The 72,089-nt window shown below is 43.8% G+C and overlaps 3 protein-coding genes across 3 annotated transcripts; 2 read left to right on the top strand and 1 right to left on the bottom strand.

Moving 5' to 3' along the window:
* Positions 1–13,020: 13,020 nt before the first annotated feature.
* On the top strand, positions 13,021–15,274 carry LOC123054029 (bifunctional adenosine 5'-phosphosulfate phosphorylase/adenylylsulfatase HINT4). The gene is made up of 6 exons (XM_044477676.1): positions 13,021–13,353; positions 13,447–13,493; positions 14,458–14,534; positions 14,641–14,707; positions 14,815–14,892; positions 15,006–15,274. Exons 1-6 carry the CDS (start codon positions 13,225–13,227, stop codon positions 15,106–15,108), a joined length of 501 nt encoding a protein of 166 aa, XP_044333611.1. The 5' UTR covers positions 13,021–13,224; the 3' UTR covers positions 15,109–15,274.
* A 358-nt stretch (positions 15,275–15,632) lies between these two features.
* LOC123054028 (vacuolar-processing enzyme beta-isozyme 1) lies at positions 15,633–18,104 on the bottom strand. The gene is made up of 8 exons (XM_044477675.1): positions 17,809–18,104; positions 17,551–17,715; positions 17,314–17,470; positions 17,156–17,241; positions 16,843–17,042; positions 16,477–16,735; positions 16,160–16,366; positions 15,633–16,051 (listed from the first exon to the last, which is right to left on the bottom strand). The coding sequence occupies exons 1-8, from the start codon at positions 18,058–18,060 to the stop codon at positions 15,869–15,871; spliced, it is 1,509 nt and encodes a 502-aa protein (XP_044333610.1). The 5' UTR covers positions 18,061–18,104; the 3' UTR covers positions 15,633–15,868.
* Positions 18,105–55,846: 37,742 nt separating this feature from the next.
* LOC123049673 (ribonuclease TUDOR 1) lies at positions 55,847–57,276 on the top strand. The gene is made up of 5 exons (XM_044472563.1): positions 55,847–55,998; positions 56,491–56,565; positions 56,689–56,802; positions 56,883–56,987; positions 57,100–57,276. Exons 1-5 carry the CDS (start codon positions 55,849–55,851, stop codon positions 57,196–57,198), a joined length of 543 nt encoding a protein of 180 aa, XP_044328498.1. The 5' UTR covers positions 55,847–55,848; the 3' UTR covers positions 57,199–57,276.
* The last annotated feature ends 14,813 nt before the right edge of the window (positions 57,277–72,089 follow it).

Below are 72,089 nucleotides of genomic sequence, written 5' to 3'. Positions count from 1 at the left end.
TTAATGTCCATAATTCAAATCTGAACTACAAATACATGCTCCAGTTCACCAAAATGGCTAGAAAAATTATACATGTGTCCTTGGGTGCATGTTTTGGTCCCATGCCAGGAATGGGAACGAATTACAACCGTACTGGTGTCATGGCTCGCACTCAAACATTTCGAATCTCGGTTTTTAAGTCCCCATAAATCCTAAACTCACCAGAAAGTCATCAAAGGTGGTATGGTGTCACGTCATGGCACATATATGTCGTGGTAAAAACATTGTCCAATTTGGGCCAAGCTTTATTACAAACCTCTTACAAAAACTGGAGCTTCTCTCAAAGAAGCCTCATGGTTCTGATAGGGAAACATGTTCCCCTTGTGGGTGAAACATAATCACTACCTCTTTTTGCCTTGTATTTTCTTCCACGGGCAACATGGAACCACAGGATATTTGTGCTGAAATTTAAACTTATTCAGGGTTCGTTTGGCCTTTTGATACACTAATTGAGTTTCCTAGGCATTTAATGTCCATGATTCAAATCTGAACTACAAATACATGCTCCAGTCCACCAAATGGCTAGAAAAATTGTACATGTGTCCTTGGGTGCATTAGGTCTCATGCTAGGAATGGGAACGAATTACAACCGTACCGGTGTCATGGCTCTTCCTCAAACATTTCGAATCTCGGTTTTTAAGTCCCCATAAATCCTAAACTCACCAGAAAGTCATCAAAGGTAGCAAGGTGTCATGTCATGGCACATATATGTCGTGGTAAAAACATTGCCAATTTGGGCCAAGCTTTATTACAAACCTCTTACAAACCGGAGCCTGTCGCAAGAACCCTTGTGGTTTCGATAGGGAAATGTGTCCCCTTGTGGGCCAAATAATAATCACTCCCGCTTCTAGCCTCGTATTTTCTTCTACACGCGACACGGAACAACTAGAGATTCGAGTTGAACTTTGAAATTATTCAGGGTTCGTTTGACCTTTTTTATTCATTAATTGAGTTTTCTAGGCATTTAATGTCCATCATTCAAATCCAAACTACAAATACATGCTCCAATGTACAAAAATGGCTAGAAAAAACGTACATGTTTCCTTGGGGTGCATGTTTAGGTCCCATGGAACGAATGGGAACGAATTCAACCGTCTCGCCGTCCTGGCCTGGCCACAAACATTGTGAATCTCGGTTTTTAAATGTCTGTAAATCCAAAACTCACCAGGAAATCATGAAACTTGGTATGGTGTCACTGCATGGTATATATAATTGTCCAATTTGGGCGAAGCTATATTACAAGCCTTTTACAAACCGGAGCCTGTCGCAACCCTCGTGGTTCCGGTAGGGAAACATGCCCCTCTTGTGGGCGAAACGCTAATCGATGCCTCTTCTCACCTTGAACTTTGTTTTGTACAGGAAACATAGAATAACAGAAGTGTCGGGCTGAAATTTGAAACTGTTCAGGGTTCGTTTGGCCATTTTATATATATTACTAATTACTAAGTTTTCTATGCATTTAATGTAGTCCATAATTCAAATTTGAACTACAACCACATGCTCCAGTGAAGCAAAGTGGGTGGGAAATCGTACATGTGTCATTGCGTGCATGTTTAGGTCTCGTTTAAGGAATGAGAATGAATTACAAACTTGTCATCGTCCTGAAACAATGAGAATCTCGGTTTTTAAATCCCAGTAAATAAAAAAGTCACCCAAAAAACATGAAACTTGGCATGGTTTCATGACATGGCACATATATGCCGTGGTAAGAAAAATCGTCCAGTTTGAGAAGAGGCGCACACATTAGTAGCCAACGAAGTACTTTTTGAAAAAAAACTGACACGTTAATATCGCAAACGGTTGTATTATATTTACCGTGTCGAAATTTAACCATACTCGGTGGCGTGCGTGCAATTGTTTGATTAGACGGGACGGGCGCGAGAAGTCCGTCGTGCTGCTTCGACGGGACGCGTGCAAGCAGTCCGACCCACAGGCTCGACGGGACGCGTGTATCCTGTCCACCTCGCAGGCTCGATGGGACACGTGCGAGCAGCAAGGCCGCCCATGCTCACTGGGAAGCGAGCTCTTTGACCTCCATGCACCAGCTGCCGCCCGCCTCGCTCACAACTCCTCCATTAATGGGTTAATTAAAGCACCTGGACGGAGGGTGTTTGCTTGTGATCCCATGGCAGCATTTGCTTTGTTCGTGTTTTCAACTAGTATTCCGCCCTAATTTAAATTGCCACATAGGGCAACGGATAATACAACCACAAATAAAATGGCAACGGATAATACGACGACAAATTTACAATGGCACACATAATAATTGTCTTACATATTCCGGATAATTCAAAATGCCACATGCGGCAAAGCCCTGATGACACGGGGGCAAGAGAAGAAGGAAATTGCAGACAACGATCTGGGTCGCTACTGTCTCTACTCGTCGATGGATCGCCGGGCGGCGAAATCCTCCAGCCCCTTCTTCAATTCCTCACGACTTTGCTTGAAAGCAGCCACGGATTCCTCCACCTCCTGCTCGCGCTCGATCCGGAGCTTCCTCAAGCCACCCATAAGTTCCTCGACGACCGCTTTCAGCGTCATCTCCGAGGAACTGCTCTGCTCATGCAGCATCTTCCATCCGGCGGCCTCCTCCTCCTTCTCGGCGACCAACTTGAGGAGCTTCGCATTGTCATCCATGAGTTGCTCAACGAGGCCGGTCACCTTGTCAACCGAGGCATCACGAGCAGCTTCATCAAGTCGTCAACCAGCTCCTACTGCGTAGTGACGCCAGCGAGAATGCCGTCGTCGCTAGTGAAGGACTTCAGGAACACCGGCTCGTCGCGATGGCCGATGCCGCGAATGCGCTTGTGAGAGCCCTCGCGTGCCCGTGAGAGATCGTTCGAGGGCTCTGCGGCGCGCCTGGACATCTCTGCTGCGGCTGCGGCTTCGCGGCGGGACCTCTCTAGTGTTTTCGCGGCCTTGGTCTTTGCTACCTGGTTATATGTCCACCCTAAACTCCACCTACCGGTCATGGCGGAACGACTTAACAGAGAAAACCAGTTTTGTGGGTGATGAGGAGAGGAACTGTGAAGTAATTTTCGAGTGGGTAGTTTTTATAGCCCGGTGCTAAGTGTGAACACGTATTAGTTTGAGAGGTGTGAAAATATTTGCAATTACTTATTGCGTTGTAATCAGCAATGTGACGAAAAACAAGGTCAAAATTTATTGATGGCAGAAGGTTGACCACGTGGTTGCTCGCCGTTGAGGCGGCCGCGGCACGCTCCGCTCTGGCGTCCCTGCGCGCGCTCTGCTCGCCGTTGAGGCAAAGTTACAATGGCAACTGTTAATAATTCTTAATAATTGTCTTACATATTCAGGATAATTTAAAATGCCAAATGCGGCAAGGCCCAGAACACTCACGACCTACATATGCATACAATTATAATAAAATATAAGCTAAAAGGCTGAGCTGGCGGCCTTCCGACGATGGTCTTCTCGGACTCCATGATTGGCATAGCACCCTTGCGGCCGTTCACTCCGAGTGTCCCGACCCGCCTCCGCCTATGGAGCTGCTGGCGCTGATGGGAGGCTCTTGGGGCTGCTGGGCCTCTTCCAGAAGAGCTTGACAGCATGCAATCACGCGCATGACAACTCCGCAGAACCGCTCCATTTCCATGTCTCTGGCCTGGTAGCAAATTCCGTCGATCACCTGCATCCTCAAGATATCACGTTGGCGATGTTCTACTTCGTAGGGGACGTCACCTCCACCAAGGATGTGCTCGAACCTGGCCACCACATCATCGGGATCGAGGTTGACACGGTCGCCGCGGGCAATGATGAAGCCGCAGGCTGCCTTTGTCTTGACTGAATCGCAGAGGTCCTGTGCGCATTCCTTGCGGGGCATCAGGCTCTCGATGAGCACTGGTGACGGCGGTTCTTCGGGTGGGTCGTCGATCATGCCGCCGAGCAGCTCTGGATCTTTTGCATGGTGGATGGCAAACTGCTCATCACACCTCCTCTGCAATATGTCGATTGTGCTCCCAAGGACTGCGACGCCGATATTGCTGCCGATGGGCCATGGTGCCTGCACCGGCCGATGAAGCTCTTGCTCCTCGACCTGCTCCAGCTCGTTCTCCTCGCTGAAGATATAACCAGGTAGGCATCGACGTCAAAGCTTTGGTCGTTGCCTGGCATGCTTGGAATAACTAATGGTAGATGGGTGAGGACTAGATCTTCGCAGAGTGTCGCGGCGGTGCGTTGCCGCCTGGGTTATATGCAGCAAGCCGTTAGCTGGTGGTGGGAAACCGGTGAGGGAATGGGCGTGGATTTTACAATTCACCCATGTGGAGCGCGGGAAGCATTCGCTAGAGCGCGGGAAGACTAAGTGGAGCACACACACAACCCGAATACCTTAGCCTTTGCCACGTATTATTTATCACACAAGTGTTAACATAAGGAAATGCATGTGTAACTTACTAATCATCGCACACGAGTACTCACAGACGCATCGTGTGCGATACTCCTAGCCACCGCAAGCAACTAGTTTGCATTTTTCAAAGTTTTTTGTACACACAGAATCGCACACGAACTAACTGTATTAACCGTCTGTGTTGTAAACTCTCATCGCAAACAGTTCATCCGAGTCGGTTGTTTGCCACATATCACACACATCTTGTTAAGTTGAACCATTTCTGTTGCGTTCGCTAATCGAAAACAGTTCATCCGCGTGAACCGTATGCCCTATATCACACACACCTTGATGTGGCTAACCGTTTATGTTGCACTCCCTAATAGCAAACAGTTCATTGGAGCGAACTGTATGCCGTATATCGCACACACATTGATATGGCTGCCCGTTTCTATTGTTCTGCCTCATCACAACAGTTCGAGCGGGTTAACCGTGTGGCCTGAATTGCACACACAACTAAAATCTGAACCGTGTTTGATGCATCCTCCATCGCAAATGTTTTGCACCTTTTTTGACGGTTTTCATACACCACCGTTTGCGATTACTGCATCGCACACAGTTTCTCGAAGGGTCTCTGATCGTAGTGTCGCGTTAGCAGCATCCTGCAGTAGTGGTTTTAGAAGTGGGGGAGAGGAAAACGAGAGGCAAATGGCAAATAATGTAATGCGAGGGAGAAGAGTTTATGATGGGTACTTGGTATGTCTTGACTTGGCGTAGATCTCCCCGGCAATGGCGCCATAAATCCTTCTTGCTACCTCTTGAGCATGCGTTGGTTTTCCCTTGAAGAGGAAAGGGTGATGCAGCAAAGTAGCGTAAGTATTTCCCTCAGTTTTGAGAACCAAGGTATCAATCCAGTAGGACACAACGCACAAGTCACCTAGTACCTGCACAAACAATCAAGAACCTTGCAACCAACGCGATAAAGGGGTTGTCAATCCCTTCACGGTCACTCGCAAAAGTGAGATCTAATAGAGAGAGTAAAGTAAATATTTTTGGTATTTTTGTTGTGTAGATTGGAAAGTAAAGATTGCAAAATAGTAAACGAGATGCGATGTAAATAAAAGAGATGCATTATAATAGGTAAGAGACCCGGGGGCCATAGGTTTCACTAGTGGCTTCTCTCAAGATAGCATGTATTACGGTGCGTGAACAAATTACTGCCGAGCAATTGATAGAAAAGCGCATAGTTATGAAGATATCTAAGGCAATGATCATGAATATAGGCATCATGTCCGTGTCAAGTAGACCGAAACGATTCTACATCTACTACTATTTTTCTACACATCGACCGCTATCCAGAATGCATCTAGAGCATTAAGTTCATAAGAACGGAGTAACGCATTAAGCAAGATTACATGATGTAGAGGGATAAACTCAAGCAATATGATATAAACCCCATCTTTTTATCCTCGATGGCAACAATACAATACGTGCCTTGCTGCCCCTACTGTCACTGGGAAAGGACACCGCAAGATTGAACCCAAAGCTAAGCACTTCTCCCATTGCAAGAAAGATCAACCTAGTAGGCCAAACTAAACTGATAATTCGAAGAGACTTGCAAAGATATCAAATCATGCATATAAGAATTCAGAGAAGAACCAAATAATATTCATAGATAATCTTGTTCATAAATCCACAATTCATCGGGTCTCGGCAAACACACTGCAAAAGAGTATTACATCAAATAGATCTCCAAGAACATCGAGGAGAACTTTGTATTGAGAATCAAAGAGAGAGAAGAAGCCATCTAGCTAATAACTATGGACCCGAAGGTCTGTGGTAAACTACTCATGCATCATCGGAGAGGCAATGGTGTTGATGTAGAAGCCCTTCGTGATCGATTCCCCCTCTGGCAGATCGCCGGAAAAGGCCCCAAGATGGGATCTCACTGGTACAGAAGGTTGCGGCGGTGGAAAAGCGGTTTCGTGGCTCCCCCTGATGTTTCTAGGGTATAAGAGTATATATAGGCGAAAGAAGTACGTCGGTGGAGCTACGAGGGGCCCACGAGGGTGGGGGGCGCGCCTACCCCCCCCCTGGGCGCGTCCTCCTGCCTCGTGGCTTCCTCGTGGAGTTTCTGACTTCGACTCCAAGTCTTCTGGATTGCTTTCGGTTCAAGAAAGATCATCGCGAAGGTTTCATTCCGTTTGGACTCCGTTTGGTATTCCTTTTCTGCAAAACTCTAAAATAGGCAAAAAAACAAAAACTGGCACTGGGTCTCCGGTTAATAGGTTAGTCCCAAAAATAATATAAAAGAGCATATTAAAGCCCATTAAACATCCAAAACAGATAATATAATAGCATGGAACAATCAAAAATTATAGATACGTTGGAGACGTATCACGCCGCCCTGACGTCTCCGCCGACTCCTCTGTCAACATCGTCTATCGCGGCAAAGGAGGCGGCCATGGTCCCCCTGCAGCTCCCTCCCCCGGGGGAAATCCGGTGGCGCGCCCCCTGCCCAGCAGCAGGCACCACGCCCTGGCGCCTCGGTGGTCGTCGTTGATAGCCGTGCCTGCGCCTGCTATACTGCCTGTGGTGCGGCCCAGCCGTGCCAGCTCTATGGCCTGCCGCGCCATGTCGCCTCCCGCTGTCATCGCCGTTTCAAGACCGACTTCCTCGGCCTCGGCAACAACGACAAGGGCAACGATCGTCAAGTTAACATGGCGCAACAGGGGCACACGCCCTCATATCATGTTGATCCTTCTTGGTACATGGATACTTGAGCTACAGCTCATGTCACGAACGAACTGGGCAAGCTTATAGTTCAGCAGCCCTACCGTGGGCATGACAAGGTTCACACAACTAATGGGGCAGGTATGCCCATCTCGCATGTTGGTCAGGCATCACTTCTCACAAACACCTCTAGGACATTGCATCTTAGAAATATTCTTCGTTTTCCCACAGTTGCACGTAACTTACTCTCTGTTCCTAAACTTACACAGGATAATAACGTTTTCTGTGAATTTAACCTGTTTCATCTCTTTGTTAAGGATCGTGCTACGAGGAACATACTTAGAGGTTTCTACCGCCATGGCTTATATGCTCTTGATGTGCCCACTGCCGTCCCCGCTCCTGCTGCTGCATTCCAAGTCTTCAGTGGTGTTCGTGTGTCTCCTTCACAGTGGCACTCTCGCCTTGGTCACCCAGCATCACCCATTGTTCGCCATGTCCTCCACCGCCATGATTTATCTTCTTAAGTGCAAGTCGGATGTGTTTGATGTGTTTTTAAAATTTCAAGCACATGTTGAGCGTCTCCTTAATCATAAAACCATTCATGTACAGTTGGATTGGGGGGGTTGAGTACCGCAATCTTAGTACTTTCTTCGAAAAACTTGGAATCGCTCATCATGTGTCTTGCCCACATACACACCAGTAGAATGGTTCAGCTCAATGTAAGCATCGTCATATTGTTGAAACCGGGTTAACCTTGCTAGCTCATGCATCTGTCCCGTTTCGTTTTTGGAGTGATGCCTTTACTACAGCCTGCTTCCTCATAAATAGGCTTCCTCCGCGGCTCCTTCATATGAAAACTCCACTTGAACTCTTGCTTGGTCAGATTCCTGATTACACGTTTCTTAAAGTGTTCAGTTGTGCGTGCTGGCTGCATCTTCGTCCTTATACTGATCACAAGCTTGAGTTCCGTTCAAAAAATATGTCTTTCTTGGGTACAGTTCTGTTCATAAAGGGTATAAGTGCCTTCATGTCCCGTCTAACCGTGTGTATATCTCATGAGATGTTGTCTTTGATGAGCATGTTTTTCCCTTTTCTGCTCTCCCCCCACCTGCCACTAGTTCCCCACCGCCTGTGCACCCATCCACTATATTGCCTGATCAATTTGTAGATGCTGCACATTCGCCCTCTTTGTTTTCTAACCATGGTGCAGGTATTGGGAGATGTGCACGTCTGGAGCTCCTGGACGAGGTTGATCCTCTGACTCCCTCGTCCCCGCCCGCTTACGTCGATCGGTCGGCTCCCTGCATGCCCCATGCAACGTGCCCACCCGAGCCCTCGGCCTCCGCGCCGCTCGCCAGCGCTCTGGCCTAGCAACCGCTTGCGCCGTGCGACCACGTCCTGGCCCAGTGGGCCGGCTCGCTTTCACCCGCGTCACCAGCCCCGACGCCTGGGCCGTCCCCGCCTGGAAGCCCTCAGCCGTCCGTGTCGCCCGCGTGGCATTCGTCGCCCACCTCGCCTGGGCCGGCGTCGCCCTCCAGTGCCTGCTGTGTTGACACTGTCAACGCCTCCGACCGTGTCCTCACCGTCAACTTCTGTCATGATGGACGCTGCGCTCTCTTCGCCACCTGCTCCGCCCCCTGTATTGCGTCCTCATACACGCAGCAAGAGTGGGTTGTTTCTTCCTAAGAAGCGCATGGATGGCACGGTTGCCTGGCTAGCGACTTGCATGGCGCAGGCACAGTCGGATCCTACTGCTGAGCCACGGCACTTTCAGGCTGCTATGAGTATCCCTCACTGGCGAACTGCAATGGAACAAGAATACCAGGCTCTTCTCAAGAATGACACGTGGTGTTTGGTTCCTCCCAAGGCTGGTGTCAACATAATTGATTCCAAGTGGGTTTTCAAGGTAAAGAAACATGCCGATGGCTCTATCGAGAGATACAAGGCTAGATTGGTTGCTAAAGGCTTCAAACAGCGCCATGGCCTTGATTATGAGGACACCTTCAGTCTGGTGGTCAAACCCACCACTATCCGGCTTCTGCTCTCACTAGCTATTACTCGCTGATGGTCCCTTCGTCAGCTTGATGTTCAGAATGCCTTTCCTCATGGTGTCCTTGAGGAGGAGGTCTACATGCATCAGCCTCCTGGTTTTGTTGATCCAGCTCGTCTGCGGCATATGTGGCGTCTTGTTAAGGCACTCTATGGTCTGAAGCAGGCTCCGCGTGCTTGGCATGCACGTCTTGGCACCACTCTTTGGGCTCATGGGTTTGTTCCCTCTATGGCTGACACCTCGCTGTTTCTTCTTCAGCGTCCTACAGTTACTGTGTATCTGTTGGTCTACGTTGATGATATCATTCTTGTCAGCTCCTCGGACTATGTTGTGGATCGCTTGGTTTCTGCTCTGAGTGGTGATTTTGCTGTTAAGGATCTTGGGAAGCTTCACTATTTCCTTGGGCTGGAGGTCTTGCACTCTGGTTCTGGTTTGACACTTACTCAACAGAAGTACTCTCTTGATATTCTTCGACGGGCCGGTATGCTACAGTGCAAGACGATTACTACACCTATGTCCTCTACTGACACACTCTCTGCTCTCGATGGTTCTCTTCTATCCGCTGATGAGGCTACTGAGTATCGCAGTATTGTTGGTGGCTTGTAGTACTTGACTATAACCCGTCCTGATGTCTCTTATGCTGTCAACCGTGTTTGTCAGTTTCTTCATGCGCCTCGAGATTCTCACTGGACTGCGGTTAAGCGCATCTTGCGCTATATTCGGTTGACTGCGTCTTATGGCTTGCACCTGCAACTGGAGCCCTCTGGAGTTCTCTCTGCGTTCTCTGATGCAGACTGGGCTGGGAGTCCGGATGACAGACGATCAACGGGGGGATATGCAGTGTTCCTTGGTTCTAACTTGATCGCATGGAGTGCTCGTAAACAAGAAACAGTGTTCCGCAGTAGCACTGAAGCTGAGTACAAAGCAGTTGCAAATGCCATAGTTGAGCTTATTTGGATACAGTCTTTGCTCCAAGAGTTGAGGATCTCTCAGAAGCAGCCGCTGGTCCTTTGGTGTGATAACATCGGTGCTACGTATTTGTCTTCAAATCCAGTCTTTCATGCTCGAACTAAACACATCGAAGTTGATTACCATTTTGTCAAGGAACGTGTTGCTCAGAAACTGCTTCTTATCAAGTTCATCCCCTCGAAGGATCAACTTGCTGACATCTTCACGAAGCCGCTGCCTCTACCTCAGTTTGAAGGCTGTAGGCGCAATCTCAACCTGGTGAATTCTTCAGAGCTCGGTTAAGATTGAGGGAGGGTGTTAGATTCTGTATATACTGGGCCTTTGTACATGTATTAGAGTCCCCACCTGTAATTATGTTGTACATCATTATGTACTCTCTATATAATGCAAAGGCCACCCCACGTTGGAGGTGTGCCACAAACCCTAAAACACCTATCTAATAGGGCGCACCCTGGTGCCTCGTGGGCACCTGGGTGGCCTCCTCTGGTATTTCTTTCTTCCAGTATATTTTATATATTTCAAAATAATTCTCCGTGAAATTTCAGCTTATTTGGAGATGTGCATAATAGGTATATCTAACATAGCTTTTTCAGGCCCAGAATTCCAGCTGCCAGCAATCTCCCTCTTCATGTAAATCTTACAAATTAAGAGAGAAAAGACATTAGAATGGTACTACAAAGTATTATAGTGGCCAAAAACATCATAAATAACAGTAGAAAAATATGATGCAAAATGGACGTATCACTTCTCTCCGCTTTGGTGCAAACACACAACTCACACATACTCTTAGGGAGTGTCACATGCAGTCATTTTGACCACTTGCACTTATGACTTGGTTGAACTTGGCTGAAGTAATACATGCTTTAAACCATGTTTTGTATTTTCTTTGTCTATCCGGATTGCATCATGAGATAGTTTGGTACATGGTGTTTGGTTGGCAACACTTCAGGGTTATGGTTGTGAAGATGCAATTACATGGCGTTTGATTGCTCCCAGCCTAAAGTTGTGATCATCCATTTTTACTAGTGGTGACCTTACCATACAGTACTGCTTGGACAGATAGTGCCAAATTAACATCGTGTATGTCCTATAAATACTAAAATAATGACAGTTCATTGTATCTACTAACAAATGGCAGTACAAAATTAACAGACTTATGGATAAAGGGAGTTCAACAAGGGGGAGTTCACCATCCTCATCGTGGTCTTCTTCTTCAAATCATTATGATACCTTCATTAGCCCACATTGCCTCATCCCACTTTAATCCTTTTGTTCTTCCAAGCTTCATTGCCATGTGCCTCCATGCTATAGCTGGAACCAATATTATGAGCTGCCACATCATCCTTCTCCGGCACATACTCATCCTACTCATCAAACCTCCAGTCTAAAATCCAGTTATAAAGAATCCAAGATGCAAAACAAGTTAAACTTGGATGGGCAAGATGTGGAATGCCTTATGATCTAGGATCTTAAATATATTCTTCAAAGCATCAAATGCCCTATCAACCATAGCTCTAAAGCTAGAGTGTCTCAGCTTGAATAATTTAGCGGCACTCTTAGTATAGTTCATATAAGAGAACTCACCAAGATGGTACCTTGTTTTCCTAAAGGATAGAAGAACCTCAGTCCGATATGCATATCCAACATCTCCTAGGTAGAACTTACCATCATGGATATTGATCCCATCAGGTCGAGTCATGTTATCAGCAAGAATGTTAGCATATCATGGGTTGATCCTTCCCAACCAATTAACACATATGTCAACTTGATATCAAAATCAACAACAACTAGCAAGCACATTATGCCTTGTGTAATGCTTACTACCCCTGTATGTTAGAACCTCTGACCTCAGACTCTAGAAGTCGCATGAGTACCATTTGTTGCACCAATACAATCATGTGATGGCATGAAAAAAGTTATGGATCATAATAATACAATCATGCCGTGGCATGTAAATAATTAACATGTACTCTAGTAGTGTGCACCTTGAAATATGGACACCATCTACAGGTCATGCATATCTTCGTGGGAGTTTGAGTAGTAGGTCCTTAATCATCTCTCCTTTGAGCTCTCCAATCGCACACAAGACTTACTTGAAATACTGGAATTATTATTTCACCAGATCTCTGGAATGCGTTGTGAATCACTCTAAACCTCTGATTATAACCCACAACATGAAGGAACATTGCTACTTGCTCTTTCACATAGGTGTGGGTGCTATCTTCTAGCAACCCCTCACCCTAAACATCTCCACAAGCCTGGTTAAAGGGGTTCTTCTCATTGTAGCATGTTCTTATGGTTGTATATGTAGTTCAGATCGTAATCCTCTTTCTATTTCGGGCTGCCATTGAACCATATGTGAACACAAAACTTATTGCGCTTGGCCTTATTTCTCTTCAGAAAATGAAGACACTAATAACTTGTTATAGTATTATCAGTTATGATCATCCAGGAACAAAGCTGACTGTTCAACAGGTATGATATTAGACAAAATCACCTTTAACTCGTCGGAGAGAAATTTAAGGCGATTTTGTAAGTAATGTTGCACAAATTGATTGGACAAAACTGGCACAACTCCTTTGGACTGGCCACTTTGAGAATGAACACTACGATTAATAGCTGCCCGTGAAGAATCGTCGTAGTAACCTCGCTCCACAATATTCTAGTGACACTGGAAAAATGTGAAGGAAACCCATGTGTCCTGGGGCTCTGGTGGTGAATTAGTCGTCGTAATGCTGGTGTATGATTAATTGAGAGCATGGGCTCTTTAAAATAAAAACAGAAAGAAACTTTTTTTTTGACACAAAACAAAAAGAAAGCTGAAATTACAGTGCAGCACTAGTAGTTGGGCTTCCAGCTTTACTCTAAGAGCCCAACCCAATCGACGAGCTGCCACACTGGGCCTCTCCCAGAGCCACCAGTTGCGTCGGCTGCGCCGTGGAATCACCCTTCCGACGACTTCGACGACGGCGGCAAGCATCAGCGAGCGCGGCCACCGCGTCCCGGCGCGTCGCTGAATCGGTCAATTCCGCGTCGCCCCCACTGCCTCCCACCTACCCATCCCGCAACCGGTGGGAGGGGGGCCATGAAGAAGTCGTTGTGCTTCCGCGGCTCCGCTGCGAAGAGGGCGGGACGGACGCCGATGGCGGACTGGTGCGTCTTCTGCGACATCGGCCGCCGCGCCCCCGCTTCCACCGCCGTCCTCCTCTACTCCGTTCCGTACACCGTCCCCTCACCTTCTCCGATCTGAACTCCGGCACCTGTCGATTTGCTTGCTAAACGTGCGACCTTCTGCTCTTGTGCGCAGGATGACAAGGTCGTGGCGTTCCAGGACATCAATCCGTCGGCGTTCAGGTACTTGCTGGCCGTTGTAGCCTGTTCTTTCAGCGCCGTGTCGCTGTCGTTGGTCTAGGTGTGGCATTAAGCATGCCTCGTCGACGTAGTAGTGCTCTTGTTCATTTCGTCGAACAACTGGCGAGCATAACGATAATTGGTGTTTAGATTTAGTTCTTCATCTGTCCTGCTAGTGCAAGTTGGTACTCTTGTAGTCTTATACTCTTATAGTTGCAGCTGCTTGATTTGTTTGCTATCTAAGTGTGTGTAAATAATGTATTCTTTGTATTCTGATTGTGTTAAGAGACTGTCGTGTAGTTGGTGTTTATCAGGTCACACAGTTGCTGTTTATCATGGCACGTAGTCGGTGTTTCCTTTCAATGCTTGCTACTCACTACCAGAGCTATTTTTTGACTGCTCTTGTCAATCAGCTGAGAACCTAGTGTGTGCTGTATTCACACGTAATAGTTCGTTGAGACCAATATTTTTCTGGACATCTATCCGAAACACCGCCTTTCCTAGCAAGTTATCATTCACTTCTTGAGTAGCGTTAGCCTTGTGTTTGTTTTAATCTCTTGCGAGGTAGTGACATAGATGACATATGGTATACAGGTACAATTTCAGTTCTCTGATTAAATTTGTACAACTACAAAAAATATGGCATAGTTTACATTTCGTGATCAGTTAGTTGCTATAATTAATATGTGTGTGGTGGTTAATAACATCTATCAAACATGTCAAACACGTTTCACATTTACTCAGTGAAAGGGATAACAGGCGATGTTGAGCTCTTTGTGCTGTCTGCCTCTTTGATAAGCCCTTGATATGCCAGAGTGCTTATCCCTTGATTTTACTCTTAGCAGCAATATGAATTCAGTTCTTCCATTGACCACCACAAGATCCATCATTTATGATCAGCTTGTGCATACCATCTTTTTATCTTGAAGATCTGTGTTAGAGTATTCTTGTTGTGCAACATTTGCAGGCACTATCTTGTCATACCCGTTGAGCATATACCAACTGTAAAAAATCTCCAAAGAACCAACGAAGATCACCAGTTAGGTTCGTGCTCATAGCTTCTTGCTTCATGTAACACTGGCTTGCTATTACATGTCATTTTGTTCAACCATGGATGCTTGGTGAACTATAACATTTTACTCCTTTGCAGTTAGTCACATGGTGAAGGTGGGAAAAGATTTACTCAGTCGAGATGCTCCCAAATCTGAGGAACATAGGTATTGCTAAAACTAAAAGAAATACATTTGTTCTGGCATGGTGTAGATCAGCTTGAAAGCAGTATCATATGTTGTTAACAGTTATACTTTTCTGTTATTACTTGTAGATTTGGTTTTCATCAGCCACCATTTAATAGTATTGATCACCTCCATCTTCACTGCCTGGCATTGCCATTTATACCCAGGTACTGAAGTTAATTAATATCATGCCCTTGTTTATTTAAATATGGCATGTTTTCCCATATAAATTTCTTTTTGAGCTTTCATCTCAAATTATTTATATTCTTCATCTTGACAGTTGGAGGCAAGTAAAATATACACCGTTGGGTCCCTTAGGGGGCTTTATTGATGCTGAGAAGGTATTGGAAAAAATAAAACCAGAAACAGAAGTTTACAGTTAATAAAAGTATTTAGACTGGTACTGGCTATTCCTGCTTATTAACGTTCTTCTACTTTTTTGCTTGTACGATCATTTGTATGTGGTCTGTATCCCTATTACTATTCTTGGATCGCTGTAAATTCGAAAGACTTCGTCAGAAATGCTATACTTCATGTCTTCATCCTGAACATCCATGGAAGTTCAACTCCAACCACTCTTTTTTAGATTTCCTTTCATTCATTGGTCATGTACTGGAAACTTGAATATGGGGAGCAGCAGTGCTGCACAACTTACAGATCTACACTAGCATGGTCCGAAGAAGATTCACAAACATTGTATTCTCATCTTGTTAGCAGTGATAGCTTACGTAGTACTGTATGTAGCACTTGGTAGGGCTGTCTGTAGGAGGATCAGTATCAAATCAGACGGGCATCAATTTTGGCCCACTAATAATGGCCGACCTGTTCATTATTACCTAATCAGATGGCACTGTCAACCATTCTCACAAAAAAAAGATGGCACTGTCATGCAAAGACATTCACACACTTTTGCTACATAATAATCATTGCCTTTCAATTGATTGCAGTCAAATTTGACTTACAAAGGCACGAGCACGACCATAAACTACTGATTAACCCAACACCACATGGGGCGCCATTGTTGGGTGTTTTCTTGTACGTATACCAATGTATTATGTATGTATGTATGTACACCATATATGAGGTCCAGCTAGGAACCTCTGGAGCATTTGATACTGCTCCCATGTACTGCAGTGCAGCGGATCAGGCGCTGTGCCCTCGAACCAGCGGGCTCCACTTCCCCATGTCGTAATCGTCGCAAGCGCTGATGCTTGCCTCCTTCATCTCGGCCTCGGAGACGCCATTGTTGCATATGTTGGCGAACGCCCTCATGTGCTTCATGCCGTACTGAGTGAGTGATCCGCACTGGGACTCGAAAACTCGCACCTGGCAGTTGGCATCAGCACAGACTACAGAGTAAGTTCAACCGGAAGCAGAAAGAGTGCAGGGTGTTGCATATTTATGTGATTTTAAATATGGAAATGTTACACTCACCATCGTCTTCAGACAATCCCAATCGTCGACCAATGGCTGGCCAGAGCCTCTAGCAGCGTCAAGCACTGAAGGACCCTTTTCGAATCCAAAGACAAGCTTCCCGATGAAATCGATACTGCTGTCGAGATGCTTCCTGTGGAACACGGTTTCTCTGATCTTCCTGAGAGCCCTCCGCTTCTCTTCCGATCCCCCATCTAACTGCTCATACTGAAAGCAACAAGACGCATTATTAGAAGACAAATTTGGCAAAACAAAACACGTGAAAATTAGGAACAGAGAAGATGAACTAGACAAGAAACAACTGGGAGTTTTGTTACCTTATTCCACATGAAAAGAATATCGGCGTCTCTTTGATTGATTGCACCCTTCAGGCTGGGCATAAGCAGCTGCCTTTTGGTGATGCTTGACTTTGCAGGATCGAAACCTTGATAGAGGAAAAGCATCTCATCCTTGAAAGTCCTGTCACCATACTCCATGACATGCGAACCTATACTGGACTCATTTCGGGGTGCCGTTCTCGCTTTCACCACCTCGTACTGCTGCTTGATGCTTTCCTTCTTTAGATTGTGAGTTTCACTGCAAATTAAGTAGGATCGAATCGTTCAGAATAGCAAGCAAGCGTCATGGTTGTGGGTAACTGATACAAACTTGTACCTATATTACAGCTGATGCTTATTACGTACCTGTCTTCCATCCAAGAAACACTGTATGCGTCACCTAAACAGGTCTTATATTCAGAAGGAGGTGGTGTTTCCATCCCAGGGCAGTATGCTGCCCAGCTACTTTCTTGGGCATTTGCTGCTGTTGTAACATAAATATTGTGATCTTGTGGCATTAAACCCTCAAAGATGCTGCCACTCTCACACGCTTCAACATATATGATCTGCCAAATTGAGGTAATTCTCATGAGAGATGAGACTCAAAGCATACATGCTGTTTCAGATTCAAAAACAATAATCTTTATTTAAGGGAAAAAGGAAAAGAAAGCATGAATACCATTTTCGAATAGCTTTTGGAAGCATGCTTTTGCCGTAACACTTTGATGAAGTCGCCAGCATAAACAAATGGCACGTTGGGCATACCTACATAAAAACTTGATAAGTTTAGCTAAGTTTATACTACAAAACAAATAGCTGAAGTATATATGCATGTACCAAGTGAACCAGCGCCCCCATGATCCGTGTAGTAGATGAAGATGTGATCATTCGGCTTGCTGTTTATCACCTTCCTACTCCCTCCGGTGACCGCGGTTTTGTTCCCCAGGAGAACCGCATACAAGTTCTTAGCAGTGACCTGCTCACCGGTGTAGTCCTGCAATGCAATGCATGTTAAGTTGATCATCAGTCCTGTTTGAATTAACGAGAACACATCCAGTAAGGTAGTACTAATACCTTGGGAACACCATGGTAAACATCTTTGCCTTTGGGATGGTTGATGACGACCCCACGCCTTGGGTTTTCAGGGCTGTTGGCGATATCATCGTACATGAAAACCACTATGTTCTCATCCTTGAGTCCCCCCTTCTTCAGGATCTGGTACGCGTGGCACACATCGGCCTGTACTTCGTACGTGCGTCAACAACACCACAGACGCTATCAAAAGTTTCATACAATGAATGATATACGAGCTGCATTAGTGAGGACTCTCACCTGGTGCCGGTAGTTCTCGTAGCCGGAGGAGCCGGCAACAAGCACGGCCCACTTCGTCACCTCTTCACCCGGCGCTGACGCGGCAGGGCCAGGCGCAGGGGCAGGGGCATGCCCGTTCTCCGTCGGCAGCCGGATCAGCGGCTCCGAGTTCCCCTTCACCCCGTCCGCGGCGGCTGCGGCCATCGCCAGGAGCGGGAGGAGTCCACAAACCCACCACGCAGCCATCGCCACCCTCGAGTTCATCATGTGCATGCGTGTGCTAGAGTGCTAGAGAGGAAGAGAAGGCAGAGAGTGAAGTGTGATCGTTCCGGTGGGGGATGGCGCCGCATTTTATAGCCGCGGCGGCGTGCAGGGAGGGAGTGAAGTGTGATCGTCGCCTGGCAGTTCTCGCTCGCGCAGGCGCAGCGCCTCCGTATCCGTAGTGGGGTTTGCGTGGCGTGCGCAACTTCCATTTTTTGGCTTCAAAATGCCCGCCTAAACTTGATCAAGTGCCGTGATTTAGGCTGTGGCCAAGCACGACGTCGCACTCGGCACCGGCGGTGGCGGTTAGCGTCATGAATTAGCCGGCGACACAGCTCCGTGGGTTGAGAAGCCTCCCCAGCTACATCCATCGCACGGAAGGGGAAAGGAGAGGTACGGACGCCTCGCCGGTGACCTTCCACGGTGCTGCCTCCTCCCTGCTTCCTGCAAAAAACGGCTAACGGACAGTGTGCCTGTTCAGGTGGCGAAAGCCGGGAAGCAAAAACTCACGCAAGCGCATGATGAGAACCGACTTTTTTGAAAAGAAATAGAATGTGCGACGACTTGAGAGGGACAGCGTATGCGCTTCTGCGCTGCAGCTGAAAACGTGCAGGACTCGCCTTAGTCCAGATCCTTATCACTAGCAACTGAAAAATGCAAATAAACCAAAATGATTATTACTAAATAATAAACCAAAATGTACATTAAGTTTTATAATAGAAATATTGGATGTTTGAGGAAATTTTCCTGTGTTAGTTTTTTTACGATTAAATTACATACTCCTAGGATTTTTTAACAATTCGTTTGCAATTTGTTTTATAAGGGACTTTTTCTAGATCATTCTTTTAACTACAAATTTAGAGAAACTTTTCCTTCTACTCATATCCCTTGCTAAGAATACTTTAGTTCCGTGATACAATCAAAGGAGCATTGATGTAGAGAAAAATCATTGTTGGATGTCATTGGTGTGATATTGCCGTCATGCGCACTATTGCTACACTTCTTCAAATCCCGTGAATCAATGTTGTCTCAAACGCGAAGCAAGCTGAATATTTCTGAGAACCGGGAGGGATGAAGTCGTGTGGTAGCATAGAGGCGACGATGCCCCGCCCATCGTCACCGAAGGTCGCATTGTGGGTTGTCTCGTTCGCCACCCTTCTCCATTGCTCCCACTCCCTTCCGTCTTGGGGGTGCTACACGTCTCATCGGGTGGACATCGCGTGCTCCGTTCAAATCGCTTTGCCGGATCTTGCGCAGGTGGTGCTCCACATGACAAACCCAAATGTTGCTTCGAGGTGGGAGTCTAGGGGTGTGGCCCAAAGATCAATCATCTTTAATGGCGAGGGTCAGGCACAAATTTTGGAAATGAGCCGACAACTTACGATAAATGAAAAAAAACAAGAAGAAGGAAAAAAAAAGAACAGAAAAAACAGCCCAAAAAACAACTTGAACCCACGGCCCAACATGAACTATAGTTCATGCATAGTGAAAACCTGAAGCCAAAAATAGAATGAAAACGGAAAACAGAACCCCTACACACACGGGGAGAACGAGGAATGTCTCAACGCCGTGCATGTGTAAGTACTCTAACTATTGCTGCCTATTTGGCGCCTTAAGCGCCCGTTATAGCCTATTACATGAAAGCACCCCCCCCCCCCCCCCTCATTCGATTCCTGTAGAATGGGCTAGCCCACCATTTAGGCATGAGCGGGAAGCTCCCACTATTGGGAAGCTTCTGGAAGCTTTCGGTCGGCTTTTCTTTTTTTGGTTTTCTGCATGCTCTTTATTTGTTTTTCTCCTTTTTCCTTTTATTTTTTCCCTTTTCTTTTTACCCAATCCATGGACATTATTTCCCAAATTTATGAACTCTTTTCTACAATATCATGAACTTTTTTTCAAATCGCGAAAGACATTAACTTTTTTCAAATTCATGAACTTTTTCAGATGCATGAACTTTTTTTGAACTCGTGAATTGTTTGAGTTCATGAATTTTTTCAAATCCACAAACTTTTTTTAATCCCATGAAAACTTTCAAATCTGTGAACTTTTTTTGAACTCATGATTTTTTTTGTTTGTGAACATTTCTTCAAATCCATGAATAATTTTTTTTTGACCGGTCAACTGTGAACTGAGCGACCAGAGAGCCGAAAAACCATGCATCCACAAGCGAGCGCTCATTTGCTGGTTGGGCCGGCCCATGAGGTGGAGGCGCGTGAGGACCCACCCCATCTCGCTTTGAAAAATAAACTAGTAGAGTGCCCGTGCGTTGCCACGGGCTCTTGAAAAAGTTTGCAGGAGTTACATGTTAAATTCCACACGTACAAACAATATAACAGAAACATAATTATTTAATAACTGAAGTCCATTTTTGCAATGTAAATTGATAATATAAGAAAAATTAACGACATGTCCATACAAAAACTGAGCGATGTTTCAACTAAACATCTATTACAAAACTATTAATATCTAGATGATGCGCTTAAGAAATTCTTTCACAATATCCGGTAAGTTTCCTTTAGCTTCATTCCCACGATGTTTTAGCAAGTATAACAAAAACTGATTCCTCAATTCATACCCATCCTGCATAAACGCATACATGTAGTTAGTATGAAAATTTCACGCTGAAGGTCTTAAAACATGTAATGGACAATACTCACCGCGCAAATCGGCTTGACCAAATCTTCACCGTTCCACCAGAGCATAAAATGAAAAACAAAATAGCCAGACAAATTCCTGTAAAACTTTAAATTAACAATGTAAAGAATATAGTAATAACAAAAGTAAATGTTTTTGTTATGAATTCATTACCCATCTATACTCGTTAGAACACCGGACGGAAATAAACGTTGCCATTTAGATATATCATAATTCCAACCAGGCAGCTTTATTTCGAGTGCTTCTTTGAAATCCCTTGCAAAACTTTTTAATTTCAGTGCATGCCTCAATTTTTTCTCCTCTAACGATTGTGATGTTTGAATAGGATCCATAATATATAGACGACGTGCCTCTTTGTCGATGACGTACAAGATGTATCGGCCGATGGATGCATAGGGAAGATAAATCTACAAGTGGAGGTATTAGAAACAACAATAAACCATGATAACAATGGACAAAATACTTTACTTACCTTGTTGCACGATGAGATGTCGTTGTCCATCTCAGGCCAGCTATCAAATAATGTTGCCAACCTCTAGATAGTTTCCTTCTCGCAAAACTTCTGACTTCGTGTTGACTCTAGCATCATGAACTAAGTAAAAAAAAACATATATTTTTTCAACATGTTGATAGTAATGACGAAGGAAATATGCCCTAGAGGCAATAATAAAGTATTATATATTTCCTTATATCATGATAAATGTTTATTATTCATGCTAGAATTGTATTAACCGGAAACATAATACATGTGTGAATACATAGACAAACAAAGTGTCACTAGTATGCCTCTACTTGACTAGTTCGTTAATCAAAGATGGTTATGTTTCCTAGCCATAGACATGAGTTGTCATTTGATTAACGGGATCACCTCATTAGGAGAATGACGTGATTGACATGACCCATTACATTAGCTTAGCACCCGATCGTTTAGTATGTTGCTATTGCTTTCTTCATGACTTATACATGTTCCTATGACTATGAGATTATGCAACTCCCGTTTACCGGAGGAACACTTTGTGTGCTACCAAACGTCACAACGTAACTGGGTGATTATAAAGGTGCTCTACAGGTGTCTCCAAAGGTACTTGTTGGGTTGGCGTATTTCAAGATTAGGATTTGTCACTCCGATTGTCGGAGAGGTATCTCAGGGCCCACTCGGTAATGCACATCACTATAAGCCTTGCAAGCATTGTGACTAATGAGTTAGTTGCGGGATGATGTATTACGGAACGAGTAAAGAGACTTGCCGGTAACGAGATTGAACTAGGTATCGAGATACCGACGATCGAATCTCGGGCAAGTAACATACCGATGACAAAGGGAACAACGTATGTTGTTATGCGGTCTGACCGATAAAGATCTTCGTAGAATATGTAGGAGCCAATATGGGCATCCAGGTCCCGCTATTGGTTATTGACCGGAGAGGTGTCTCGGTCATGTCTACATAGTTCTCGAACCCAAAGGGTCCGCACGCTTAAAGTTACGATGACAGTTTTATTATGAGTTTATATGATTTGATGTACCGAAGGTTGTTCGGGGTCCCGGATGTGATCACGGACATGACGAGGAGTCTCGAAATGGTCGAGACGTAAAGATTGATATATTGGACGACTATATTCGGACACCGGAAGTGTTCCGGAGAAGTTTCGGATTAAACCGGAGTGCCGGAGGGTTACCGGAACCCCCCGGGGAAGTATTGGGCCTTAGTGGGCCTTGAGGGGAGAGAGAGGGCAGCAGCCAGGAGGTGGTGCGCCCCTCCCAGAGGAGTCCTAGTTGGACTAGGAGAGGGGGGCGCAGCCCCCTTTCCCTCTCCCTCTCCCTCTCTTTCCTTCCCCCCTTCTTTTCCTAGTAGGACTAGGAAAGGGGAGTCCTACTCCTACTAGGAGGAGGACTCCCCCCTCTCCTTGGCGCGCCCCATAGGCAGCCGGCCTCCCCCTTGCTCCTTTATATACGGGGGCAAGGGGGCACCTAAGAACACACGAGATATACGATATTTTAGCCGTGTGCGGTGCCCCCCTCCACCAGATTACACCTCGATAATACCGTCGCGAAGCTTAGGCGAAGCCCTGCGTCGGTGGAACATCATCATCGTCACCACGCCGTCGTGCTGACGAAACTCTCCCTCAACACTCGGCTGGATCGGAGTTCGAGGGACGTCATCGAGCTGAACGTGTGTAGAACTTCGGAGGTGCCGTGCGTTCGGTACTTGATCGGTCGGATCGTGAAGACGTTCGACTACATCAACCGCGTTGTGATAACGCTTCCGCTGTCGGTCTACGAGGGTACGTGGACAACACTCTCCCCTCTCGTTGCTATGCATCACCATGATCTTGCGTGTGCGTAGGAATTTTTTTGAAATTACTACGTTACCCAACAGTGGTATCAGAGCCTGGTTTTATGCGTTGATGCTATGCACGAGTAGAACACAAGTGAGTTGTGGGCGATATAAGTCATACTGCTTACCAGCATGTCATACTTTGGTTCAGCGGTATTGTGAGATGAAGCGGCCCGGACCGACATTACGCGTACGCTTACGCGAGACTGGTTTCACCGTTCGGAGCACTCGTTGCTTAAAGGTGACTGGCGGGTGTCTGTCTCTCTCACTTTAGTTGAACCGAGTGTGGCTACGCCCGGTCCTTGCGAAGGTTAAAACAGCACCAACTTGACAAACTATCGTTGTGGTTTTGATGCGTAGGTAAGAACGGTTCTTGCTAAGCCCGTAGCAGCCACGTAAAATATGCAACAACAAAGTAGAGATCGTCTAACTTGTTTTTGCAGGGCATGTTGTGATGTGATATGGTCAGACATGATGTGATATAATGTGTTGTATGAGATGATCATGTTTTGTAACCGAGTTATCGGCAACTGGCAGGAGCCATATGGTTGTCGCTTTATTGTATGAGATGCAATCGCCATGTAATAGTTTTACTTTATCACTAAACGGTAGCGATAGTCGTAAAAGCAATAAGTTGGCGAGACGACAACGATACTACGATGGAGATCAAGGTGTCGAGACGGTGACGATGGTGATCATGATGGTGCTTCGGAGATGGAGATCACAAGCACAAGATGATGATGGCCATATCATATCACTTATATTGATTGCATGTGATGTTAATCCTTTATGCATCTTATCTTGCTTTGATTGACGGTAGCATTATAAGATGATCTCTCACTAAAATTTCAAGATAAAAGTGTTCTCCCTGAGTATGCACCGTTGCAAAAGTTCTTCGTGCTGAGACATCACGTGTTAATCGGGTGTGATAGGCTCTACGTTCAAATACAACGGGTGCAAAACAGTTGCACACGCGGAATACTCAGGTTAAACTTGACGAGCCTAGCATATGTACAGATATGGCCTCGGAACACAGAGACCGAAAGGTCGAGCGTGAATCATATAGTAGATATGATCAACATAGTGATGTTCACCATTGAAACTACTCCATCTCACGTGTTAATCGGTCATGGTTTAGTTGCTTTGGATCACGTAATCACTTAGATGATTAGAGAGATGTCTATCTAAGTGGGAGTTCTTAAGTAATATGATTAATTGAACTTAAATTTATCATGAACTTAGTACCTGATATTATCTTGCTTGTCTATGTTAATTGTAGATATATGGCCCGTGCTGTTGTTCCGTTGAATTTTAATGCGTTCCTTGAGAAAGCTAAGTTGAAAGATGATGGTAGCAATTACACGGACTGGGTTCGTAACTTGAGGATTATCCTCATTGCTGCACAGAAGAATTACGTCCTGGAAGCACCGCTAGGTGCCAGGCCTCCTGCAAGAGCTACACCAGAAGTTATGAACGTCTGGCAAAGCAAAGCTGATGACTACTCAATAGTTCAGTGTGCCATGCTTTACGGCTTAGAACCGGGACTTCAACGACGTTTTGAACGTCATGGAGCATATGAGATGTTCCAGGAGTTGAAGTTAATATTTCAAGCAAATGCCCGGATTGAGAGATATGAAGTCTCCAATAAGTTCTATAGCTGCAAGATGGAAGAGAATAGTTCTGTCAGTGAGCATATACTCAGAATGTCTGGGTATAATAATCACTTGATTCAATTGGGAGTTCAACTTCCGGATGATTGCGTCATTGACAGAATTCTTCAATCACTGCCACCAAGCTACAAGAGCTTCGTGATGAACTATAACATGCAAGGGATGGATAAGACGATTCCCGAGCTCTTCGCAATGCTAAAGGCAGCGGAGGTAGAAATCAAAAAGGAGCATCAAGTGTTGATGGTCAGTAAAACCACTAGTTTCAAGAAAAAGGGCAAAGGGAAGAAGAAAAGGAACTTCAAGAAGAATAGCAAGCAAGTTGCTGTTCAGGAGAAGAAATCCAAGTCTGGACCTAAGCCTGAAACTGAGTGCTTCTACTGTAAGCAGACTGGTCACTGGAAGCGGAACTGCCCCAAGTATTTGGCGGATAAGAAGGATGGCAAGGTTAACAAAGGTATATGTGATATACATGTTATTGATGTGTACCTTACTAATACTCGCAGTAGCACCTGGGTATTTGATACTGGTTCTGTTGCTAATATTTGCAACTCAAAACAGGGGCTATGGATTAAGCGAAGTTTAGCTAAGGACGAGGTGACGATGCGCGTGGGAAATGGTTCCAAAGTCGATGTGATCGCCGTCGGCACGCTACCTCTACATCTACCTTCGGGATTAGTTTTAGACCTAAATAATTGTTATTTGGTGCCAGCGTTGAGCATGAACATTATATCTGGATCTTGTTTAATGCGAGACGGTTATTCATTTAAATCAGAGAATAATGGTTGTTCTATTTGTATGAATAATATCTTTTATGGTCATGCACCCTTGAAGAGTGGTCTATTTTTAGTGAACTCGATAGTAGTGATACACATATTCATAATATTGAAGCCAAAAGATGCAGAGTTAATAATGACAGTGCAACTTATTTGTGGCACTGCCGTTTGGATCATATCGGTGTAAAGCGCATGAAGAAACTCCATACTGATGGAATTTTGGAATCACTTGGTACTTGCGAACCGTGCCTTATGGGCAAGATGACCAAAACACCGTTCTCCGGAACTATGGAGAGAGCAACAGATTTGTTGGAAATCATACATACAGATGTATGTGGTCCGATGAATATTGAAGCTCGTGGCGGATATCGTTATTTTCTCACCTTCACAGATGATTTGAGCAGATATGGGTATATCTACTTAATGAAACATAAGTCTGAAACATTTGAAAAGTTCAAAGAATTTCAGAGTGAAGTTGAAAATCATCGTAACAAGAAAATAAAATTCCTACGATCTGATCGTGGAGGAGAATATTTGAGTTACGAGTTTGGTCTACATTTGAAACAATGCGGAATAGTTTCGCAACTCACGCCACCCGGAACACCACAGCGTAATGGTGTGTCTGAACGTCGTAATCGCACTTTACTAGATATGGTGCGATCTATGATGTCTCTTACTGATTTACCGCTATCGTTTTGGGGTTATGCTTTAGAGACGGCTGCATTCACTCTAAATAGGACACCATCGAAATCCGTTGAGACGACGCCTTTTGAACTATGGTTTGGCAAGAAACCAAAGTTGTCGTATCTTAAAGTTTGGGGCTGCGATGCTTATGTGAAGAAACTTCAACCTGATAAGCTCGAGCCTAAATCGGAGAAATGTGTCTTCATAGGATACCCAAAGGAGACCGTTGGGTACACCTTCTATCACAGATCCGAAGGCAAGATATTTGTTGCTAGAAATGGATCCTTTCTGGAGAAGGAGTTTCTCTCGAAAGATGTGAGTGGGAGGAAAGTAGAACTTGATGAGGTAACTGTACCTGCTCCCTTATTGGAAAGTAGATCATCGCAGAGATCAGTTTCTGCGATACCTACACCAAGTAGTGAGGAAGTTAATGATAATGATCATGAAACTTCAGATCAAGTTATTACTGAACTTCGTAGGTCAACTAGATCAAGATCCGCACCAGAGTGGTACGGTAATCCTGTTCTGGAGGTCATGTTACTAGACCATGGCGAACCTACGAACTATGAAGAAGCGATGGTGAGCCCAGATTCCGAAAAATGGCTAGAAGCCATGAAATCCGAGATGGGATCCATGTATGAGAACAAAGTATGGACTTTGGTTGACTTGCCCGATGGTCGGCAAGCCATTGAAAATAAATGGATCTTCAAGAAGAAGACTGACGCTGATGGTAATGTTACTATCTATAAAGCTCGACTTGTTGCGAAAGGTTTTCGACAAGTTCAAGGAATTGACTACAATGAGACCTTCTCACCCGTAGCGATGCTTAAGTCTGTCCGAATCATGTTAGCAATTGCCGCATTTTATGATTATGAAATTTGGCAAATGGATGTCAAAACTGCGTTCCTGAATGGATTTCTGGAAGAAGAGTTGTATATGATACAACCGGAAGGTTTTGTCGATCCAAAGGGAGCTAACAAAGTGTGCAAGCTCCAGCGATCCATTTATGGACTGGTGCAAGCCTCTCGGAGTTGGAATAAACGCTTTGATAGTGTGATCAAAGCATTTGGTTTTATACAGACTTTTGGAGAAGCCTGTATTTACAAGAAAGTGAGTGGGAGCTCGATAGCATTTCTGATATTATATGTGGATGACATATTACTGATTGGAAATGATATTGAATTTCTGGATAGCATAAAGGGATACTTGAATAAGAGTTTTTCAATGAAAGACCTCGGTGAAGCTGCATATATATTAGGCATTAAGATCTATAGAGATAGATCAAGGCGCTTAATTGGACTTTCACAAAGCACATACCTTGACAAAGTTTTGAAGAAGTTCAAAATGGATCAAGCAAAGAAAGGGTTCTTGCCTGTACTACAAGGTGTGAGATTGAGTAAGACTCAATGCCCGACCACTGCAGAAGATAGAGAGAAGATGAAAGATGTTCCCTATGCTTCAGCCATAGGCTCTATCATGTATGCAATGCTGTGTACCAGACTTGATGTGTCCCTGGCTATAAGTTTAGCAGGGAGGTACCAAAGTAATCCAGGAGTGGATCACTGGACAGCGGTCAAGAACATCCTGAAATACCTGAAAAGGACTAAGGATATGTTTCTCGTATATGGAGGTGACAAAGAGCTCATCGTAAATGGTTACGTTGATGCAAGTTTTGACACTGATCCGGACGATTCAAAATCGCAAACCGGATACGTATTTACATTGAACGGTGGAGCTGTCAGTTGGTGCAGTTCCAAGCAAAGTGTCGTGGCGGGATCTACGTGTGAAGCGGAATACATAGCTGCTTCGGAAGCAGCGAATGAAGGAGTCTGGATGAAGGAGTTCATAACCGATCTAGGTGTCGTACCTAGTACATCGGGACCAATGAAAATCTTTTGTGATAATACTGGTGCAATTGCCTTAGCAAAGGAATCCAGATTTCACAAGAGAACCAAACACATCAGAAGACGCTTCAATTCCATCCGGGATTTAGTCCAGGTGGGAGACATAGAAATTTGCAAGATACATACGGATCTAAATGTAGCAGATCCGTTGACTAAGCCTCTTCCACGAGCAAAACATGATCAGCACCAAGACTCCATGGGTGTAAGAATCATTACTATGTAATCTAGATTATTGACTCTAGTGCAAGTGGGAGACTGAAGGAAATATGCCCTAGAGGCAATAATAAAGTATTATATATTTCCTTATATCATGATAAATGTTTATTATTCATGCTAGAATTGTATTAACCGGAAACATAATACATGTGTGAATACATAGACAAACAAAGTGTCACTAGTATGCCTCTACTTGACTGGTTCGTTAATCAAAGATGGTTATGTTTCCTAGCCATAGACATGAGTTGTCATTTGATTAACGGGATCACCTCATTAGGAGAATGACGTGATTGACATGACCCATTACATTAGCTTAGCACCCGATCATTTAGTATGTTGCTATTGCTTTCTTCATGACTTATACATGTTCCTATGACTATGAGATTATGCAACTCTCGTTTACCGGAGGAACACTTTGTGTGCTACCAAACGTCACAACGTAACTGGGTGATTATAAAGGTGCTCTACAGGTGTCTCCAAAGGTACTTGTTGGGTTGGCGTATTTCGAGATTAGGATTTGTCACTCCGATTGTCGGAGAGGTATCTCAGGGCCCACTCGGTAATGCACATCACTATAAGCCTTGCAAGCATTGTGACTAATGAGTTAGTTGCGGGATGATGTATTACGGAACGAGTAAAGAGACTTGCCGGTAACGAGATTGAACTAGGTATCGAGATACCGACGATCGAATCTCGGGCAAGTAACATACCGATGACAAAGGGAACAACGTATGTTGTTATGCGGTCTGACCGATAAAGATCTTCGTAGAATATGTAGGAGCCAATATGGGCATCCAGGTCCCGCTATTGGTTATTGACCGGAGAGGTGTCTCGGTCATGTCTACATAGTTCTCGAACCCAAAGGGTCCGCACGCTTAAAGTTACGATGACAATTTTATTATGAGTTTATATGATTTGATGTACCGAAGGTTGTTCGGGGTCCCGGATGTGATCACGGACATGACGAGGAGTCTCGAAATGGTCGAGACGTAAAGATTGATATATTGGACGACTATATTCGGACACCGGAAGTGTTCCGGAGAAGTTTCGGATTAAACCGGAGTGCCGGAGGGTTACCGGAACCCCCCGGGGAAGTATTGGGCCTTAGTGGGCCTTGAGGGGAGAGAGAGGGCAGCAGCCAGGAGGTGGTGCGCCCCTCCCAGAGGAGTCCTTATGGACTAGGAGAGGGGGGCGCAGCCCCCTTTCCCTCTCCCTCTTCCTCTCTTTCCTTCCCCCCTTCTTTTCCTAGTAGGACTAGGAAAGGGGAGTCCTACTCCTACTAGGAGGAGGACTCCCCCCCTCTCCTTGGCGCGCCCCATAGGCAGCCGGCCTCCCCCTTGCTCCTTTATATACGGGGGCAAGGGGGCACCTAAGAACACACGAGATATACGATATTTTAGCCGTGTGCGGTGCCCCCCTCCACCAGATTACACCTCGATAATACCGTCGCGAAGCCTAGGCGAAGCCCTGCGTCGGTGGAACATCATCATCGTCACCACGCCGTCGTGCTGACGAAACTCTCCCTCAACACTCGGCTGGATCGGAGTTCGAGGGACGTCATCGAGCTGAACGTGTGTAGAACTTCGGAGGTGCCGTGCGTTCGGTACTTGATCGGTTGGATCATGAAGACGTTCGACTACATCAACCGCGTTGTGATAACGCTTCCGCTGTCGGTCTACGAGGGTACGTGGACAACACTCTCCCCTCTCGTTGCTATGCATCACCATGATCTTGCGTGTGCGTAGGAATTTTTTTGAAATTACTACGTTACCCAACAAATGACACATAGAATTAAGAGTTAAGATGATTTACACAAAATCGTAGATCCATGTAGTGCACAGGAGGGTCTGTGAACAATACTCCCTCGTCACATGCCAGCATACGCACGGCTGTGTTGAAGCAGTCATTGTCCATGGTCTGCTCCATGTTAAGTATGCACTGAAGTTTCTTAAGACTTAAGCCCATTGGATCGGGTGTCGAGCTCCGGACCCATACCTTCCTATAAATTGGATGATAAGAAGAATACTATTATAAATCCGCACATTAAATATTGATACATGATACTTACTCCAAACACCCGGCATCATCGATAGACATGATGTAGTTGCAGAGGCCGGCAAGTAATTCACGTTGGTCCGTGGGTATTGTAGTGATTGGGGCAGGACGTTTGTCTTTGACTACGTCAGATGGATTCTCCAGGATCTCGATATCAGAATTAGCTAAAGTTTCTTCATCGTCAGGTTGATGGTATATGGGATCTCCTTTTAGCTTATTCAGCTCTGAATCGAGCAAAATGGCAGCTAATTTTTTTCGAAAATGTTTCATATCCTCCTACAAAATATATATAAAATCAATTTATATAGTATTTTGAGATAAATTAACGAGATAATGTATAAAAATGGAATACCTGGGTGAACGTGTCTGACAGTCCATGTGATGTCCAGTATTCCATATAATTTAGCATAAACAGTCCACATGATACGCTATAATATTATAAAATAATCCTTTACAATACCACACAGATAAATCAAATAAACAAACCATTGTAACAAGTGCTTACCCATCGGTTTGCATTGCCTCATGAAACTGCTCTACAACCGTCCATTTTGTAACATTCAGATCGGGCCACTTATGACCTCTGATAAACTCCGGACTGTGCTCTACAAGTTTTATACGCTTCTCGAGTCCTAGTAACTATTTTATATATGAGAAATATTAGGGAACAAGGCAAACAAAACATATGTTAAGATGAGTAAAAAAAATATAGTTACCGTAGTAGCAAGGTCATTGCGTTTGACACGAGAACCAAGTGAGTCCAATACTTGAATCTCACGTTTTTTGGCATTGGCGACTGCTAGATACCAATGGTAGCCCGGCATGTTAATCGGAATGAATAACTGGTGTAAATATCATACAAGTCACGATCGCAATTAGATATAAATATTAATAAATCTTTATAATTATGAATTAAATAAAAACAATCCATAATTATATGCATGGATAACGAGACAAAAAAATAACCATATCTTGCTGTAGATAAGTATTGACATGATGCACGATGCGGTGATATTTTGATGGGTCTATGTCTCTTTCCCCGTCTTCTTTTATCTGGCCAGATACAAACGTGCTAATAATGTGTACCCTTTCACCCGCCCTGTCTTGTAGATGCTTGTGAGCAAGCATGCAATATATGTAAGCATTTATCACCTGTAAACAACATTTAAATTATATTTATATTTTATGATATTATATATTGTTCATATTATTAATTACAAAGTTTGTGCAATTGGTCTTACACCGTCATGTAAGAACATATCATTTTTTATAAGGCATCTCAAATCGTCGGTTGCTAACAAGGCATCTCCAATGTCCACGAACTGGGTATTCTTGGGGGCAGACTTGATTGATTCGATGACTGTAATATCTCTAGGGGTACAAACATAGTCTGTCAAATTCATAAAAAAGTGAGCCAACTTAGTAAACAAAATGAGGAAAATAAGTTCAATACAAAAGGCAATATCACAAAAATAATATTGATAATAATATTAAAAATTACCTTGTGGGATAACATGTAAATTAGCATCCTTTTTTGGTTTGTTATGAGATATAACCTCTTCGACGTTATTATGTTGTGAATTTCCGGCCCCTTCTAGCGACATTGCATCTGAACCCTCAATAGATTCTTTCTGTGCATCTCCAAAGTCCATATCCATGTCTCGTATATTCTGAAAAAAACAAAAATATAAATAGACCTTTCATATTATCATATATAATATACATACAGAGTAAGGTTAGCTATATGCACCTCTTCTCGTGGTGTTTCAGTGCGGTCTGTCATCGTTACATCAGTGCGTATGTCGGAACCCATCACTTTATATATATGCTGAAATATAAATAGTATTTTTTGCTGCATCATATAACGTGAAACTAACACAACTATTTTATCTGTGATAAAAAATGCTTTTAATTATATTAGAAAAATATGCAGCTTAAATCATTTTACTAATACAACAATTCGGGGAAACAACAAACTATAATGTTCATATATAAGTAAGTAGTCATCTGAAATTGCTTAAATGATTTTAAATTAATTATATATGCTATTGAAATTTGACAAACAAAAATAAACATGCTAACTAACCAACATTAACCAAGTATATGTGTTTTTATTTTTATTTTTTGTGATACCCTTAGTATATGTAATAAGCATAACCGCAGCCCGGCCAGGTTAACATGCGCTAAGCAAAACACAGGAGCCTTCGCTGAAGGCAGGGGGCGACTGGGCCGGCCCATTTGGATGTAACGAACTCCAGCAGTGTAGAAAAATGGCCAAAAACTAACAACATGTCTTAAAGAAACCTAGTGATAGTCTTGCGGAGCGACCTATTAAGAATCGAACTTATTTTGAAAAAACTCAAAAAATACATAGTGATATAAGTTATGTAATATAACTTGAGCAATTTTTTAATACAGATTTCAAATTTGTGTAATATACACTTAACAAATTTAAAAAACACAGTTTTGTAATGGATGATGAACTTTTGTAAAAAGCCATGAACATTTTTCCTTAATATACCGTTGAACACTTTTGTAACATGCATTGAACTTTGAATAGTATAATAAAAACGAAATAATATAAATAAAGAATAAAAAATTATAGGAAAAGAAATGTAAACAAAAACAAAAAAAAGAAAAGAAAGAGAAAAAGGAAAAGAAACAGAAAACTAAAGAAACAGTGAGGCAGCAGCGAAACATGTCTGGGCCGGCCCAAACGGGGCTGTTGCGCGGCCCGCCACGACGGCCCACCTGGCACGCAGGCCTCTCGGGCGGCAGGAGCACTGAAGCGACGCGGCGTCGCCCTTTCCCCTCCCTCCGCCGCATTCTACCTACCTTATCCTCTCATCTCACTCGCTCTCTCCTCTCCTCTCATCTCACTCACTCAAACCCTCTCGCCCTCTCCCCTCCCCCCGCCGCATCGCCGCATCGCCGCCCGCGTCGACGAGCAGGCAGCCTCACTCTTATGCCCGCCTGCCACCGCATCGGTCTCCTGCATCCACTGACCTTGGGGCTGCCTGCTGTGTGCTGCGCGACCGAGCGGGACGGACGGGGCGCGCTTCCTGGAGCACATGCGGGTGATCGATCCGGTCCCGTTCCGGTCGGATCCGTGGCGGCGCTCCTCTCCGGCAATGTCGAAGGTGGATCCGCAGTGACGCGCCCCGATCTGCAACGCCACAGCTCCGGTATGTCACTCCCCATGCCTCACAAATCCATTCAACGCGGGCTGCTCAGATCCGCCCCCTCCTCGTCTTCTTCGAATCTTTGCGTCACTGAACTCCTTCTCTGTTCTTTCTGTGCCGCGGCGCCGTGACCAAACCTCACATCCACGGCGAGGACGACGACTTCTTCCCGACGCCGCCGCCCTCGGCAAGGAGGAATGACATGTACAAGCACTCGGTACTGCGTGCGCCGACCGACGCGACGCGGGCACACAGCCACCTAAACCAACGGCGCGTCTGACCACCCGTCCACATCCCCACCGCTCCAGCCAGACGGCCACAGGACATCGCTCCGTGCCCGCCTCATGATGCTGGACCAGGCCAAGATACAGGAACGCCCCGCGCCGGTGACCTCGGCATCAACTCCCTCTCAGCAACCGCTAGCTTGCACGGATCCCGCTTATCTGATGGTAAGCAACTGAATCCTTAAGCTGTGGCAGCATCTTTGCATCCTTAGCTCTCTTTTTTAGGGTTTTTGCAGTAGGAGTAGTTGCTAGAACTTTGAGGAATTTTTTTTCCAGATGTTGCACTGAATATCAAACTTTTGGATCTTCTTTACAGTAGATGCACGGCTAATTTCTGAATTTTGTTTGCAGTAGGGGTAGTTCTATCTAAAAACCGATAGTTTGTAAACCTCGATGATAATAGGATAGACCTAAACCTCGATGATCATTTGATGATACCCGTGCCTAGGTTTGGAATGTTTGTAAATTAGCTAGTCATGTTTTATTATCCCGATGAATCAGTCTCGCATAAATTCTAGTTAAGTGAATGCTGCCATTCTTTTATGTGTGCAATTTAGCTGTTTCCTAGCAGCAAGTATTAATGTCAAAGTTACATTCTTTCTGTCAAATTGGCAACTTTAGATAGCAAATGTTATAAAATTTTATAGTTGATGCGTTCTATTCTTAGTTTAAGCTATCTTTTTAATGCCATCTCTTAATTTTTATGTGATTTATTTTACCCTAAAGTTTATAACAACTGACCGCCGTCGTGGCCCGCCTCCCGCTGCAGTAGCTGGCAACATCGACCGTCTCAGCATCTGCTACCTCTTCAGGTGATGGTAAGCCACTCCAAACCTTTTTTTGTTGCGTGAATAAAGGTCTGTTTTGTTGACTACCAAAGCCAGCCTTACCAATATATATTGGTCACGCCCATGAGTTTTTGGCACTTGTTTGGATTGAAACCAATTTTGGACCATGAGTAAGATGAACCCACCAACGACGTTTTTTGCGGTCATACATGAGTAAGATGACTTCCTCTCTAAAAGCTTCTTTTTAATCTCTTGGACCAAGAAAACAAAACTTGATCTATCTTGCTTTTCACTTGTCAACATACAAATGGCCTCCTCACAATCAGTTTCAACTTGAAGAGGCAGATTGCTCAATTGCATAGATAGTGTGATTCCTTCCGACAGTGCACAAAGTTCAGTTTCTAATGCATCCGTGAATGTTAGTAGGTGACGGCATGCAGCGAGCACTATATATCATTTGTTTTATTACCCTGCTTGCTTGATTGATTTCCCCTCCTAATATTTAAATACATAGTTTGTTTTATTTGTTCCGGCAAGCCAACAAACAGGGAGTGCTAGCAACAGAACTCTAAATCCATCGATCAACTGAAAAACATCAATTTGAAACAAGCAGTGGCAGGTCTATCTGCTTTCTTTACTCACTCAATTATTCGTGCAGCAGGAGTAGTAGTTAGGAATTTTCTGAATTAGTACATGGACTGAATTTCAAAGAAATGGTACTTTAGGAGTACATGGAGTTGATGCACTGTTGTATTGTTTACAGTAGATATGGTAAAGTTTATTGAATTTTGTATGCGGTTTAAATGGTTGCAGTTATGAACTGCTATGAGGTGTGCTCAGTTTGATATTCTTAGCACAGTGGTTGGCACTGGATGTTTGGTTGTTTATCTGTAGATGGAACTATTGTGGGAACTGGATCATGTTTTTAGTTTCTGACCTAAGTGACTACTACTTTAATTAAGGTAGTTATGGATAATTAGTTCACACAGAGTAAATTGGGTTGATCCAGTGTTTACCAGGGATATTTGTATATATGTTGGCATATGATCCAGTGCATAAATTGATTGATCGATTGCTTAGCACAATGCTGGTTAGACTAAATAATTACTTGATGGAATTATTTGCATCTGACGTGTTGCACACATACATAAGGCAGAACAAGCATACTTGTAAACTACTATTAAGGACAAATTTAATGGGTTAATTATTTCTTGTGGTGGAAGTTGGATGAGGGGCCCATTGTGAATAATTTGAGACCATTCCATCGAAGCATTTTCTCATTATGCAGTTTTTATTACATGAAAGGACTTAATATTATGACTGTCATGACATATTTTTTCAGAAGTGTTTGTTTATTTGTTTATTTTCTGGCATGTTCATAATTGCATGCTTGCTTTTATTGCCATAAAATGTGCTGCTGTAAATCATGTGTTCAGAGTTGCATGCATACTTTTGTACTTTCTGACATGTTGTATGGAACAGATAAATAAGCTAGGGACACTGTACATTTTTTATATATATTTGTAATTTGGGAATAAGTTCAAAATCTTACTAAAATTATTTCCTAATTTTACAACTTATGCAGAGAGCAAGTGATTAATTGTTATTTATCCCGTCTTTCGTAATCGCTAATTCACTGGATTCTTAATGTGCAGACTGATGCAGAAGCAAAGCATTTCAAGAAAAATTTCCTCCAATTGAGGGAAAGAAGGGGCCTACACCACTGACAGCCATTGCCATGCACAAACGGTGAGCTCAGTGCACGGTTTTCACTTTCCTAGGAGTGCTTGTAGCATCTGCAAATAGTGCCAGCTCAAAATAAGCACGTGCATCGTATTACTTGCTCTATCTTGCACAAAATAAGCACGTTCATATATTTGCTCATAGTTGGTATTGGAGTATTACATATCCATTGTGAATAGTTTTAGACTATTCCATCGAAGCATTCTGTCCTCATGCAATTTTAATTACATGAAATGACATAATATTATGACTTAGACGATATATATCTTCAGATTTTTTTTTGATAAAATAGAGCTTGCCTCTCCGATTTCATATAAAGAAATCATCCGTTCACAGACATTTCTTCAGAAGATGATTATATTTGTTTGTTTTCTGGCATGTTGAAACACTTAAAAAGTTATTAGTTTGTTTGAAAGAACTGTTTGTATTCAGTTGCAGCCCACCTAATAGGACTGCTTGATTAGATCTACAATCAATTGTATTGGCTCTGAGCTTTTTATAAGCTGGCACTATCTCCACTGGTGTTCTTCATTTGGAATTTGATGGTATGCCTGACCAAACATGATCCTAATCTAATTATTTTACAAAAGAGAAAGATCCAGAAATTTGATGGTATGCTTTTTTTAAACTACTATTAAGGACAAATTTAATGTATTAATTATATCTAGTGGTGGAAGTTGGATGAGGGGCCCATTCTAAATAATTTTAGAGTATTCCATCGAAGCATTTTCACCTTATGCAGTTTTTATTACATAGAAGGACTTAATATTATGACTGTCATGATATTAAGTTTTTCAGAAGTGTTTGTTTATTTGTTTGTTTTCTGACATGTTCACAATTGCATGCATGCTTTTATTGCTATAAAATGTGCTTTAGAAAATCATGTGTTCATAATTGCATGCATAATTTTGTAGGTGAACATACAGAAAATGCAAGATAAAACATACTTTTGATTGTATACCTCAACCAAACATGATCCTAATATAACAACTATTACACTTTTAGAGAAGATAAAGATCCAGAATTGTTCGTACCTAGAGGAACTCGCCTTCTTGATGCTGTTGTGATTTTCCTCCAGGTATGCTGTTGTGATGGCCGAAGGAAGAGCAAGGAGGGGGAGGAGGGATGGCAGAGGAGGTTAACATCTATAGGTAGGCCATGCGGAGAATAACTGGGTAGCAGATCATGGCTGAATATAGTTGAACCATATATACCATTGTTTTCTACCATATATACCATTGTTGATGGTGCAGATATATTTCCTTTTCCCATCAAATGCACACCTGTTAATAAATTAGAAAAGATGTAAAAAATCAGAACTTACTAAAGAATTAAATTATTGTATCTGTTCTTTATCCCAGTATCAGATAATATATTCCAATTCCATTATTTCAGCCCACTTATTTTGTGAATACAACAGAAAAGGAAATAAAAGAAACTTCCTTTTCCTACTCCCCGTGGTCGTCTGTATGTACAAGCATTATCTCTTTATTAGGAAAATCGTATCTCTAGATTTAATACAATCTTATTTCTCTATCCCAGACAAATGAAATATTTAATTTACTAACTCATATTAATGTATACACCGAAGGATTGCAACGGAGTACGTCTGCTAATAAATCAGAGAAGATGTAAAAGATCCAAACTTGCTTAAAACAATTTTGTTTCTTTACTATTTCTTTAAGTTACTGAATAGTTTTTATGAGGTATAAAATTTTCGCATATAAAAATACAATAGTTACAATATGCGGTTTGTCTATTAAAATATTAAAGTGGTAACGGTGAAATTATAATAATTTTTTTGTTCACTTATTTTCTCACTGAAAAATAATGCTTTGGCCTTTTATGTCACTTGTTTGGTTGACTGTATATTAACTCATTGTATTTATCTTTTGATGTGTTGATTTGGCAGTTTTTATTATGAAGCTAAGCTTCTAGACACACATCTGATCTGGTAGTTATTTGTATGAGTTGACAAGACATTCGATATGAAGCTATTAGAATACACCCCGTTCGACTGGTATGACATATTTTCTTCTGTCTCGAACTCGTCGTGCTCCTGGTAACATGGGATTTCCTTGCTACTAATGTATCGTATTGCATATGTCTGTTTTCAGTGTAAATGTGTTCTTTGATCAACCAAACCTTGGTGAATGTACAATCAGGGGGAGCCTTGATGCCTTCTCATGTAAGAGTAATATCCACAAAATTTTGATAACTTGAGTCCATTACATCATGACAATAGGGTCAAGCTCCACTTTAATTTGCAGGCAAAGCATGCAGGAAATGATTGTTGGCTTTCAATAAGCTTTGAATATGAGGTACATACTTTCCATCAGCCTATGATTTACGACAACTGCTTTTCTTTTAGCGCTGATGTTGATAAGTAGGCATTGACGTGTTAGTACTTCATGACTTGTTCTCATTGAAGTGATATTTCGAGTTCTAGTTAACATATCTTGGATACAGTTATACGAAACGAGGAATTATAGGGTGCGTCGCAAAACAAACTATGTTGAATAGTGTTTTCTTCAAATGCATTAACACTTCCTGTAAGTTTGTGCCAGCTGTAATATTTTCTTACATTTCCTTGTTCAAACAGGAAAGAGAAATTCAAAAAATAAACATGAATTAGGGAAATAAAATAAAAAGAAACCTATCGAGATCAGCTTACAACTCTTTCTTGCTTTTCATGTGTAATACCTATTGAGATGCATATGCCTATTTTTTGGTCCTCTGAATCAGTCATTAGTGCCTCCTTTATTTTATTGTTATTTAACGTCATAGGTAGGTATATATGGCTATTCTGTTTAGAGAAAGTTCATACATACAACACTTTTTTTTCAATTATATTATATTTGAACAAGATGTGACTCCATTAGAGTAGCTTTATAGTATTTTTCTTCCTAACCCCCCCCCCCCCTCAAATCAGAAAATGTTGGTAACGTATACTGTTTGTCAGAAAATGCTGGCACCGTCTAGTACTTTATGTAGTCAATAAGAAAACACTTTGGCGGGGACTTATTTTGGTTACTCTATTCAGGAACACATACAATATAATCAGCTAGTTATCAGAAACATCATGAGCATGACAGAGAAATGTGGATCATGTGCGAACTTGAAGATCAAAGGCAATTGAAGGTACGTGCCTTATATCCACATGTTTTTAATTTGGCTATTCCATAGCTGGCATGTGACGATTGCCGTCAAAGTAAACCTCGTATCGTATAGCAGTGCGTGTATGGATGGAGTTACATGATATGAGTTAGTATATGATGTGAGGCATGACTGAAAACCTCACTTGTCGGCTGAATCTGCCATGGTCCATTACAAAATGCCTCCGGTTCACCTGGAGCAACAAACCTGCTCCTGACCGCACGGGTATTATAGTACAAAATATACATAGAAGCCAAAATATATAGAACCAACATAGCTAGTGGATATCAACAGCAATCACTCTTTAAACTTTAAAAATATAAGAGAAAATGTCATCTGATCATCTGATCAGCACGGGCATTCAAACAGATTAATTCCTAGCAAGCAACTAAACATCACTTTATTTTTAGGTATTTATCGATGCAGCAGTCCTCCTTAGCCACCAATAAATCTCAACGCTGCTCTAACTTGCTCTGGAATGTTATCCTTTGCTTCATTCTCCCTGACCATCAGCATCTGGACCATTAGTCGCTTCCTGAGACTTTGTGGATCCTTAAAATTATGCATAAACAAAGTCAGAAGATATATTTAGCAAATATATGCAAGCTGTAACCTCATTACAAAATCACTTACGTCAGTCCTAGGCATGTTATGAACCATGTCATTCCCGATGGTTTCATACAAATGGGCCATCTCCTGTAAAACTTTGAATCCGGAGTCCATGCTGTCACAAAAGCAAACATATTGTAATAGCTATATTGGAGCACGCACTAATATGCAAGCCAAATTTAGAATAGTACCGCCGAGGTGAAACATGAATGTTCTGTTGTTCAGGCCATTCCACAAGTTGGCTGTTCCTATCAGGGGCCTCCTGTTGCAAGACAAAGCTCAATTCTTGCTTCACTAAAAGGGATTCCCTCTGAAGTTCAGTGCCATGGGGGTCCTCCTCAAAATGAAATACAGTCTGGTTCGAATAATCAATAACGATAGTCCTCTCCATTTCCATGTTCACTGCTAAAAGACCGTAGGACGAATCCACGAGTGACAGTGGTAGAAGATACTGCATTTGGTAGACAAAGGTAAATGGCAAACAAAGTAACCAACTAATTTATAATAATGAGATTACTTACAATTGTAGGGGTGTGAAACACGTCATATCTTGGAAAAGGCTCAAGCACGACATTGTTAATCAGTGCACTGGTGCGATGTTCTTGGCTTAACCAAGTCTGCCTTAGCGCCCGTGCTTGCACATGGAATCCCAAATTGAAAAAATGTGTCTTTCCAACAGAGCTGGTGCCTGCGCTCCTCTCTGCTGCGTCGGTAGTAATCTTACGCACAGCTAGATTGAAGCATAACGGATGGACAAGTCCATCTCCTAGGATGGTGTCTCGGATGATCCGTAGGCTAATCTCGATAGGGAATGGGCGCGAGCTCCTAATCCAGATTGTGCTGTAAAAAAGGAAGATCAAGGTTCATAACAATTATATGACTTCAAGTAATCGTAAACTCAAACGATAAAACTGTGTTGCTGTCTATAAGATATGAATAATTAAACAATAGTATATCTCACATCAAATGACCTAAAAGAGATTGTAATATCTACCAAGTTAAGTATTTATATATTATGTACGGGCAATAAATTAACAGATTGCAGTGTTTTCGTAGTAGTACATGGACCTGCATTAAAAATGTTGTAGATTTTGGATGGATGGGGCAGCATAGTAGTTTATAGCTTGTTCAACATTGTTGTAGAAGGTGTTAGACCCCGTAGTTTTGGACCACAGTTTCTTACGTATTTCGTTTGAATAGACAGGAAAGTAACCCATGTTTTATGAAAAACAAGTCCTTATCAGCTATTTATGTTAGACGCCGCAAAACACTGGTTTTAGACACAATTTACCAGTACAATATAATATCTGGTAACAACCATTGAATATGTATTTATATACTGGTTTAAGAAAAATAACTACACAATCAGCCTTTGTAACAGACGTCTGAACTTAGACAAAGACCACGCGATCCTGACCAGTGTATATCTTCTAAACGTAAAGTATATATGTACAGGGCAGAAAGAGTTTTTACGGGGGTATATCTTCTAAACGCTAAGTATACATGTACATGGCAGTGGACTTAGACGATGAAGTGCAAAAAAATATTAGATCTATCGGGCCGTGAGAACTTACTCTAGTAGTTCTTCGTCTGACGAAAGTGCTATGAAATCGTACACGTAGTCGACTGCGTGTCGCACTCCCCCAAAATTCGCCATTGCTTCCATTAACGGGGCAAAAAGTCAGTCGTACAACTGGTAAAGCGAGAGAGGAAGGAGCCCGTAGGATTTTATATTGAGTAGAGATGAGGCCGTAGGGAATTGTGCGACAACAGTTAGGAAGGTGCACCCTATCGTTCCTTATTTGCATGTTTCCATATAAATATACTATCAACAATTAAGGCACGATATTTGTTTTGATTTGTTTTGATTACACTATGCAAATAAATCAGTGAAAGATTAAATGTTTCCTAATATATGTCTCCCTTTCCCCATAACTTTCCCAAACGAAAAAAAGAAAGAAACCGGGTTTACTCTGTCGTGAGGGGGTGCAACGCTCAATGCCCACCCGGAAAGCGTTGTTGGTTGCGTGTGTTGTGGGCCCCAGTGTTTTACCTATAATACATCTGTCCCCCTCTAAATAAATCTGCGCCCCCCTGATTTAAATGGTGGGGCCCTGATTTATTTCCCTACCAAATCTGCCACCCCCTGATTTCAACTGTGGGGGCGGTGCCTTTCCTCTAATAAATCTTTCCCCCACGTTTTTTTACGGGAATCAAGCTTTCCATTAACCAAGCTTTACATTAAATAAATCAAGCTTTCCACATTTTTTGAATATTATAAGGACGGTACCGTGGAAAATTTATATCATATTGCATCGTGAGCCGTAACCAAAATCAATCCATAATACAACAATATGGTAGTGCACGAAACCTTAATAAATCAAAAATACAATAAAGTTATCAAATGAACATACATAGAAGATAAAATATTATATAATTATTTGAATAAAATCATAGACAATTATTGTTTCCAACCCTAAATAGCTGTTGCGTAGGAATTTTTTATTGTCCTTTCTGCATGCACCGATCCAACTTCAGTTGCTTATAACCCTCAAGGCCGCCCTGATTTCTTCTGGGATGTTTCCATATGCTTTATTGTCTTTCACCATCAATATCTGGACAGTGAGTTGGCTCCTAAGCAGTACTGGATCCTAGAAAATATGCAACACATCAACCATTATATTAAGTGTTTTTTAAATAAACTCACACAGAAACTCATCGTATATGCGCTTATGGTAGTGTTCATCCATGTCATGCTATGCAAACAACCAAGCTGGTGTGCCATCTCCTGTAGGACAAAGAAACCAGAGTCTTTGCTGTGACACAAAAAAAGTGTTAAATATTACAAGACATGCTAAATTTAATACATCACCGGCGAGCATTATAACGGTGTGCATCTTCTGGATAAGAACAGTTTAGCACATTACCGGCGAGCATTAGAAGACATGCTATCTTGTCGCCAATCCATGAGTGGGGTATCCCAACCCGGGATCCTAGCCTGCAACACATCGTTGAACTCTTGCTTTAACAATGTGATATCCTTCATCATCTCTTTGTTATGAGTGCTCTCTCCAACTTGCCCGACGTCTCGTGATGGATCCAGTACGATAACCCTCCTTCTCATACGGTTTACTACAAGTAGCCCGTATGATGAATCCGGGATAGTCAACGGCAGTAGATACTGCAGCAGGTCGACACATGTTAATTGCTATTATGATATTAAAATAAACATTAAGTAAGTTGGTCTCTTACAACTATAGAGCTGAAAACATCGTATTTAGGGAAGGGCTAGACAACAGCATTGTTAATTAGCATCGTGGTGCGCTCTCCTTGAGGCATCCAGGAATACCTAAAAGCCTGTGACTGAGCATGAAACTGCAAGTCAAAATAATGTTTGCTTCCAACCATGTTGGTGCCTGCATGCCTCTCTACTTCTGCGTTCGCAAGCTTACGAACAACAAGATTGAAGCAAGCGGGATGAAGACTTATGTTAGTTAAAAATAGGGTGTCATGTAGCATCCGGAGGCTGACTTCTATCCGGTATGGTGTATCGCTTCTTATCCAGATTGTGCTGCAACACAAAAAATGCAAAACAACCTTTAGCAAAAAAGTGTGCAGCATTGGAACAAGAGTATGTTAAAAATGGTGACTTATTTCATATAGTTTGATTGCTGTTGCCAAACAATAATATTTACAGCAAATTAAGAGCAGCAAAAAGTTGGTACCTACCTTTAACATGTGGTAACTCGCTTCTATTAGGATTGAAATAATAAGTTGTTTCGTTCTAATAATCTGTTAGCTGTGTACACGAATATGGCCATATGTACAACATAGTGGGGGAATAAATTTACAGTACTATATTTCTAGAGCAGAGACTATGAGAAAAAAATATTCAAAAATTAGAGTTGCTGTGCGCTAGAAATATTGATAATCCATTATAAATAATTAAATCCTTCGTCATGGCTGCAACGTCTTATGGTCTCTACAAACAAAAGGAGATATAGCAATATACTAATCTTATTATAAGTAGTGTATGAGACGGTTCTAAAAAGTTTTCTATACAGAAAATAAACGTACAATAAGATGACTTACTCCAACATATGCTCCTCATGAACGCCATTCATAAAGCGAAAGATGTATTCGAGTGCATCTTCCACGACATGCATCCGTGGGGGCAGAAGATGCATGGGAGCGGGCACAGCATCATGAGGCTCAGGCACAACCTCTTGGGTCTCGGGGACCGCACCCTCCAGGGACGTGGGCACAGCAACCTCTAGGGCCGCAGTGTTTCCAATGATTTCCTCCATCGGTGACCGAAAACTCGTGAGTGTTTGGTTATTCCTGATGGAATAAATGCAAACTGGGGTGGGTAGGGAATTAGGAGGTCCAGGACGTGTATATATATATACATATATATGTGCCATATTTATGGAGACTTAATATTGCCTTCCAAAAATCGAAATCCATTTAATTTATGCCAAACGTTTCTAATTAGGGAAAAATGTGGATGTACCAGATCTTAGGGATGCATCAGATCATTATCAGATTTTTTTAAGTGAATAATATCTTCCGATTGGATTTTTTTATCATTCCCAGCGAAAAGAAGCAATTCACCATTGTACAAAACCAAATATTTGAGTAGGACTACGTGTATCATACATTGAAGCATAATGCCAAAAGGGCTTCACTATAACTTGACAAGCAAATATGCTGACACTTGATCATACTATTTTATTGATTATAATGCACCATTAAACCAAAAAGAGATATAACGACATTTGGCAACGACATGTTGCATGCACCATGTTGATACACAAGTTACTCTAGCGTCCATTCTTCCTGGCTTGAACGCGGTCATTGACGTAAGAAAGTGTTTCGTCATAAGTCATCAGGCTGACTTCGTGGATATCTTTGACAAAAAAAAGTTTTAGAAAAAATTACAGCTTTTTTACATAATTACATAAGAAAGCACAATGACAAAAAGTTAAGAATACTTTATAAACCCTACCATGTAGATAATGATCATCATCATTAATGTCAGGAGAGAAGAAGAATGTGCTCTCCCTCATAGTTTGCAGGCATTGATCCCTCCAATTTAATTGTACGTAAGTAACAGCAATCTTCTCGAACAGATTTTCTGTGCGTTGCAAATGGTACAAGTGACGACCAGCATGCTGTTGACTTAGGCGTAGAAAAATTATCTCCCGTCTACATACAAAAACAAATGTTAGGCGTAGGAAATAATAATAAAATTAAAATAGCCATATGAAAATCTCATATACTGAATGGAGCTTACCGGAAATTCATTAGGGCAATCTCAACGAAAGGGACATGCCGTCTATATACTGAATCCCACTGATGTTGTATCTTACCAGCATAGACAAGAATAGCAACAACATCTAAAAAAATGTAATCATAATGAGACAATGCTATGTATGGACTAATGTGCAATAGCAAAGCTGAAGGTGTTGCACCAGTGATGGTTTTGTCACGTAGCGACAATATGGCCCCGAATTGTGGGAAGCACGGTGGACAAATTGACGATGATATCCTGTGGGCCAACATGCTAACCTCGGTCCTAGAATGTAGTGTGATGACATAATCCATGCATATATACCAAAAATGTCCATCTAGCATATCCGTGGGGTTGAACCCGACGGAAGTGAGGTCATAAGTCATCCCGGTATGCAGCATGTCGTTGAAACGAAATGCTTGGTTGCTGTAGGCAATTGCTTCCATCTTTGTTCCCTAATAATATTATATAAACAAATAAAAAATCAGGTGGAGAAACTCTTTAACACATCTGCATACCAAAAAAAGTGCTATATGTGGTGATGAGTAATGACTTACGTGCTGATCAAGTAGTATACAACGAAGGTATTGGTTTCCCATAGCATTAACCCTGATCTGGGCCTTCCACAAAATCTTAGCACGAATTATCCAACAATTATGATATATATGTTCCATGTCAACATTCTGGAAAGTCAAATTCCTGCATAGCATATAATGTATATATGAGGTAAGTAAATGAGCGCGATGACAAGTCAACGTACATGATGATATATCTTGCCTGTTCATCGGAGGGATTTCTACACGAGGGATGTTGGGAGCCGGCGGATTTGCCATCACCCTCCTAGTTCTTGTCAAGTTGTAAGAGATCACCATAGTCGTAGAGGATGTAGAGGATATTGCTGAACCTGTGTAGATATATGGAGGCTAATGTATGGTGATGCGTGGCATTTATATATTACCATAGTGGGAGGCGGGAAAAGCATTAACTTTCAAAAATTAGTTTTGGAGCTCTAGGTGTACAATAGAAAGTTTGATCATCCTTTGGTAACCAAATAAAGATTGATCAATCTTTGCCATCTTAATAAACACAATTTATTATATATAGTAATCAAACAAACCAGGATCTGATTGCAATCAAGGAGAGTATCAAAATAATTACTGTTTATTTACTTTTAGTAACACATTAAATGTGGGATCTCAGTATAACGAAGGAGATACCCTGTTACAGTAAGGGTAGTCACGTAATATATCTATTTCCATTAATGCACCAACGTTACGTCTCATGCTTGAATAAGATAACTATAATTTCATTATGTGTGTAACAAAGTATTTATTGCCTTGATTGCGCGCAATATTATGTCTCATGCTTTGTGCTTTTGCAAATAAGTTGTGCTGAACAAAGCATTGAGTTATTATGCAATGCAGAGTTTTTTTAATGAATAACTAAAACTTCAAATGAACTAAAATGAAGCATAAACATAAGTCATGTGTCAACTTTATGCCAATCACGGCTTCATGTCGAGAAATTTAATTTAAAACGTTTACTTAGTCAGCCTTTAGTAATTGCTGTGTTTGGCAGTAAACTTTTTAAAAAACCACAGTTTTTAGACATTGGAGTACATTATTTTGAAGCATAAACAACACGCACTAAATATTTTGATAGAACCGTGAGCAGTTCATTCAATATTGCTTCCTAGCTGTACTGCTGTAGGTGTCTCAGCAACGTAATTACTTAAGTTTTCATATAACCCATTGATAGAACCCATTGATCATTCATATAATTGTGTTCGGGCATACACCTCAAATTTTAGACACTCATACAGCTCAAGGCAGTAAAAGAACTAAAAATACATTACTATATATAATAACAGCAAGCCATGTTAGCTATATATGTTCACGAAAACTGTACAGCAATTACAACTGGGTGGAACAAATCAAACATTACACACTCATACACTCATAAAGCTCAAGTCAGTAAAACAACTTCAGATACATGTATGATTCCACCCTTTTCATGAGCATTTATGCTTTAATCATCTCGAGCATACATAACATATGTAACCCAATACACGCACTGAAATTCAATGTATCAAATGTAACCTTCATGCTAAAATGATGACAAGACATACATGCTCCATGTTGTAATCAAAATTTACAAAATAAAATTAACATGATCCAGGTCTTCATGAAGCCAATCATTATTTCTGATTCTCATATTACACATAACACAGTACGCTGTGTGACATGTACATTGTCAGATTACACATAACACAGTATAAATTTATTAAAATGCAGTTATTACTTGAACTGATTGGTGTATAGCTCCAACAACCAAGATACCAAATGAAAAGATTTGTCATAGAACAGATTACAGCAATTCTTGACCATCGGAAGAGTAAATTGCATCTATAAATCCAGCAGGTCTATTAAGACAATACTTCAGCCTGTAAGTACTTCCTTGTAGACGATGTTCTTCATTGAGGTCAGCAAGGACACGGTCGGTCTTTTACGCTTCTTCGGATTGTTATGTTGCTTGTTGGACTTCTCCTTTGGCTTCTCCTTCTGAATGAGTATTTTTATGTTTCTCTTCGCGGTGGCTCGAGACAAAGCAACATAGAGTTGACCATGAGAGAACACCGGATTAGGTAGATACACACCAACAATTGGGATGGTCTGCCCTTGAGCCTTGTTAATCGTCATAGCAAAACTAAGCCTAATAGGAAATTGCTTCCTCTTAAACTTGAATGGAAACATGTCATTGTCAGATGGGCACAGAGGTATTCGAGGAAGGAAGACCCTCCTACCAGCGTGTTGTCCAATCACGATTTCTGCATCAATGGTTTTCCTCTCAAAACCTCTAACGACAAGCCTAGTCCCGTTACACAGCCCATTAGCTGGATCAATGTTTCTTAGAAGTATCACCGGGCAATTCAGCTTTAGTTTGAGTGCATGCGGAGGAAGACCATTGGGAGTCAATCCGTTCAGAAACTCAGGAGCGTAGTAGCCATATGGGTCATCCTCCGCACTGTCAAAGCTATGGTAGATTACTTCATCTCCGTGGAAACGCTCTATCATGCGGATGTTTATCTTGTCGACGTTGTCATTTGTCGTGGAAAGGATTGCGCGAGATGTCATGTAACTCGAATCTGCCATGTTGTCATCTAGACTCGGAAACACGTGGTCAATCAGCTTCTCCAGGTCGTCAACCTCGCCTGTAGATGGCAGACAGATATCATCAGGGAGTAGTATGTTGCCTTGATCGTCGGCTTCCTCTGTGCCATTACCGACCCTGAGCAAGTAATTTGCAAACCACTTGTCATTATGAGCCCTCATGTTGGTGATGAGCTGAAGCTGCCGCATACTCTTCCATAGATGAGAACTTTGGAGGCTTGCATCAATTATCTGGCCCCGTGACCCCCTTCTGACGACCAGAAGCACCTGCCTAAAGTCCCCGCCAAAAACAACAGTCTTTCCTCCAAAGGGTCGGTCGCGTATTCCCATGATGTCGCGCATGCTATTGTCTAATGCCTCAACCGCTTGTCGCTTAGTCATGCTGGCCTCGTCCCATAGTATCAATGAGGCCATCCTTAGCAGCTTGGCGGTCCCACTCTGCTTGGTGAAGCTGCACGAGGCTCCATCATCACAACTCAGTGGGATTTTGAATCTCGAGTGGGCAGTCCTGCCGCCAGGCATGATAGAAGCAGCGACGCCCGACGTCGCGGTAGCGATAGCAATCTTGCCCTCGCGCCTCACCTTGGCGAGCATCGCCCTGTAAAGGAAGGTCTTCCCCGTACCTCCAGGGCCATCAACAAAGAATATACCCCCATCACCGCGTTCAACAGCCGCTAGTATCTCGTCGTATGCAGCCCTTTGCTCAAAATTCAGGGAAGATGACAATTTAGTGTCACTTTCGTCAAACTCAATGGTTCATTCCTCGATGATCTCTCTGGCCTCGCCCTCGGTTGGGTCAAATGCATCATCGATCGTTGGAAGAGCAAAATCAATAATGTCTTTACCCATAGACTGCAACATACCCCTAATGTCAAGCAACACCATCTGCTCCACCTCGTTCGGGGACGTGCGTGTCCGACGGTAGTCATCGGACATAGGCTCGAGGTGTCTATCACATAACCCACGCACGTCGCCTGGCTCGCAGTGCACCAAGATTGTTGCAAAGAGCCTCCTAAGAGAACAATAGCCCACTACTCCGCCTCAGTAAGACAGTTGTCGAGCGTGTTGTCTGCCTCGATGAGTCCCAACCTTTCACCGGACTCTCTAAAGCTCCCACATACCACGCCGTCGACGGTGAGCAAGTCCACAAATGATGTTTCCCCCGGAACATGGTTCAACAACACACGAAGGTAGTATCGCTCCCCCTCGGCAGGATTGGCAGACACGATACGACCTAGTTGAAAACGCTCCACCCGCCTCTTCCATATCTTCTTTTTCTTCTCCCACGTGAAGCTTCCGGGGAAATCCTTGTACAATATATGCCTTGCCCAAGGGTGTAGTTCGTTTGCCTTGAAATACTCCGTTAACATGGATTTTGAAGCATTCTCGGAGGATACAACATTCTTCAAGTCAGCCTGTGCATTGAATGCAACCCTGTGCATATTCGGGAGATGAAGAGGCAACTGCAAGACAGGCGGGTAATTGGCACACAGTGGGAAGCCAAATATCCTCCACATAGCCTCCGGAGGGGTGACCCATCTTGCGTCAACGTATCTCTTGATCTCATCAATGTTACCATCAGCGTCTGGCTGGTCGATGCTGAAAGAAGCCTTATCATGGCCCTTATAAATGTACTTATAAATGTATTTTATAGCCTTTATGCTAGAGCAGACCTCGACGTTGATGTGGCAATTAAACATCCGCAGAAGGTAAGGGTTATATGGCACAACCCATCGGTTGTCCAACATTTTCCCTCGAACCTTAGCGTGTCTACCATCGTCTCTACGTCGATAAACTGGGTATGAGTCCTTGCCTTGTATCGTGTTCTCATTGAACGGCCGCGGGTATCTGCACTTGCATTCATTATCTTGCATGCAAACATTCTTCGGGTTGAGAGCACCGCATGGTCCGTGCATCATATGTTTTACCACCATTGCATACAATTCAGGATACTTTTGCTTGTCTGGGAGCTCTGCGGAAATGAGTCGGTCATACTGCTCTGGGACAAGAAGCTTATACGTTGAATCCATGATCAACAAAAAATGTGCGTGGGGGAGGCCTCTCTTCTGGAACTCAACTACGTAAACATAAGCAACAACAACACCCAGGACCATCTTCTTGAGCAACATATCTTTCATAGCCTCTAGTTTGCCATAGAACACGCGAGCCACAATATCAGGTCGGTCTTGCGCCGTCTGTCCAGGAAGCAACTCATTTGTTATCTCTTCCCATTTAGGGTTGCAAGTCATGGTCAAGAAGATGTCAGGCTTCCCGTATGTATGGACAATTGCCATGGCATCCATATGTCTCTTCTTCATGTCGCGGTCGCCACCAGGGTAAGTTCCAGGGAGCACTATTCTTACCCCAACAGCGCTTGCTCGCGTCTCACCCGATGTGATCGCATCAACAACTCCTTTATACAAATCGGCACGGATCTGCGTCTGGTTCTTCCTGTACCACCTCAACTGACAGCTCTCAATCTTGATGTACATGTCAACCGCCCATTGCTGCAGTAGGCGTGCTCCACAAAGTATTGGATTGAAGATCGCAGGCCGTGTTTGCAGCATGTAACAGTAGTAGTCTCTAACGGAGACGCATAACCTGCTATTCCCCTCTGCACATGTTTGAGTACCATCGCGTGAGCATTATTTTTAAAAACAAGAAATTATTTGTAACAAAGTGGGACACAAACAACATACCTGCATTATCTTCGTCATCATGACACAAACGAGGATTTAGTACAACCTCCCAAGAAACATTACGTTTGGGTAGCTTCGGATGCCAACCTAGCTCCCCCATTGGATAGAATAATGGATAAGACAACGGGTCATATGCCCCTGAGGTCACACGTATACTATGCCTTTCGTTGTTGTTACCACAAAGTGTTATCCTGCGGTCAAACCTTTTTGCTAGGTCAGTGCCCTCAACCCAAATTGCAGCGACTTCAGATGACACCGGTTTATTATATCTTCTTTGGTCAAGCCTCTTATCGGTGTTTAGGTCTATCCTATAATCATCGAGGTTGTCCTTGTGTGCACCCAAACTCCTAAATTGCTGGGAGTATGGGTTTTCTTTGAGTATGTCTACTAACCTCTTCACGACATCCTGGTCTAATTGCTTGGTGGCCGCCTTACGATGATTTAGGTTAGGGTCGTCGTCATAGAAGTACAACTGCAGATGTTCTGGACGGGAGCTAGGCCCGAACGAATGGACATTGTGGTAGATGGTGCCGTGTGCTCGGAATGTGTACACCCCAGACTTCATGTTAGTGTAGTTTTCATCAAGGCTGACCCCAAGGGTTGTGAAGGCGAAATGCCCATTGAAGAAACGTATGTTCTCCCGAAAATGTCTAGAATCTGCATCCATGCTGGACCATAGCCTCATAAGCTCTGGGATTGGTTCCGGTTGCTTAAGCTCGATCTGGCCATTGCGACAGCAGAAGCCGTCAGGCTCAGACTCAAACTTTCTGGCCTTGCAGTGTTTGCAATTTTCGTCGACTTTCAGGATGTGAGTGTTGTCTGGAATGTTTGAGTAGACAGTGTCAAATGGATCAATCTCGCTAGGTTTAGCGCTAGACATGCTCGCTTCCTCGTCATCATCCAATATGTCGTTATCGGATCCTGCGGGCATTTGTTGAAAAATCACGTACAAAACAGTAATAAAAAATAAACGACACAACAATAAAGCTCCACAGTGTCATAGTGTAGAGTTGGCAATACCTTCGTTGCAAAACATGTAGTACTCCTCATCAATCAAGTCGTGTGCTTCCTGCTCATCGCCCATGGTGCCGCTTTGGAATACATCGATGTCTTCTGCATTGTCGTCGTACAGAATGCGAGAACAGACAAGATCATGTTAGAACGACATGCTGAGAATGAGCATAAGAAACTGACAATCGCAATTTCATACCATCAGCACCGGCAGAGTATCTCGGCATGTTCGTCCCCGGATCGCCATCAGATGAATCATCTTTTGCGGCCCTAGAGACGGGTGATGCGCGGCTTGGGGAAGTGGGCCATTCAGAGGTTGAGTTTGCAAGGTTTGTAAGGGGGATTGCGATGCATTCTTTGCACGGTGTTTTTTTCCTTCTTCCATAATTGGCCTTCCTATGTGCACTTGACTCCCCCTTCTCAATCCCCGACATGCTTTTGCGGCGCTGCACGCGAGTCACGCGTATTTTTTCATTCTTTGTTTCTCTAACCTCCACCGTTAATTCGTCACTTTTCTTCTGATGGCATGCTCTGCTACTTGCGTTTTTCGCCTCCCTTTGCTCGTTTGTTGAATAACGTTTCCGCTCATTGTCACTTTGCCTCCTAGCTAGAATAGTGTCTTGAATGACAGACGCGTGTAAAGTTGAAGGGGGACATGTTGCTCCCTCTTTCATTAATTCTGTAACGCTAGGGCTATTCAGGTCGTCTGGATCAATATTATTTTCAAAACATAGTTAGAACAGTTTGATTTATCGGCACTGGAGGGGTGCCATCTAGAATAGTAGGGCCCGGCTTCCGAAAAGGATATTGAACGTAAGCGTATACCTGAAGTACCAGATGGACGTTTGTTTTGATCTTTGATATGCTTATCCTTGTTCCTCCAATAAGCATCTCGCCGCAGGGCGTTTCTATGGTCTCTCTTGCGTTCTTCTTCTGTTTTTTCCTCTGTTTCTTGTGTGTCATTCAAAATCACATCTGGATCCATTACACACATTCCCGAAAATTAGATATCATACCACTAAGATGCAAGCAATTGTTGTTTTAGTAGGAAAAAATTTGATTACCTTGTAGCTCGTTGTCATTAACGATCCCACATGAGACCGTAGTTGTATCAGGAAATGTCCGCGCATCACGCGAGAATGATGTATAGTTAGAGCTAGTGGGATTGCCTAGTGAACCTAAGTTGTCCACACATATTAATGCTTAATTATTAAGACGGTTCTGACCATAATGGTTAAATCATTATAAGCTTACCTGATAAATGAAGGGTCTGTGCATGTTCAACTTGAACATTATATTGTTTCTTCCGTCGATAGGAAGCCCTCCTCGGGGCGTTTCTATGGTCTCTCTTGCGTTCTTCTTCCGTTTTATGCTCTGTTTCTTGGGTGTCATACATGATTACCTTTGCATCTGGTCTCATTCAGGGCAAACCCTAAAATTAGAGAATATAACAGAAACATGCCAGCCATTGTTGAATGAGTAGGCAAAATATGATTACCTTGTATTTCATTTTCATTAATGAGACCAGATGTGACCGTACTTGTAGCAGGAAATGTTGAGCTAGCTGAATTATATGATTCAACAAGATTGGTCAGTACTTATTTAAATTGCGTAATAAGTGACTACCTTGGTGCAAACACAGTGCATATGGGACGTGGATCAATTTACCAACCATGATAATCTCGTGTGGGTTTATTTATCTCCCTATCTTCGAGAACATTTGTGATATCACATAGAGACTGGCGACAGGATGACTTCCCATTGAATTGTTGGTTAGCCGAACCATCTGACTTGTTATTGCGATAAGCCACCAGCCTACGAGCGTTGATAAGAGTCCCTATGATCTAATAAGCAACATAGTATGAGCATCATATCATCTATAATCAGGGATATGGATTAATACAACGAATCATGTGCATACTATACGTATGCACATCAAACTAAGATCAGCCATCAACCTCACCTGATTTTGCAAGTACCGGCTGATTCTCATCTTGTAAGCTGACAATATCCTCATTATTATTCTTCCGATAAGCTGCACGCCTCCTTGCATTGTACTGCTCCCTTGCTTCCTCAGCGTATTTTTTGCATTCATTATTTAGAAAAACAGTTTCAAGCAGTTCGGAAGCTGTGTCATCTACATCATGTTATAAGTACAAATCAAAAAACAAATAGAACACACTGAACCACTGCCGAATACGCCGGTTGGGAAGGTGGATATCATGCCTATGGATACCTTCAGTATCATCTCGCAGCTGCATCTTATTAATAGCATGATCTACTGATAGATTAGCCGTAGCCGCAAATGTTTGACCATCAGCATGGTATCCAGGCCTTACCCATTCTGTAGGGTTCTAGTCAGCATGAATACAAAACCAATGTTTGCCTGGTAGGCTGGCAACCAACAAATACATCTTCAATCAATCATGTACCTGTTTCCGTCGTGTAAATTGGGTCAAGGTTTGCAGCTACGGTTAAGATGCTTGGATTATATTCTTTCAGATTTGTCTCGCTCGTAGGGGCTGCAACACATTAAGCATGGTCCATGTCATTGTCAGATATGCACGTCAGGCAATACCTCACAGTAATTTTCACACAGTTATATACCGGGTTCTATTGCGCAAATAGCTTCATCTTTTTCAGTATCAAAGGTTGCACTGTATTCTTCAACATTTTTACCACTCGCCCGACCTGCAACACATTATGCAAAAAGATTGTTACTGTCAGAAATGCAAGTATTCCTGGTGCAGTGCCTAATACCTGTAGCTACGTCCTCTTCTTGTTGATGTTCACCGGCTTTGCTTTTTGCATTACCCATACGCAAAATGGAATGACCGTTACCTCCGACTTGTGTCTGGCTGTGGTGTTCTTGAGGCCTGGATGAAACATAGTTGATGGCCACACTTGTTGTTCATTGAAAGCAATATAATTCAGGTAATCAATAGCTCCTTTGTAATTAATTATAAACTTAAAGCATAATTAATTATGGACCAACTCATCTGTAGGGTCCATTCTCACATGCTGGGGCTTGTTGAGAGGCCCTATAGCTCAAGAGTTGTAGTTCAAGTCCATCATTGTTCCTGATTAGAGGTGGTGACATGTTCCTGATTATATTATTTCAATTCCTTACATGATGCCGATAAATCCTTGTTTAAGCATGCTTGCATTCTCAGTTTTGCAAATGTTTGTACATCTAGAAATAGGCCTCAGCCCTAACATGAGGCCCTAACGAAGTAATATATATTTGTAGATCAATATGCCTCAGCCCTGTCCCATTTTCCAGATGGGTGTTGAAAATGAAACAAAGTAACCGAAGTTATTTTCTCATTAAGATATTACTTTCTCATATTATTTCTAGTTATTAAAACCGGTGTTGTTTTCTTTAAGTTCCAAACATGCAGATTTTCGTGTCTTCATCAATGCGAAGTGACATTCTTTCCCAGTAATCTGTGCATGTGAGTAATCTGTGTCAGATTAACAGAAGAATTGTCGATTTATATGGAGGACTGAACTAAATTGACTTCACAGCTAATGAAGTTCTGTTTCCTTTTGATTGCAAATATAGGTGCTATCATGGCAGCAAGCACAGGGGCTTCAGGATGGCTAAGGGGCAAGGTGAAGGCTGTGACATCTGGAGACTGCCTTCTCATCATGGGGAGCACAAAGGCAGAGATTCCACCAGAGAAGTCCATCACTCTGTCATACCTAATGGCCCCAAGGCTGGTAAGAGTCAGTCTGCACTTTTAGACAAGGGGAATATGGTTTACATTTTTACTTGATGCATGTGTTCATTTCCTCCATTAATTAAGAGTAAGTCACTGGTTTAGTTGGTTGTCAGGGGCAAAGCTATATATAGGCCTGATCATCTAGGGATGTAATATATTAGTCATTTTTTTGTTTTATACGGTAGTTTCTATGGGCTTTTGGATCTAGAGCCTGAGTTGAAGCCTTGATTGCGCAGGGTCTGCTTCCACCCTTCTCTATAGTGAATTATGTTTACATGCTACACTTGTGAGCCAATGGAAGTTAGTATTTGGCACAAGAATTTCTCTCCATCATTGCATTTTCATTACCACTGTTTGACTGTGTTCTGTTGGTATAATTTGACACTTAGGAATGCATCTATAATAAATTGTTGATATTATTTGTGCGGTACATTTGTTCTTTTCTCCATCTATTCTTGTCTATTGAATCCGTATATTTGTGGTGCTCTAGGCTCGTCGTGGTGGAGTGGATGAGCCATTTGCTTGGGAAAGCAGGGAGTATCTGAGGAAACTCTGCGTAGGAAAGGTACATGATGTGTCTTTTTTTTATCTATTCCAAATCCTCCTATGCATGTATTATTACTGAATGTAATCACATAAAAACGACTTCTATTTTCTCTTGGAAATGAAAAACTAAAATCTATTGCAGGAGGTCACATTTAGAGTGGATTACACTGCTCCTAACATCGGACGAGAATTTGGCACTGTCTACCTTGGCGACAAGAACGTTGCCTACTTGGTGGTTGCTGCAGGATGGGCAAGGGTGATTACCATTTACTTTTTCCTCAATTGTTTTGTTGTGCCAAATGTTTTCGTAAATTTTGATCTTATTTATTTGATCAGGTGAAGGAGCAAGGCCCCAAGGGGGGTGAACCACTCCCAAATGTCTCTGAGCTTCTGAGGTTGGAGGAAGTTGCTAAGCAACAGGGTTTAGGCCGTTGGAGCAAGGTTTGCTTTCTTTTGGGGTTACTGCTGTCCTGCAACCATCTTTTGAATTGCATGACACAAATTTCTATAGAATGATGACCTAATTTTGTGTTCTTATTTTCTGCCAACTAAGGAACCTGGTGCTGCTGAAGATTCGATAAGAGATCTTCCACCATCAGCAATTGGCGAACTAAGTGGTTTTGATGCAAAGGGTTTTGCAGTTGCAAATTAAGGCAAGAGTCTGGAAGCCATTGTCGAACAAGTTCGTGATGGCAGTACCATTCGTGTTTACTTGCCTCCAAGTTTCCAAGCACCATTCGTGTTTACTTGCTTCCAAGTTTCCATTGTCCAGATATATGTTGCTGGAGTGCAGGTGTGCTTCTCAATAGCTTCTATTTGATTCCATATATATTTTTTCTGTTAGAAAGTAAATATTGAGAATGATGAAATGCAGGCTCCGTCCATGGGGAGACGACCACCGAATCCTACTGTTGTTGCCGAACCAGAGGGCAGTACTAACGGCACTACAAATGGTGACGATTCTGGGGAAGCTCCTGCACCACTGACAACAGCACAAAGGCTTGCTGCATCGACAGCCTCTACTGAAGTTCCACCAGATAGTTTTGGAAGAGAAGCTAAGCATTTCACAGAGACTCGTGTTCTGAACAGAGATGTAAGACACCTTTTCTTTTGGTTGTTTTATCCCATCTTTAGAGTCAACATGTATCAGTTTTGATTTGTATTTTTTCTCTAGGTGCGGATTGTGGTGGAGGGGACAGACAGTTTCAGTAATATAATTGATCCAGGAGTCAGTGCTTGCAGAAGCAAGATATGTGTCATCACCCCACGACACGGCAAATCGATTTCTTGGCTGACTATTTCAGCCGCTGATGACATTGAATCTCACATATCGAACAGTATAGCAGGATTACTACAGCAAAGTGAAGGAAATATTGATACGTGATGCCTGTAATGTATGTGATGGCTGTACATTCTTATACGTGGTGCCTGTGATGGCTGTAGATTTCATGGGGTGTGTGTATGAAATGTGATGGATGTAAATTTCAAATTCGACCTAAATCTCTATTCATAAGATGGCTGGCGGCGGATCTGTGATACCTGGAGTGAGTGTATCTGGCGGCGGATCCTGGACGCCTTCGGCGGTGGCTCGTCACGTCCTGGACGTCTCCGGCGACGGGTACTGCAAGGGATCGGTGCCGGATCCTGGAAGCGATCAGCGGAGGGTCCTGCACGGGACCAGCGCCGGATCTAATGGATGTGCGAGTTACGCGCCGGCGGTTTTGATGTGCCAGGGCGGCAGTGCATGGATGGATGGGTGGCGGTGAAGGACCGAAGGGCGGCGGCGGGCGAAGGAGGGCAGTGTCGGGGCGACTGTTCCTCGCAAGAGGGACACGAGACCTCGCTCGAGGACGCACTGTCGGGCGTTTTTTGCGGGACTCGATCGCGGGGTTTTCTTCGGTTTTTTTGCGGCTGAGCGGGAGGTGGGAGCAAGTACCAAAGAAGTACCAAAAAAGACCGTATTAGGTGGGACGAAAATAAAACCGTATGGGGTGTGTGTATGAAATGTGATGGATGTAAATTTCAAATTCGACCTAAATCTCTATTCATAAGATGGCTGGCGGCGGATCTGTGATACCTGGAGTGAGTGTATCTGGCGGCGGATCCTGGACGCCTTCGGCGGTGGCTCGTCACGTCCTGGACGTCTCCGGCGACGGGTACTGCAAGGGATCGGTGCCGGATCCTGGAAGCGATCAGCGGAGGGTCCTGCACGGGACCAGCGCCGGATCTAATGGATGTGCGAGTTACGCGCCGGCGGTTTTGATGTGCCAGGGCGGCAGTGCATGGATGGATGGGTGGCGGTGAAGGACCGAAGGGCGGCGGCGGGCGAAGGAGGGCAGTGTCGAGGCGGCGAAGGAGGGCAGTGTCGGGGCGACTGTTCCTCGCAAGAGGGACACGAGACCTCGCTCGAGGGCAGGAGACCTCGCTCGAGGACGCACTGTCGGGCGTTTTTTGCGGGACTCGATCGCGGGGTTTTCTTCGGGTTTTTTGCGGCTGAGCGGGAGGTGGGAGCAAGTACCAAAGAAGTACCAAAAAAGACCGTATTAGGTGGGACGAAAATAAAACCCGGAACGCGGACTACCAACTGAGACATTAGGAGTAGAGATAAGGAGTATACAACCCAACACTAAATAAAGGAAAGCTTGCGGCCCGCTCAAACAAAACATATGTGCAGCCCGCTTGAAAAAGGCACGAAAGCAGTCCTCGAAAAATACGAAATCACTAATTAAGGAGCACTCTTTGCAAAGGTCGTACCCATCTTTCCAGATCGCGACCTGACAGTTTTTTTTGTAGATTAGTTTATTCAAAACATCTTATCTCTTCAACTGTGCATTCAAATCTTGAACCGTTTTCATCTTTGGGTTCGTGTAGAGGTCTTCAAAACTACATCCCATGTTGATAGATATTGATGAACTTTCTTCACGAAAAAACCGGACCGGGATCACTTTTTTTTCCTTTTCGAAAGAGGTACGACTGTGCCTCTTGCGGAAGCACATCCGTGCCTCCACGAGAAGTAAAACTGTGCTCTCACGGAAGAAAAAAACCCATATTTTTTCGTTTCTGAGAGGCACGATTGTGCCTCTCACGGAAACAAACCAGTGCCTCTGGCGAAAGAGAAAAAAAACAGAAAACACATTTTTTTTGTTCCGAAAGGCACGCTCGTGGAAGGAAAAAAACATGTTTTTTCCCGTTTTCGAGAGCCACCACTGTGCCTCTCGCGGAAATAAATCCGTGCCTCCTGCGGAAGAAAAAAACACACTTTTTTTCGTTTTTGAGAAGCACGTCTGTGTCTCTCACGGAAGCAAATCCATGGAAACCCTTTTTTTTGTTTCCGAGAGGCATGACTGTGCCTCTCGGGGAAGCAATAAATATCGCATTTTTCGCGCATTTTTTTTACAACTTTTATTTGTCCAAAACCTAAGAAAGACCGCGGAAAGCTGAAAAGCCGAAAACCCCGGAAAAATCATCTAAAAAGTTAAAAACGCATGCGAAAAATAAAACACATGCGAAAAAAATAAAAAAAATCGGACGGACCGTCCAGTGCGCGACACGTGGCGGTGACTGAGAGCGTGCGTGGCGCGCTCTCAACTCATCCCAGGTGACCCTTGTGGGGCTCCCGAAGAAGTACTATTTCCTTAGTTGCTCCCAAGTTGTATGGTGGATAATTTAGATGTGCAATAACTAAAGAGAACTCCTAGACCTCACAAAAAAAATGAGAACTCCTGTATGAGGCTCACTACGTCAAAATGGCCCCTTTTCGCATAGGGAAAACCCTGCCTTGGATGGCCCATCTCTCTCCACCGTAGTGCTCGGGCACTGTAGCGAGAGCGGTGCGTCAGCAGGAACTGGAACAGTAGTGAGCGGGAGCAGGAAAAGTAGCACTACCCCTAAAAAGGAAAAGTAGCACTATATGCCCCTATTGTGTTTTTTCCATTCATTTCTAGAAAAATGAAAAAATATTACAAAATGTGCGAATATTTTTAAATTTTGAACATTTTTAAAATTTGTTTTTTTGCAAACATTAAAATATATTTGAACCATGAACGTTGTTTAAAATTAGGAATTCGTTTTGAAAAACGAGAACATTATTTGTATACAGTGAGTAAATTTATTTTTCTGAATAGTTTTTTTAATATCTAAAAAATATTAAAAATGGAAAAAATCAAGTTATATTTTTTGAAATCTATAATTATTTTGAATTTTTTTAGTACCATATAAACAAATCAATGCCTGTGCAAAGAGCGATGCTTTTAATATGGGCTATAAAGAGGATGCTTAAAAATGTGTGAATGATCATCTATTTGACGCAGCACGCGTCACATAAGAAACCGATAACTAAGCAAAATTCCGAAAGAAAAAACGCCGGACGCGTAGTACGAGCCACGCCACGGCCTGTATCAGCCCCGTCTACATCTACATATATACCAGACTCACCCCTAAAAAAACATATATACCAGACTCAAAAGTTGAGCACTCCAAAAACAAAACAGAATCAAAAGTTGCTAAAAAAACTATATAGCAGACTAAAAAACGAATACATACATATCGAGCCGGAGGGCCACTAGGAGAAGAAAGAGGTCGATCATGGTATGTGACGATGTCGATCGAGGTGCCAAGTGAGGAGAAGATCATGTCCATGGTAAATAATCGATCCGCGCGTGGAGGAGTCCTTGCGGACCAAGAAGTCGGAGGTGAGCAGCACGTTGCAGGTCTGGAGTGAGTTCCCCATGCTGACGCTACTGAATTGGTTAGACGACTTCGAGGACACCGCCGCCGGGTTGTTCGTCGACGAGACAGCGGAGGTCGGGGAGGACCTCAGGCATGACGCGGCTGTGTTCAACGGGAGGGTCAGTGAGGAGGCGTTGGTGTCTGAGCTGCTTAGCCAGGCCACGTGATGCGGCGCGCGACACGTGGAGACGGTTACGCTAGTGGCCAACGCGTGACGCCTACAGGGCGGCCAATGCTCCTAAAGCATGGCTCGCAACACTGGCTTGTAGCGCGCCTCGTAGCACAACAACACTCCCCCGCAGCATAATACCATCCATCGCAACATCGTATCACCGTACCGGTGGCACTCCTCTAACATTGCCCACAACACCAGCTTGTAGTATGGCCCACGTTAAGATTCGTACACGATAACTGGACGTATCAGAGAGTGCTCTTTAGAAAAACTAATTATGGGTAACGTCAAATCAGTAGATTTTCTGACAACTCCGTCGCGAAGTAATGGGTGTTGTGCTAGTTTAATAAAGAAGGATGTTTTTTCCTTTAGTTTTTTTTATTGATTTACAATGTAGCGCCAAAGGGATGCAAATTTTTTTTATCGAATACGCCGAGTGTGCGTATCATATTTTATAGAAAGAGGGGAGGGTATAAAGCCCAATCCACCCGAGTGGCAAACACTACAACATCGCTTACAACCCACTATTCCACCACCCGCAGTTTACAAAGTGGATCACTCGCTACTCGCTCACCCCGACAAACAACTCGAACAGGCTATCTAGTTCACCCTTTAACAAGTTCGCCTGCTGCCAGGCTCTGCCCTCGACCATTACTCTCATGACCACCACCTCCAGTGACAAAGAAGCACCATCAAAGACGATCGCGTTCACGTGTTTCCAAAGCTCCCAAAGCACGAGCGTGAAGATGGCCCTTGCTCGTTTGGTTTATGCACTTCTATCGTGTTCTCGCAACACACCATCCCTTGAGGGTATCCTGAGCCGTAGGTGACCATTTCTATTTGCCCATGGCCGAGCACAACGTTCTTCACACAGTTCTTGCGAACACACAAGTCAGCAGAATATGATCAATAGTTTCTTCCTCCTGATAGCAAAAAGGGCAAGCATCTTGATGCGGAAGCCCACGTCGAGCGAGGCGATCGGAGGTCCAACACCTGTTCCGCATAGCTAGCCAGGTGAAGACACGACATTGCAGTGGGGCTCTAGATCTCCACGAAAAGTCCGCGGTTGGCACCACGTCCCTGCCGGCAAACTTGATGGCATAGACGGAGGCATCCGAAAACTGCCCATTCGCTTCCCACGACCAAGCGATGGAGTCAGCGACACTCTCCTATAACCGAACATCTTGCAGACGTTGCCATACCTCCAAGTACTCCACAAGAGCCACGAATGCCATGTTGGGGCTAATGTCTCGTATCCAGGTATCAAGCGAGACCGCCTCATGAACCATGCAGGTGGCCTTGGCTCGCTGCGGGATACAAATCCTCTGGATGATTCTTTTTCCAAAGGAAAACCATTGTTTTAAACCGGATGATTACAACGAGACGTAAGCCTCGTCCAGCGATTGACACGCGTCCTGGCTGGGCCCAGCGCGCCGCTCCCCATCTCGGCCTTATCCCACGCAGGGGAAGTCACAACCACACATTTTTCTCGCTCGGGTCGTCTTCTTCACGCCAGTGCATCCCCTCCTACAGATCCCTCCTCTCTCTATCGCTCTCTCATGTTTGCCACTCCATGACCGTGATTTGCTCTACTCTCTGCACAGAGCTCCCTTCTCTTCCTGCTCCCTCTCACCACCGGAGCGACGGAGCGTTGCTGCTGCAGGCGACGATGCTCTGCTGCGACGACTGCTGCTGTCATGTATCGAGGGAAACTTCGACGCGTGACCACCGCCCGTCATGGCCGTCGGAGCTATTGCTGCTGCAACGGGGCGCATCTGCACATGGCCTTCGGAGCTGCGGTTTAAGCTGTTGGAATATTAGGCAAGTTCATGATTAATTCCAGTAAATAATTCATGACTAGAAGAGATACTAGCATGCAATAATCTAGCAAACTAGAAGAACAGCAAAACATGCATAACAGCAGCAAACACGTAACAATAGCTGTAGAAATAGACATGAACAGAGGGTGTTGGACGTACTGATCGTTAGCTATTATGGGTGCGACAGTGTTGATGACGATGTTGGCGACGATCTGCTGCTGACGGCGATGAATACGACGATGAGTAGCACCGCCCGACTTGGACGGAAGACGACCCGTGATGACGAATTTGAGCAGTCGCGCACAGCGCTTCCCAAAAACCTAATTCGTCCTCTCCCGGTGCAGGATCGCAAAGACGAACGGTTCCGGAGACCTGCTCTCCCACGCGCCGATGCACGCCGGCGTTTGGGATGGAGTAGACTACGATGACGGCGCAAGTTGTGAGATGAGGCAAAACCCTAGGTGTTTTTGGTGTGTCTCTGGCCGCAGCCGGTAGCTGTATATATATTAGGACCAGAGGCGGTATTGTTTCGCGACCACAATCCCAAACCGACTCGGTTTCTAATTCGTATACTTACCGGACAAGTAATCAAAAACTTGTCTGCCAAGACATAAAAATAAAACGGCAAAAGGAAGCTGCGCTCCTGCAAGGAGACGGACCGGATTTCGGCGGACCATTCACGCGCATGTCGCATGTACGCGCCGCCTCGCCTCGCCACGCACAGGCAAGGCGAGCGAGCGCGCGCGTGTGGTTTTCCTTTTCTCTTCTCACACACCACTTAAAGTGGTGGAGAGAACCCACTATATAAAGAGGTCCAACTCTTCTTCAACTTCCGGGGTGGGACTAAACTTAGCACCACCACTTGCCATTTTACACATGGGCTTTGAGATTTCAGAAATTGCTATGGGCCTAGCCCATTAATTCTAACAATCCCCCACCAGATCTCAAATACCCATTTGGAGATTTGCCTTCTCTCACCACTTGTTTAATATACCAGTGTTTCAGCAGAGACTGTTAAGTTGAACTTCTGCCTAGAACTTTAAGCTACATCCATTCACAACTTGACAATGGACTATGCCTTGAATTGCTAGTTTTGTGTGAACAGGTTTCACTCGAAGTCTTAACCAGTACCTGACTGCCAGTAGGCTACCCCGCGGTTTGGAGCTTATACGTCATACTCCCTGGTCTCTTCGTGAGCTTACTAGAGATCATCCAAATCTCATAGACTGCGACGTTTACAGTCAGAACTCATATAGGTGTGTTCTTTCAAGACTGCTCTGTAGGACAGCATCTTTGCTAATTATAGCCAATAGAACCACATTAAGGCATGTTGCCAACCTGCCTTACAGATCTGAGCCTTACAGCTCTGAGAGTTTTGCATCTTCACTTGGAGACGATCATAAGTTATTACTCTCCTCAGTTAACCAATAGCTTGTTCTTCCCAGATCCTAATTCACGGGATCTCCGATCACAAAGGTTGGGTTACTACTATGGTGTAACATCTATGGGTCTCATACCCATCTCCCTCGATGCAATATCTATCACATTTCGTGATAGTCCCTTTGTAAAGGGATCTGCCAGGTTTTTGTCTGTTTGTATATACGTAACAGTTATTACTCCGGAGTTTCTCAACTTCCTGACAGACTTCAAACGTCTTTTCACGTGTCTTGATGACTTTGCATTATCTTTAGAATTGTTCACTTTAGCGATAACCATTTGGTTATCACAATTCATAAGAATAGCCGGTACAGGTTTTTCAACAACCGGCAAGTCCATCAAGAGCTCACGCAGCCATTCTGCCTCAACAGTAGCTGTGTCCAAAGCAGTTAATTCTGCTTCCATAGTTGACCTCGTCAATATGGTTTGCTTGCAAGACCTCCATGACACTGCACCACCACCATGAGTAAATACATACCCACTTGTTGCGTAAAGTACATCAACATCGGAGATCCAATTTGAATCACTATATCCTTCTAGCACAGCAGGATGCCCTGAATAAGTAATTCCGTAACTCATAGTACCTCTCAGATAGCGCAAGACCCTTTCTAGTGCATGCCAATGATCATCACCCGGGTTGGACATGAACCTACTCAGTTTGCTCACAGCAAAAGAGATATCTGGTCTTGTAGCGCTAGCTAAGTACATGAGTGAACCGACAATTTGAGAGTATCTTAATTGATCTCTCGTTTCTTTCTTGTTCTTTCTGAGTGTCACGCTGGGATCATAAGGTGTTGGAGAAGGCTTGCTATCCATAAAACCGAATCGGTTCAAGACCTTCTCAACATAGTGAGATTGCGTTAATGTAATCCCACTCTCATCCTTAATAAGTTTGATGTTTAGAATTACATCGGCTTCTCCCAGATCTTTCATGTCAAAACTTTTTGATAGAAAAGACTTACCTCATTAATTGCATTAATGTTTGTACCAAAGATCAGTATGTCGTCCACATACAAACATAATATGACACTATTGCCCCCACCATGGCGATAGTAAACACACCTATCAGCCTCGTTATTGACAAATCCTGCCGAAGTCAGAGTTCTTTCAAACTTCTCATGCCATTGCTTAGGTGCCTGTTTCAGACCATACAAAGATTTTAACAACTTGCACACCTTTCTCTCTTCACCCTTAACCACAAACCCGTCAGGCTGATCCATATAGATCTCCTCTTCCAACTCTCCATTGAGAAAATATGTCTTTACATCCATTTGATGAATGATAAGACCATAAGAGGCAGCCAAGGAAAGTAACACTCGAATGGTGGTCATTCTAGCAACGGGTGAATAGGTGTCAAAGTAATCTTCGCCTTCTTTCTGAGTGTAGCCCTTGGCCACTAGCCGCGCCTTGTACTTATCAATAGTACCATCAGGCTTTAGCTTCTTCTTGAACACCCACTTACAGCCCACAGGTTTACAACCATATGGTCTATCAGTTAGTTCCCAAGTTCCATTAGAAAGAATTGAGTTCATCTCATTATGAACAGCTTCTTTCCAATCATCTACATCCGGAGATGCATATGCTTCTGCAATCGTCTTGGGTGTGTCGTCCACAAGGTATACAATGAAATCATCACCAAAGGATTTTGCAATCCTTTGTCTCTTGTTTCTTCTAGGAATTTCATTGTTATCCTTCTCAAGGACTTCCTCATGTGATTGTTCGAAATACTCATCAGTTGTACTAGATTCAGGAATTATCTCAGAAGAAAATCTAGCAATGCTATGCATATCTTTCATAGGAAATATGTTCTCAAAAAATGTTGCATCACGAGATTCCATTATAGTATCAACATGCATATCAGGTACTTCAGATTTTACCACTAAAAACCTATAAGCAATGCTCCGTTGAGCATACCCTAGAAAGACACAATCCACTGTCTTTGGTCCAAGTTTGCGTTTCTTAGGAATAGGAATATTGACCTTTGCCAAACATCCCCAAGTGCGCAAATAAGAAAGTGATGGTTTTCTCCCAACCCACTCCTCATAAGGGTTTTTTTCCTTATTATTGTTGGGAACTCTATTCAGGACATGACATGAAGTCAATAGAGCCTCCCCCCACCATGCCTTAGATAAACCAGCAGTGTCTAACATGGCATTCACCAAGTCAGTCAATGTGCGGTTTTTCCACTCGGCCACTCCATTTGATTGAGGTGAATAGGGAGGCGTCCTCTCATGAATAATACCATGTTCCTCACAAAATTCATCAAAAACTTTTGGAAAATACTTTCCACCACGATCGGACCTAAGACGCTTGATCTTTCTCTCTAGTTGATTTTCAACTTCAGCTTTATAGATTTTAAAGTAGTCTAATGCTTCATCTTTAGTTTGCAACAAATAAACATAGCAAAATCTAGTCGCATCATCAATCAAAGTCATGAAATATCTCTTTCCATCTTTTGTCAACACACCATTCATCTCACAAAGATCAGAATGTATGAGTTCTAGAGGTGCCAAGTTTCTCTCCTCGGCAGCCTTATGAGGCTTTCGAGGTTGCTTAGATTGCACACAACTATGGCACTTAGAACCTTTGGCAACTGTGAAGTTCGGAATTAAACTCATGCTGGATAGCCGAGACATTAAACCAAAGTTAATATGACATAAACGAGAGTGCCAAATACTTGCATCATCATTAACACTAGCACAAATTTGGTTTATTGACTTATTGCAAAAATCTGAAAGAGAAAAGCGGAACAAGCCTCCGCACTCATAGCCTTTTCCTATAAATTGTCCAAATCTTGACACGATTACTTTATTGGACTCTAAAACTACCTTAAATCCATCTCGACATAGAAGGGAGCCGCTAACTAGATTCTTGTTCATAGTAGGGACATGCTGTACGTTCCTTAGTTGCACGATCTTTCCCGAAGTAAACTTCAGATCCATCGTGCCAATGCCACGAACAGAAGCATGTGACCCATTCCCCATTAGGACGGAAGAATCCCTTGCGACCTGATAAGAAGTAAACAGGGAGATGTCAGCACACACATGAACGTTAGCACCCGAATCAATCCACCACGAAGATGATTGAAATACTGAAAGCACAATAGGTAAATTACCATACCCATCAGTATTGCTAGCGGTCACCATGTTGACAGTCTTGGAGCTTGTTTTCCCTCTGCGGTCTGCACGTTCAGGGCATTCCTTGGAAAAGTGTCCAGGCTTCCCACAGGCGTAGCACTCTAGCTCAGCCTTGTTGTACTTCTTCTTCTTGAAGGTAGTAGTCTTGGTAGGCTTGTTGAAAACAGGTTTGTTCTTCCCTTTGTTCTTGTTCTGTGGGTACCTCTGCACCATGTTAGCAGTAGGCTGAACCTCACCTCCTTTTTCAGTAGTATCTTTAGCCCGAGATTTTTCTTCAACATCAAGAGATGCAATCAGATTTTCAACTGATATCTCCTGTCTCTTATGCTTCAGAGTTGTGGCGAAATTCCTCCATGAAGGAGGCAACTTTGCAATCATGCACCCAGCCACGAATTTGTCGGGTAGAACACATTTAAGGAGTTCAAGTTCCTTCACAATGCACTGTATCTCATGAGCTTGTTCAACCACAGAACGGTTATTCACCATCTTGTAGTCATGAAAACTCTCCATGATGTACAGTTCACTGCCTGCATCTGTTGCACCGAATTTTGCATTCAGTGCATCCCACAGAATCTTTCCGTCATTTATGTGCATGTACACATCACACAGACGGTCAGCAAGAACACTCAGAATGCATCCCACAAACATAGTATTGGCTTCCTGGAATTTTCTTCGATCTTCGTCGGTCATTCCCTCTGGAGCACCAACACTAGCGTGGAAAACTTTCAGAGCAGTAAGCCAGAGCGGGGTCTTCACCTGCCACCTCTTAAAGTGCACACCGGTAAACTTATCCGGCCTCAGTGCATCAGCGAATCCAGCCATAGTTAACTTAGGAAATTGCCTATAATTAGGTTTTTGGATTGTTGAAATATTAGGCAAGTTCATGATTAATTCCAGTAAATAATTCATGACTAGAAGAGATACTAGCATGCAATAATCTAGCAAACTAGAAGAACAGCAAAACATGCATAACAGCAGCAAACACGTAACAATAGCTGTAGAAACAGACATGAACAGAGGGTGTTGGACGTACTGATCGTTAGCTATTATGGGTGCGACAGTGTTGATGACGATGTTGGCGACGATCTGCTGCTGACGGCGATGAATACGACGATGAGTAGCACCGCCCGACTTGGACGGAAGACGACCCGTGATGACGAATTTGAGCAGTCGCGCACAGCGCTTCCCAAAAACCTAATTCGTCCTCTCCCGGTGCAGGATCGCAAAGACGAACGGTTCCGGAGACCTGCTCTCCCACGCGCCGATGCACGCCGGCGTTTGGGATGGAGTAGACTACGATGGCGGCGCAAGTTGTGAGATGAGGCAAAACCCTAGGTGTTTTTCGGTGTGTCTCTGGCCGCAGCCGGTAGCTGTATATATATTAGGACCAGAGGCGGTATTGTGTCACGACCACAATCCCAAACCGACTCGGTTTCTAATTCGTATACTTACCGGACAAGTAATCAAAAACTTGTCTGCCAAGACATAAAAATAAAACGGCAAAAGGAAGCTGCGCTCCTGCAAGGAGACGGACCGGATTTCGGCGGACCATTCACGCGCATGTCGCATGTACGCGCCGCCCCGCCCCGGCCCGCCCCGGCGAGGCGAGGCGAGCGAGCGCGCGCGTGTGGTTTTCCTTTTCTCTTCTCACACACCACTTAGAGTGGTGGAGAGAACCCACTATATAAAGAGGTCCAACTCTTCTTCAACTTCCGGGGTGGGACTAAACTTAGCACCACCACTTGCCATTTTACACATGGGCTTTGAGATTTCAGAAATTGCTATGGGCCTAGCCCATTAATTCTAACATAAGCAACGTGCGTGGCTCCCTGAGCTGCAATGGAGCGTGTCGCGCTGCGACGGTGACCGCGGAGAGTGGCCGACGGGGGGCGCTGCAAACTCCGGCGATGTTACCGGGGGGGAGGGCTGCAACTCTGGCGATGTTGCTTGGAGCTTGTTGGGAGCACCGTCGGCGTTGCAATGGAACAACGCCGGGCCGCCGGAAGCACGGCCGGCGCTGCATTGGAGCTTCGCCGGAGTTGCAATGGAGCTGCGTCGGACACCGTCGGTGCTGCACTGGAGCTCTGCCGGAGTTACAATGGAGCTTCGCCGGAGCGTCGTTGCTGCGCTGGAGCTCCGTCGGGTTGCAATGAAGCTCACCGGAGGCCGTCAGTGCTGGCATTGAAGCTTCGCCGGAGCGTCGTTGCTGCGCTGGAGCTCCGTCGGGTTGCAATGGAGCTCACCGGAGGCCGTCAGTGCTGGCATTGAAGCTTCGCCGGGGTTGCATCGAAGCGCCGCCGAGGCTGCAATGGAGCGCCGCGGGGGCGCCGTCGATGATGCGCGGTGCTGCCGTGGGCTAGCGCTGTGTGTGTGCTGGCATGGGAGCTGCCGGATCCTGCGGCTGGGTGCGACTGAATCGGACGGTTCTAGGGGCGGTTTAAGTTTGCCTAAAATAAATCCTAGCAGCGGCCTTTTCCAAAAGTACGTCAATAGCGTACCTTAGTTTTATGGCAGCGAAGATTTATGACATTGTCACTACAAACAGTGTTGCCAGAGGTACTACTCCACGGTTGCAGTTTGAAACTATTTTTTTCAATTGAATCGGCAAAACGCGAACAACTGCCGAAACAAAGTACTCACGTATCCGAAATTCTGAATTCACAGTTCGATCGATGCCTTGAATGAATTGTTCTAAATTTAATCATGGAAGATGTGGATGCGTCGCCGGCGTCGGCGTCGCGAGCATGGAGGATTGAGTTGGTGTTATTCCGCCGCCCGCGTGCCGGTTGAGGTACCTCCATAACCTCCACCTACGAAGCACCGATACTTCAGAAGTTCCCGTATCGCCGTTCAGAACGTCTCCGATACTCCGATACGCCCGATACTGCTTCGATACGCGTATCCCATAAGTATCCCCTTTTCTTATTTTTTTAAAAAAGAAAAAAACAGATACGCTGGCGATACGCTAGCGATACGACTGGGACACGGCAAGCGCAGAACGCAGCCTGAGCAAGCCCAATAGCCCATGAGGCCACGACCACGACCTATTCCTCTGCCTCTCTCGCGTCCTCTCTTCTCTGGTCGACTACACTGAGACCTAGGGTTCGAGGGCGACCCAGGGCCGCCGCCGCCGCTACCTCCTCCTCCGCCTAGAGTGGCTCACCGCCGGCGCTGCCTCCTCCTCCGCCAAGAGCGGCTCACCGCCGGCGCCCCCACCCTCTGGAATCGCCTCTTTGCCTGCGTCTTCTTCTCTTCTCCACTGCCGTGCAACTCGAAAGGTAAAGAACAATTACCTCGAGCCCTAGTGATGTACTGATGTGTGCTTGATCTTGATGTATGCTTGGCTGCTTGCTGGCTTTCATTAGGTAGTAGTATTACTATATTAATTTGGATCTGATGTATGCTTGGCTACTTGATTTTGATGTGTGCTTCATGTTTGGTTGCTTGCTGGCTTACGTGTATGCTTGCTGTGGTGCTACTTGTTGATGTTTGTGGGATTAAATTATTACTTGCTGATGATGTATGCTTGATGTTTGTGGGATTAACTTATTACTATGGATCTTCCTATTTATCATGTTATCTTCGTGAACTTTTGCATTGTTTCTCTATGGCCATTGAGAATGAAACTTGTTGGAACTTGGAAGTTTGGAAATATATTCATCTGGTATGCTACAAGCCAACCTGTTTACTGCTTTCCACTTTTCATGATTGTCTATCTCAGATTATCAAGTCTAATATCATGTGATGTATTTTCTATTTTGCATACACCATGAGGAGTTGAGGACCTGGATGATCATTCAAGACTAGAAAAGAAAAGAGGCAGTCAGGCAACCAATGGGGTGGTATTTTCATCTCATCTCACACATTTTATTATGTTTGTTTTTATTACATGTAATTTTATTAATTATTTATATATATACTTGCCGTATCGCATATTGTAATTTTTAGAAATTGCCGTATCACGTATCGCCGTATCGTATCGCCGTATCGGTGCAACGTAGACCTCCACCACCCAGACGCCAGCATCCGCGCCACCAGAGCCTCCGGGTCCGCGCACAGCGCCTCCACCGCAGCCGCGTGACGCCGCACCGCCTCCGCAACCGCCTGGTCATCACCCGTGCCCGTGCCCGCGTACGCCTCCGCTCGCCGCCTGAGCCTCTCGGCCAGCCCCACGAACGTCGCCGCGAACCTCGCGCCCACGCCCTGGCCGGCCCTGGCCGCCGCGTCTATCGCCTCGGCCCTCGCCGCG

Source organism: Triticum aestivum, chromosome 2D (assembly GCF_018294505.1).
Source record: "Triticum aestivum cultivar Chinese Spring chromosome 2D, IWGSC CS RefSeq v2.1, whole genome shotgun sequence".
NCBI lineage: Eukaryota > Viridiplantae > Streptophyta > Magnoliopsida > Poales > Poaceae > Triticum > Triticum aestivum.
The sequence above is the reverse complement of the archived record's forward strand: the minus strand, read 5'-3'. Positions and strand labels throughout refer to the sequence as shown.

What these genes read in the sequence shown, in the direction of transcription:
- LOC123054029 (XM_044477676.1), top strand. Translation starts at nt 13,225, where the DNA reads ATGAAGAAGTCGTTGTGCTTCCGCGGCTCCGCTGCGAAGAGGGCGGGA. An exon ending in CCGCCGTCCTCCTCTACTCC is followed by an intron (nt 13,354 to 13,446) that starts GTTCCGTACACC and finishes TCTTGTGCGCAG; the next exon opens with GATGACAAGGTCGTGGCGTT. An exon ending in CAACGAAGATCACCAGTTAG is followed by an intron (nt 14,535 to 14,640) that starts GTTCGTGCTCAT and finishes ACTCCTTTGCAG; the next exon opens with TTAGTCACATGGTGAAGGTG.
- LOC123054028 (XM_044477675.1), bottom strand. Translation starts at nt 18,060, where the DNA reads ATGCACATGATGAACTCGAGGGTGGCGATGGCTGCGTGGTGGGTTTGT. An exon ending in TGGGGGCGCTGGTTCACTTG is followed by an intron (nt 17,242 to 17,313) that starts GTACATGCATAT and finishes GTTTTTATGTAG; the next exon opens with GTATGCCCAACGTGCCATTT. An exon ending in GGGATTGTCTGAAGACGATG is followed by an intron (nt 16,052 to 16,159) that starts GTGAGTGTAACA and finishes GCCAACTGCCAG; the next exon opens with GTGCGAGTTTTCGAGTCCCA.
- LOC123049673 (XM_044472563.1), top strand. Translation starts at nt 55,849, where the DNA reads ATGGCAGCAAGCACAGGGGCTTCAGGATGGCTAAGGGGCAAGGTGAAG. An exon ending in ACCTAATGGCCCCAAGGCTG is followed by an intron (nt 55,999 to 56,490) that starts GTAAGAGTCAGT and finishes GTGGTGCTCTAG; the next exon opens with GCTCGTCGTGGTGGAGTGGA. An exon ending in GGAAACTCTGCGTAGGAAAG is followed by an intron (nt 56,566 to 56,688) that starts GTACATGATGTG and finishes AATCTATTGCAG; the next exon opens with GAGGTCACATTTAGAGTGGA.